The 60,948-nt window shown below is 41.2% G+C and overlaps 1 long non-coding RNA gene across 1 annotated transcript; it reads left to right on the top strand.

Moving 5' to 3' along the window:
• The first annotated feature begins 5,306 nt into the window (after nucleotides 1-5,306).
• Nucleotides 5,307-42,703, top strand: LOC148113562 (uncharacterized). Its single transcript, XR_015734588.1, has 3 exons — nucleotides 5,307-5,408; nucleotides 27,640-27,737; nucleotides 41,770-42,703. It is a non-coding gene; the product is annotated as an uncharacterized LOC148113562 (long non-coding RNA).
• The last annotated feature ends 18,245 nt before the right edge of the window (nucleotides 42,704-60,948 follow it).

Here is a 60,948-nt window from a genome sequence, read left to right as displayed (position 1 = left end):
AGCTAGCCACGCCCACCTAGTCACATGACCTCCAAGCCACACCCACAAAATAAGCCACGCCCACAGAACCAGTAGTAAAAAATTTAGAACCCACCCCTGGGTCACACCCATCCAGCAACTGGGCAGAGAACCGCTAAACTTGCTAAAATTTTTGAAGCCCAGCCCTGGTTAATAGCTACCTTCACGGCCTTTTTGAAAGGGGCAAAACATTCAAAGCAATGAAAGTAGCTTTTTAAAAGACTCCCTTGAAGATCCCCAGCAGATGCATTCAGGTTCCTTCAACATATGGAGGTGGTGCAGGTCTGAAGACTGGGTCGCCTCTGAAACTCCAAAACGTTGTGAGATGGTATTTCAAATCAGAATCAGAATACAGCTGGAAGGGACCTTGGAGGTCTTCTAGTCCAGCCCCCTGCTCAAAAAGGAGATCCTATACAATTTTAGACAGGTGACTGTCCAGTCTTTTCTTAAAAACCTCCAGTGATGAAACACCCACAATGTCTGAAAGCAAGCTGTTCCATTAGTTAATTGTCCTCCCTGTTAGGAAGTTTCTTCTCCATTTCAGGTTGTTTCTCTCCTTGATTAGTTTCTTTTTTTTTTTTTTATTGAAAAAGTTTTCAAATACAAATTTCCCCCCCTTTTTTCCCCCTCTCCCTCCCCCTCCCTAACCCCCCTCCCCACCCATCCCCCCCTGTGACTTCTTCATAACAAAAAAAAAACCTAATTCATAACAGATTACTTACTCCCTCCTCTAGATATTGACCTTTACTTACTAAAAATATTATTAATATTATAGCATCCCCCTTTATCCATACATTTCAGAAAAGAGAAAAGAAAGGGAAAAAAAAAAGACATTATACTATAACATTATAGAATAACTTCTCCACTTTAAAACTATACGATAAGTCCTACTTTAACATTTAATCTTCTATATATGTTACTATAACGTTTCAAAGCGGCCTTCCCCATAAAATCTAGTTTAACATTTATTCCACTCTATCCATTTCCTCCACTCCCCTAAATATATCACTTAAAAATCCCTTTTCTTAGACTAATCAATCTACTAACTAGCTTATTCACCCACTATCATACAAAATTACCATACACAACATTTCTTAATATCTTTGATTCACTGCCCACACTACTTAAAAATATATGTCTATATTTTCCATTATATCTAAATAAAAAAAAGGAAAAGACAATGACTTTAAATTTATAATCCATATAGTATCTTCTTTGAGGTCTTTCCACTGGATTGGTAGAACCAACATCCATAATCGGGTAACATAGCTTGCTGGTGCAACAGTTTATTCAGGATCTTCAATCATATCTGCCCCCATCAGTAGTAAATATCTTCTTATATGTATAAAAGTAAAAACAACCACCCGAGTGACATTATAATTATATTCCATATAATAATAATTGTGGGTTTCATCAGGATTATTAATTCCCATCATCGTAGTGGGTAACAACCCGATCTTCTGCATGCCCCAACATCATTCTCTTGCCTTGTGATTCAAGATAATATAATATGTTTATCAACACAAAGAGAAATTCCAAAATGGATAATTCAAATCCATCAGTTTAAGGCTCATTTCACGTCCCCAAATTACGGCCATGCAGAGATCTGCCACAATCCTCAGGATGATATTAACCAGTACGTCGCCTCTTCTGTGTTTACACATAATCATTCATATTTTAAAGTCACTGGCTTCACTGTTGCCTAATTTAAAAATTTCTATTTTTATGCCACCTATTTCTCTTTTTCTTTTCTTTTTGTGGGTTTGGTTTCCATCCTGGTTTCCTTTCTACAAATTGTGTATCATCTGGTCGGTTTTTATTCTGCTTTGTAGATTGGTCTTGTTGGTTTTGTTTTTGTATCTCATGTTTCTTTTTTATCCCTTGTATATTCCCTAGTAGGTTTCCATGCTTATCCTTGCCTTGATAAGTCATCACATTAAAATTAGATGCCACTTCTCTCAAATTTGTAGATAGTCCAGCTGGGGTATCCAATAAATCCAAAGGCAATTCATCTGGTACAGTCTCTATAATTCGATATTTTACCTTTATTTCCGGCTCCTTCTGCTTATCCTGTATTATACCTGAAGATGTTAAGTTCATTTTCAACCTATTTTGATAAAATTCTTCCGCTCTTTCAACAGTATTTAGCTGATATCTTTCTCCTTGGTATCTAAATATAATACCAACTGGGGCGTCCCACCTGAATGAAATATTTCTCTTTTTTAACTCATTCACCAGAAAACCAAATTTCTTCCTTTCCATCAATATCTTAGGTGGGAGTTCCTTGTAAATCCAAATCTTTCTTCCATACAATTGCAAATTAGAATTGAAGGAATTTTGCACGATATTATTCCTAATTTCCTTTTCTGTAAAATAAATCACCACGTCTCTAGGCAATTGCCTTTGCTTGGCAATCCAGGAGTTGATTCGATAAACTCTGTCAATCCTACAAAACACTTCATCAGGTTGAACCTTTAGAATCCCAGCTAGAAATTCAGAAGATATTTTCCTTAAATCATCTCTATTATTTTCCTGCTAACCTCTTAATCTTATCGCATATTCTGTGAAATTATATTGTACCATTAAAATCTCTTTTTCAATCTTCTGTTGCAGATTTTCTGCATTACCATACTTTTGATCAGCATCCATTTTAGGTTTTTCTTCTAAGCTATTATCCTGAGTGTTTATCAAATCATTTTCAATTTTTTGAATTCTATTGTCCAATTTATCTTGAATTTCTTCCATTTTAGACTCTAGTACATTAGTATTTGTGTCCAACTGTATCATAAATTCTGTAAAACCATTAACCACTTTTGAGAATTTTTTGTCCAAAGAATCAAACTTAGATTTCACCAATTCTTTAATTTCTTTAATTTCCTGCTTAAATTTTTCAAGTTGCTGATTCACAATCTCCTCCCTTCTTTCAATCTCCTCTATAAAAAATTCTGTTATATTAAAATCAGGTTTCTGAGACTGAAGAGTTAAGACTTGTTCCTTTAAATTATTGGTGGGGGAATCCCACCCTTCTTGTTTATCTGACTTTATGAGACTCAGTGCCATGTTTCCGCCCAGGCAGGCTTTGTTAAAAAAAAGCAAGGAAGACTTCTTTCCAGTCAACAACAATATCAGATCTCCAAGGGGAAAAAAAAGAGAAAAAGACACAGGAGTGAAGTTTTGTCTACAAATGTAGCCAGTGGTATTTATTCCGCTACATTGTAGTAATAGAAAACGGAAGGACTTTCCCTTTCAGCCTCTCCTCCAGCCGACGCCATTTTAAAAGGCTTTTTTTCCTCTTTCTTTTCCTCCTCTCTCTTAAGTAATTTTTTTTAAAAAAATCAGTAAAATACTTGCGGTTCAGTATTACAGGTCCAGCTCACATTTCTTTGAGTAATCTGTTAAATTTGCAGGCTTGCTTTTGACGCCTGGCTCTGCATCAGCAGAGGTCTCCCAAAGCCCGGAGCAGCGGCTGGGGATACGGGGCATCTCATCCGCTCCGTCCCAAAAGTAAAGGAAAAACTTTTGGGACTCCGCAGAGAGTTCTACCCACCCCTGCCGGCTCTATCTCCGTTTCCTCATGGAAACGGAGTTTTTTCGAGCCGCCATTCCGTTGTGAAGGCGGCTCTGACAGGCGATGGAAGCTGACGATCCCAAAGGAACGTCTGGCAGCAACAAACAGCAAACCGGAAGTTCCTCCTTGATTAGTTTCTTGTCCTGCCCTCTGATGCTCTGGAAAATAAATTGACCCCCTCTTCTTTGTGGCAGCCTCTCAAATACTGGAATACTACTATCATGTCCCCCCTAGTCCTTTTTTTCTCTAGACTTGCCATACCCAATTCCTGCAACCGTTTTTCATATGCTTTCAGTCTCCAGGCCTTTAATCATCTTAGTTGCTCTTCTTTGCACTTTTTCCAAAGTCTCAACATCTTTTTTGTAATGTGGTGACCAAAACTGGATGCAGTATTCGAGGTGTGGTCTTACTAAGGCTTTATAAACCGGAATTAATACTTCACCTGATTTTGATTCTATGCCTCTGTTTATACAACCAAGGATTGTGTTAGCTTTTTTGACTACTGCTGCACACTGCTGAGTCATGTTTAAGTGATTGTACACTAGGACTCCAAGGTCCCTCTCACAGTTATGGAATGATCAATTCATCTCAGTGTATATAAGCAAGAAATCTGATGATGATGATGATGATGATGTTATCCATTCAGTCAAGACTTGACTCATGGTGATTCTATGGGCCAGGTCTGTCCACATCTTCTGATCTTACACTGCTTCTTTGAGTTTTTCTGTGCTTTGGCTGGTGTCAGCTTTGATGGTGTCCACCTATCATGTTCTTTAACTGCCTGATTTCTTTTTTACTGCTAACTCTTCCAAACAGAATTGCTTTCACCAGAGAATCCCCCCCCACATGAAATGGCCAAACTAAACGAGATGCAGTTTCACGATTTTTGCCATCTAGAGACATATCTGGTGTTATGCGTCCCAGCACTTGCTTGTTAGTCAACTTTGCTGTCCAAGGAATATGCAGGAGCAGTCGTGGGATTCAAATCCCGGCGCTACCAGTTCGATATTGGGAGTGCGCGAGCACGTGGCACTTCTCTGCATGTGCAGAAGGTTCTGCGTATGCACAGAGCATTTTTGATGATGTCTGGGCATGTGGACGGAGCCTCCCGCCACCACCGCTACCAGTTTGCCCGAACCAGGGCAAACCTGTAGCAACCCATCCCTGTGCAGGAACCTTCTCCCACAAAATATTTATGCCTGTTTGTTAGACAACATGGAAGCACAGTTTCTGCACTGGGCCTGAAGCTCCACTGAATTCCAATGACAACTTTTAACTGTGGTCCTTCCATTAGTAGTCCATCCTACTTTAGATTAATCAAAACAGCCCAGAATTCTGGCGCTAGCACCTGTATCGTTTGAATTAACCACACTCAATTATTTATGCCAATATGGCTTAGAGTTGGTGAGTGTTTGCCTCTTTTTCAACACCTTCTGTCTTCCCTTTTGTTCCCAGGGTATCAAAGTTTCAAAAGACACCACAAAATAGTGCAGGAATTGCCACTGCTGTTAAGAACAGTTTAGCTGCTTTACGTTTGGCAGGCCAAAAAAAAAAAAAAAGAGAGTTTATATAACAATTTACCACAAATAACTGTGCAGTCATATAGTTCTATGTTTGCTATCATAATATCTCCTCCAAGTGGAATGTATAATTCCAGAGGATTCCATGGGTTCCAACCACAGCATGTGTTATAATTTATCCAGGGACTGGGAACCATCACCAGCTGAATTTGGAAACCGTATCTCCCTCCGTGTCTCTCGCTTGAGCCAGTAAGAAAAGGAAATGCGGACCAGAAAAAACAGCTTCGTTTTAATGCCGTGCGGTATGTCACTGAATTGGATATTTTGCACTGAGGAATGGAAGTGCGGTTATGTGGTTCACACCTAAAATGGAAGATTACAGCAGTATTCCCAAATTTGCACAAAAGCAAAGAAGAAACTCTGTTCCCACACAGACAAGCCTTTTCCTAGACAAATCTATTTGCAGTGCAGATGCTCCTAATATGAAAAAGAGATCGTACATTTATCTGGACCACCCAGCAAAAACTAACCAGGGTCTCCGAAGCCAGTTAAGCTCTAAGTATGAAATATGAAATGCATAACTGTATATTGCTGTGCAACAGAAAGCAAATATGGATTGCATTCTCCTTTACCACACTAACTCTCCTCTACGTTCATTCCAGATCTGCTCTGGATGGTGTTAGAGACATTTGAGTACATTTGGAGAGTGTGTGGAAGATGCAGGGAAAAAAAAAAAAGAATAAGACAAAGTTGCTAGTCCATTCTTTTTTATTTTGGATGGACTCCACAAGCTCTATTAATACTGTGTTTCCCCGAAAATACGACCTATCCCGAAAACAAGCCCTAGCCCCGTGATGGTGAACCTATGGCACATGTGCCACAGGTGGCACATGGAGCCATATCGATGGGCACGCGAGCTCAGCTCCGGCGTGCATGCACACGCCAGCCAGCCTTCTGGGCCCACTGGAAGTAGAGAAATGGGCCATTTCTGGCCTCCGGAGGGCCTCCAGGGGGGTGGGGAAGGCCATTCTCACCCTCCACATGCTCCTAGAAAGGCTCTGGAGCCTGGGGAGAGCAAAAAAATGGGCCCACCATGCCATCGTGGGCACACATGTGCCCAAAGCGGGGGGAGTGAAGGGGGTTCACGTACACATGCATGGGGGTGGGTGGGATGCATAGAATTATGGGTGTAGGCACGCACATGTGTGATCCCCCTGCACTCCCCCCACTTTTGGCACATGATGGCAAAAAGGTTAGCCATCACTGCCCTAGCCCAATTTTCATGACTGTGCCTAATGTAAGCCCTACCCCTAAATAAGCCATAGTTAAGCCCTGCCCAACATCTGGTTGTACGAGGTGGGGTGAGGTGCAGGTGTAAAAATCAAGCTAGGATGGGGGTGGGAGAGTTGAGGTGCCCCATGTGCCCCACACCTGCTTACCTTACCTTACCAGGATTTCCATGAGACTTGTCACATTGGTGGAGCTGCTTGTGGAAGAACACCGCAAGGCTCATCATGCTGGAGCAACCGCTCGCGCGCACAACAACATAACACACCACCCAGCGTCTTGTCATGAGTGACTCCACCAGTGTGACAAGCCTTGTGGTGTTCTGCCAAGAGAGGCTCCACCGGTGTAACAAGACCTGAAGTCCAGTGTCCCAGCACCAGCAGCAGGGCTAGCAGGCAGGGAGGTGTTCTGCCACGGACCCCAAAGAACGCAGCACACACAAACTCTATACAAAGCTTATTTACTCAAAATAACTTAGTCTTTATCATTCAAAGGCTGTTAATGAACTGTCTTAACAGCCTACCAGAATTCTAAGATAAGGTAATCACAGTCTTACTAGAGTTGGCAGAAAGCCCAGAAGCAGTTTTGCAAACACGAAAGAGATTGAACTAAAGTTGTTCTCTACAGCTTGTTGCAAGTGGCGTTCCTTCTTAAATAGGCTAAGGGAGTGGCCAATTAGCCCCAAGCCTTTCGAGGAGACCTCCTCCTGAGGAGCCACTCCTGCCTTTTGGCAGCTCTGTGTGCCCGTGCATTGAGAAGAGGCTCCTCCTCTTCGTCCTCTTCACTTATAGGAGCTTCTGGAGGTTCTGAAGGCCCTGGCTGAATCCCTGCCTCTGGCACCACATCTTCTCCAGCCTCCTCACTGTCCGACTCAAGTGCCAGCTGCATAGGCTGCTGGTGCAGCACCACACCAGCCTCCTCATTGTTGGAATCAGCTACAATCTACACAGGCCGCTGAAAGGGCCACAACAGGAGGGCAGAGGCCAGGGCGCGCCGAGAGCCTGGTCCATTGCAGCTGCAGGCAAGTAGGTGGTGGGACAGTGGTAGCAGTGTCCCAGTGGTAGCAGTGCTCTCACTCCCATCAGTCCCTGCAATCACCTTCTGCATGTCAAAAAAAATAAGACCTTCCCGAAAATAAGCCCAAGTGCTTATTTCAGGGCCCAAAAGAAAATAAGACTGTGTCTTATTTTCAGGAGAACATGGGTACCTAGCTTGCCTTAAATCCACTATGATGCTCATGACAGATGTAATGGGCAGCAGAAGAAACCATGAGGAACAGGAGGAAGAGCTACAAACAAGACAGTGGTCAGATAAAAGAAATTTGAGTCCGAGGCAGAAATGTAATTCAGAAAAGAAACCCAGACTTGACTTTCCCTAATGCTCATGAAGAGGGAGGAAGGAGGGAAGACGCATATTCAAACTTGCAAGATTCTATACAATTCATTAGCGACCATTCAAACTTACAACTGCGGTGAAAAAAGTGACTTATGACAATTTTTCACACTTAGGGTCATTGAGGCATCCCCATGGTCACGTGATCAAAATTTGGACGCTTGGCAACTGACTCATATTTATGACGATTGCTGTGTCCTGGGGTCATGTGATCCCCTTTTGAGACCTTCTGACAAGCAAAGTCAAGGAGGAAGCCAAATTCACTTAAGAACCATCTTACTCCTCTAACAATTGCAGTGATTCCTTTAACAACTGTGGCAAGAGAGACCATAAAATGAGATGAAACCAGGGGTGAAATCTAGCAGGTTCTGACAGGTTCTGGAGAACCGGTAGCGGAAATTTTGAGCAGTTTGGAGAATCGGTAGCGGAAATTTTGAGTAGTTTGGAGAATCGGTAGTGGAAATTTTGAGCAGTTTGGAGAATCGGTAGTGGAAATTTTGAGCAGTTTGGAGAATCGGTAGCAGAAATTTTGAGCAGTTTGGAGAATCGGTAGCGGAAATTTTGAGTAGTTCGGAGAAGCAGCAAATACACCTCTGGCTGGCCCGAGAGGGGGGGGTGGAATGGAGATTTTGCAGTATCCTTCCCCTGGAGTGGGATGGGAATGGAGATTTTGCAGTATCCTTCCCCTGCCAAGCCCACCAAGCCACGCCCACAGAACCCAGAGGTAGACAAAAATAGTAAAAAAATTTGGATTTCACCACTGGGTGAAATCCACTTAACAAATATCTCAATTACCAACACAAATTTTGGTCGTAAGTCAAGATCTACCTGTGTTTCTGAGCCAACTTTTTAAAAATATATTTTAAGATTAAACGTGTATTTCTCAATTTTTTTAAAGATTAAAATACTATATATACAGAAATGCAATCAAGCCATCCCAGGTAGCAAATTTTCCCTACTTGAACTTCTGTTCCCATAACGATTCAAAAAATCTGTAGGGGGATAAATTAAGAAAGCTGATATGTCATTTGCCTGGGGAAAAAACATTACTTATGAATAGACACCTATACTGTATGAATGCAGTTATTTCAAAAGGCATGGATAAAGCCACTACATTGAAAAGAGACAGCGTGGCAGGCATCTGTTCCTTCCTTATGCCACCTTATATTTCTTCACCCTGCTACCCAGTTCGGTTTCACTATGTCTTTTGAAATAAATAAAAGTCAGTCTGGCAGTGTTACTTCAGCTCCTTTTTAATGACTTTATTATTACTGAATGTATAAAGCTGTCGTGGTATTGTCTTCTTTTCCATCAGTTGTCTCAGTGCTGTTATGTCTGGATTCTATTTTTAAATTCTAAAGCCATTCTTAAAAAAAAAAAAAGAATTAGCTTTTGCATATTGCTCTGCTGTAAAATTAATGCATTCTCCCCCCAAAGAATTATTTTTTAAGGAATAAAGTATGTTTTCATTCATAGCATTGCTAGCAGAAGACTAAATTAATCTGTCTGCCTTTTCCATTAGGTTTCTGAATAAAATCCACCGAAGGTTCAGCCTTCCAAGAAAGTTTTAGACATATGAATTAAAAAGCGTGGAATGAACTGTTGCCCAGCATTAAATATTTTTCCATTGTGACAGATGCATATTCCAGATATCCGTTACTGGCATTTTTTCCCCCCCATCTCCTTTTTCAGATTCTTTGCTTCCTGTTCTGGATCCAGTATTAAATCTATGCAATATCCTCACCTTTTGTCAAATATGACAGCAGTTGCTTTAGGAACATTTTTGGATTCAGATATAAAAAAGAAGATTGCATTCTCTTGGCCGTAAACTAATAGTATGGCTTGGCTACTTTCTAAAACTCAATTTGTACTGAAGATGATAAACTGAAGTTTATGGAAAGCTCTTTCTAAAGCCATGTTGAGATGTTGCAGGCCCATATGTGATTCCCCCCCCCAAAAAAGGGTGGGTGGGTGGGTGGGAGAAAAAAATATATTTCAATTTAGATACTTCTTGTTGCTGGTATCCTTAAGATTTATATTGACTGTTTCCTTATGACTTTCATTAAGTGTTGTACCTTATGATTCTTGACGAATGTATCTTTTCTTTTATGTACACTGAGAGCGTATGCACCAAAGACAAATTCCTTGTGTGCCCAATCACACTTGGCCAATAAAAAATTCTATTCTATTCTATTCTATTCTATTCTATTCTATTCTATTCTATTCTATTCTATTCTATTCTATTCTATTCTATTCTATTCTATTCTATTCAAAGAGGGCAGCTCTCAGAAATCTTGGCCAGCATGGCAAATGGTTGGGGATTTTGGGAATTACCAGAATCTGTGGGAAGTCTAGCAGGGGAAAAAAAAATCCTGTTTAAAGTTTCAGGTAGAAATTCTTGAAATTCTAAGCCTACCCGAACATGGTTTTCCCCACACATGGCTAAAGGCTTGTAGGAATTGCCTAATACGATATGCACAGCAACCATTTAACGATTTGAAGGTAAAGTGCTGGGAAATAACTTGTGTGTGTGTGTGTGTGTGTGTGTGTGTTTGTGTGTGATATGGAAGAAAGGTGTGTGTGTGATATGGAAGAAAGGTCTCCATTGAGCTGTGTGCGTTGGTGGAAGGAATGGTGGAGGAGAGAGAGAGAGAAGAGAGAAGAGAGAAAAAATAGAATAGAATAGAATAGGATAGGATAGGATAGGATAGGATAGGATAGGATAGGATAGGATAGGATAGGATAGGATAGGATAGGATAGAAGAGAAGAGAAGAGAAGAGAAGAGAAGAGAAGAGAAGAGAAGAGAAGAGAAGAGAAGAGAAGAGAATTCTTTATTGGCCAAGTGTGATTGGACACACAAGGAATTTGTCTTTGGTGCATATGCTCTCAGTGTACATAAAAAGAAAAGATACATTCGTCAAGAATCATAAGGTACAACACTTAATGATAGTCATAGGGTACAAATAAGCAATCAAATCATACTAGGAAACAATCAATATAAATCGTAAGGCTACAAGCAACAAAGTTACAGTCATACAGTCCTAAGTGGAAGGAGATGGGTGATGGGAACGATGAGAAGATTAATAGTAATGCAGCTTAATGTGAATAGTTTGACAGTGTTGAGAGAATTATTTGTTTAGCAGAGTGATAGCGTTCAGGAAAAAACTGTTCTTGTGTCTAGTTGTACTGGTGTGCAGTGCTCTATAGAGTCGTTTTGAGGGTAGGAGTTGAAACAGTTTATGTCCAGGATGCAAGGAGTCTGTGAATATTTTCACAGTTCTCTTTTTGACTTGTGCAGTATATAGGTCCTCAATGGAAGGCAGGTTGGTAGTAATTGTTTTTTTCTGCAGATTTAATTATCCTCTGAAGTCTGTGTCTGTCTTGGGGAGAGAGAGATGGGGGGGAGGGAGAGGGAGAAGAAAATGAGCTTGGAATTTGAATGGACCATATGTGTCTGAATTCTTTTATGGTTTCTCAACACATAGCTAATTGTGAAGCTCTATGTTAAACAATGAGATGAGTGTCATGGTTGAAATAAATAAATAAATCACAGCTTCGGTCTCTGGGTGCACCTGTTTACAGCTTTTTGGCAAACTCGGTCAGAAGGTTATTTGTATGTTATGTATGCAAGACTGTGTCTGCCCCTGCAGCTGTTCCACTGCCATTAAAACACTACTGTTATTTAGCCTTTCTGAACTACACAGTTGGGCCGATTCAGAAAGAAAAGGAGAGACAATTCTAAAATGCTTTGCTCCGATTTGGAAAATAGTTTCAATAACAATAAGAGCCTTGGTAGTACAGTGGTCTAAAGCACCCTGTTATTAAGAACAGCTGCCTGCAATTACTGCAGGTTCGAATCTCGCCAAGGCTCAAGGTTGACTCAGCCTTCCATCCTTTCTAAGGTAGGTAAATTGAGGACCCAGTTTGTGGGGGCAATAAGCTGACTTTGTATAAATATACAAAAGAATGAAGGCTATTGCTTAGCGCATTGTAAGCCGCCCTGAGTCTCCGGAGAAGACATATAAAAAATCAAATTAAATTAAATTAACAACTTTCTCATAGGCCTCGACTTACCTCACAGTTCACTTAGGGACCATTCAAAGTTGCAATGGCAATTTTGAAAAAAGCGACCAATGACTTTTTTTTACACTTATGACCAGTGGTGAAATTCAATTTTTTTTACTACCGGTTCTGTGGGCGTGGCTTGGTGGGCGTGGCGTGGTGTGGCTTGGAGGGAGTGGCTTGGAGGGAGTGGCTTGGTGGGCGTGGCAGGGGAAGGACACTGCAAAATCCTCATTCCCTCCCCACTTCTGGGGGAAGGATATTGCAAAATCTCCATTCCCTCCCCACTCCTGGGGGAAGGATATTGCAAAATCTCTATTCCCACCCCATTCTGGGACCAGCCAGATGTGGTATTTGCCGGTTCTCCGAACTACTCAAAATTTCTGCTAATGGTTCCCCAGAACCTGTCAGAACCTGCTAGATTTCATCCCTGGTTATGACCTTTGCAGCATCTGCATGATCACATGATCAAAATTCAGATGCTTGGCAACTGATTCACATTTATGATTATTTTCCAAGGTCACGTGACCACTATTTGCGAGTTTCTGACCAGCGAAGTCCATGAGAAAGCCAGTTTCACTTCACAACTGGGTTACTAATTAATCAACCGCAGTGATTCACTTAACAACTGTGGGGAAAGAAAGGTCGTGAAATGAGGCAATACTCATTTAAAAAATATCTGACTTAACAATATAAATTTTGGACTCAATTGTGGTCGAACGTCGAGGACTACTTGTATTGTGGTACTAGGTAAGACGCTAGTGAAGCTGCACATAAATTGTTGTGGCCCGCCAACGGCCAGCATATCTGGCAGCAGATTCGGACAGTGACGAGGCTGGGGAGGAACATGGGCCAGTCCTGGAGTCTGGGGAAGGCTCTGATGAGGGCTCTGCATTGGAGGCAGAGAGGGGGCCAGGGCCATATGCCAGTTATCAGCTGCCTTCGGAGTCAGACATCAGTGAGGCAGACGAACAGCTGGAGCCTGTTCCAAGTGTGTGCATGCGCAGAGTTGCCAGACGAAGGGAACAGCTAAAGAACAAGGGTCGACTTGGGAGTAAGGCCACAGGTGGACAATGAATGGCCCCTCCCAGAGGGAATAAAAGAGGAGCGAAAGGGGAGTGGAGTTTGCAGGAGACAATTAGTTCATTACTGCATTCTTGCCAAATATTGTGGCGTCTGAAAGATATCGGTCTGACCTATCTCCAAGCCTGATAAAGGTTGGTAATTGTGAACTATCTTGAAAGACTGTGGGAGAGGAAAGACTTTGCTGGAGAGGAATTCACTGTAAATTAAATAAAAAGGGTTTATCGGGATGAGGATTTAGCTTTGTGCTGCTGGGGAAGCCTAGGTCAGAACATAAGTTATCCCCAAAACCAAATGGAAGATTTTCCTTTCTGAAAAAGCCTTGAATGGCACCCTCACTAAAAATCCTTAAGCCACCTGATCAGACATGGGACAAGAGAGTAATAATAATACCAATCGGCATTGACAAATTCTCTATCAGTCAATTGCAAAAGGCAGTTTTACTTGAAACAGCTTATATTCTGCGACGATACCTGTAACACCATCAAACATCCACATCCGCCTTGGAAAGGACCCGATAGGTTGACAAAAATGTCAAATCCGGTCTGAACATCTGGCTGACTGTGCGACAAACAAAATAATAGTAATAATCATCCTTCTAATTTGAAGAAGTAACTATGGAGGTGTGGAGGTTAAGTCCCTGCTCTTTCCCACCCTCTGATGGACACCCAGCAAAATATAAGCGCCAAAAGAGAGCCTTAACTTTGGATTAGGTTTGTGTGAGACATTTTCTGCTATGGCAACAATGCTATTTGTCCAGTGTGAGTCAGAGATTAAACAGTTTGTAGTTTGTGATGTGTCAGCAGATCCAGTGCCAAAGGAAGCAGAAGAACAGACAAAGCAACAGCTCTGCAAAGCTGCTTTTCTAAGGAATGCTTCATTGGAAAATCACCAAGGCAAAGCATTCCTTCAAACCTTTGCATAGCCCTAATCGTTATAAAAAAACTATATATATATATATTTAATTTTTAAAAATGTAGGTACATTTTGTGTAGCAGCACTCTTCAAATGGTTGCCCTGGACTTTAAAAATTAGAATCCTCTAATACCTTCAGAGTTACAGCATGTGGCAACACCCAATTAACCTTGGCCAACTTAGAGATATTTTACTAGAAGAGTATTCAAATCTTCTGCTCGAAATAAAATTCCCTATACCACCAGGCTTGAAAGTTTAGGTCTAGATAGCCTCAAACTATGCTGTCTACGTTCTGATCTATGCTTAGTTCATAAGATTATTTACCAAAAAGTCCTACCTGTAAATGAGTATTTTAATTTCAACCGTAATAACACAAGGCCTATCAATAGATTCAAACTCAATGTAATTCGCTCTAATCTTGATTGTAGGGAATATGACTTCTGCAATAGAGTAGTAAATCTACCTGGAACAATCTACCTTATCCTGTTGTTAGTCTCTCTAACCCCCATACCTTTTTACCTTAAACTGTCTACCGTGGACCTTTCATGTTTTCTAAGAGGTCCCTAAGGGGGCGTGCATAAGTGCACCAGCGTGCCTTCCGTCCCTGTCCTACTGTCCCCATTTATATGTAATCATTCTATGTATTTATGGCTATGTTTTGCCTATTTATATCCTTTTATTTGTGCCAATTTTTTTCATGTGTCCATGTCTATGTCTATATTGTTACTTGTTTCCTTGTACTTGTTGACAGACAAACAAACAAACAAACAAACTTCAGAAGACTAAGCAGGATCATATCTGGTTGGTTAATACATGATGGGGGACTACCAGGAACATCTCAGAATCTTAGACTAGTCCAGAAAGTGCAAACAAGTTCCTAGAGAAATGACAAGCCACATCTCTATTGTTGCCAGAAAACAATGCATGTGTCCATGACATCACTAGATGTTGACTCAAGGAAGACTACTATGACATCCTAACCAGGAGTGGGTTCTACTTACCTTTACTACCGGTTCGCAACAGGTTCATGCACGCGCGCTCACTTTGCTCACGGGCATGCCTTCTGTGCATGTGCAGATCATTGATGACGACATCCGGGATGGTGGGCGGGGCCTCACACCAGTTTTATTACCGGTTCTTGCGAACTGGTCCGAACCAGGGGCAACCCACCACTGATCCTAACAGATAAAGGATAGAATGCAGCCATATACCGGTATCCCAGGAACAAAATGAATGGTGTTTATTCTATAAATGACTAGCTTAATGGTGTTTGAATGCAGAATCTTTTTATTCAGAGAAATCTGGCAGTTTCTGTAGATTATTATGCCAACCAAACTAAACAGATACTGTGTGAACACCACTTCTGTGTCTGGAATCACCCTAAGACCATCGAGAACTATCAACTATTTGATCTGAATGAAAAGAGTCCATGTGAAAGAATTATGGGTAACAGTAACAGAGTTGGAAGGGACCTTGGGGGGTCATCTAGTCCAACCCCCTGCTCAAGCAGGAGACCTGTTTGAAGAAAAAAATTAAACTGGAGTAGGGATGTGACAAGAAGAAAATGGAAGGTGGAGGCTGGTGTGTTTAAATGGGAATTTTGTCCCTGGGTTTCCTAAAGTTTTCAAATGCCCTGAGCCAATCAGATACCTAGGAGAAGCTAGCAAGCAACAGAAGAATCTAATAATGCATCCCTGTTTATGCACCCTGGCACCTAACAATCCAAGTATTTAAGGCAGTATGCATTATACCTTCTATGAAGGTAATAAGAAATACCTTCTTATTTGCAGCCCTCCTGACATCTTGCAATGGCAAATTCAAACTTTAACTGTAGGACTGAAGCAACTGTGGCATTGTATTACTGTCAGTGATCGATTCCATGTAGGAATTTTTTTGTAGGCCATGCCAGGAAATACAATTGAGCAAATCTGGAATTTTTGGTGTGCAAAGCATGTGGTTTCGACTTGAGTATCCGTTAGGTGAAAAAGTATTTTCCTTTGTCTGTTTTGAATTTACTAGTGTTCAGCTGCTCCGGATGACCCTGAGCACCGAACAAAATAAAATAAAATAAAATAAAATTCTCCCTATTCTCCTCACTTTACTGATTTTTACAACTCTTTTATATTTTTTATCTCCTAATCTACAACATCCCACATATTGTAACCATTTCTCGCAAGGGTCTCTGGTCCCAATTTATTATTATTGGATTGTCCTTCCCTGTGCCTGCCAGCTGTGCAGTATTCTTCTCAAGTTGCAATAACCACGTCTGTATGCGTCACTCCTACCCAGCTTGGCTAATTATGTGCAGTGCTGATTGCTGTCATTTAGTAACATCTGGAGGCTGACGTACCTCACATCACTTATGCTTAATGCTCCATATACAGGTAGTTGTCAACTTACAATACCATATTTTTCAGAGTATAAGATGTACCTTTCCCCCCACAAAAAGAGGGTGAAAATCTGGGTGCGTCTTATACTCCGAATGTAGCCCCACCCAGCTTCTCAAATGGAAGTTTCAGAGGCTGAAAAAAGCATCAGAAATGAAGCTTCAGAAAAGAAGCCTCCAAACAGAGTTTCAGAGGCTTTTTTTCTGAAGCTCTGTTTCGGAGGCTTTCAGAGGCAGGAAAATGTTTTTTTTCTGAAACGGAGTTTCAAAAGTTTCAGACGCAGAAAAAAAAAGCAAAAAAAAGCAAGGCACAGAACTCACAACCAAGGAACCTGTTGCTAAAATTCACCTCTGGGAACAGCTGATTGGAGGTATTCCGGGAGGCCGATCCACCTGCCAATCATCTTTTTTCTTATTTTCTTCCTCAAAAACGAAGGTGCGTCTTATACTATGAAAAATACGGTAGTTACATTTAGTGAACATTCAAAGTTACAACGGCACTGAAAAAAGTGACTGATTAGTTTCAGCTGTTGCAGCATCCCCAGGGTCACATGACCAAAATTCAGATGTTTGGCAACTGACTCATATTTATGACGGTTGCCGTGTCCCGGAGTCATGTGATCAACTTCTGCAATCTTCTGACCAGCAAAATCAATGGGGAAGCTAGATTCTCTTAACAATCGTGTTACTAACATAACAACTGCACTGATTCGGTTAACAACTTGGCAAGAAAGGTTGTAAAATGGGGCAAAAATCACTAACCAATGTACCCTTAGCAACAGAAATTTTGGGCTCGATTGTGGTTGTATGTCAGGGATATTTTTTTCCCCTTTAAATTACTTTCCATATGATCTCTATCACAGATTTAAGGCAAGAAGTCCAGTGAGGCAAAGGAACAAGGCAATGAGTCCCACGAAGAAAAGGAACAAGGCAAGAATAAGGCAAGAAGTCCAGCAAACTCCAGATGTTGGTAACGGCACACAGAACTCTATGAATTCAGTGCTTGTTCCTGACAAGCGCTCCTCCCCACAGCGTCTCCTTAAGTCTCAGACCCCAGGTGTGCCTTGTGAAGAGGGGTGGGGCACTCCCCTCCCAAGTTGTCTGATCAGCCGGCGCTGTTCCCACCTCCTCTCCACTCTCCATGCTCGGGGATCAGGAGGGGGTGGTCCTTGTTTGTTGCCTGAGCTTCATCATTCCTCATCTCCACTATTCCCTACTGCCTTCTATTCCCTACTGGCAAGCTGTCCCAAGCCTGAGGGACCTGAGGTTGTCTTGTATTGCTCCTCCCTATGTTCCTCCTAAACCAACGAAGCTGCCCCCTCAACCTCTGTCGGCCCCAGCTCTGGCTTGTCCTCCTCCGTGGACTCAGACTCTGATGGGGCCATGACACTTTCAGTCTTTTTCAACTCTATTATTCTGTATGAAATCTTGATTAGTCAGAAAGTGTACAAGGCTATATATTCATTTGTAATTAGCTTATGGAAGTAGGCATGTAGTTACTGGGGAATGTTGTCCAAGAATTACAGATTATATTTTTTGGTTGATCTGCAGAATTCTCCTGTCCTAAGATTAGCTCTTTTCAGACAACATACAGGATAGTGTGGTGACCCGGGGCATGGCACGAAAGCGACAGAACCAGAGAACAGATCTAACTCCCTCGTCCACATAACTCCCCAGTCTAACAACTGTGCCCCCAAACTTTCCCACATTCACTACAAGTCCTGGAGCAAAGCTCTCACACGCACCTTCAGAAGCCTCTGGTTGCAAGTAGTCCAGTAAGCCAGGTTAAGCAAACAGCAACTAAGGCCAGCAGTCCAATAAGACAGGTTAGGCCAAACATTAACCAGGGCCAGCAGTCCAATAAGCCAGGTTAGCTAAACAGTAACCAGAGCAAGAAGTTTAGCAAAGGAGGCAAACTGGCAAGCCCCACAAGACAGAGTACAGCAATCTCCAGGCTTTGGCAAGTGCACACAAGGCTCCACAGATTCAACGCTTGTTCCCGACAAATGCCCCTCCCACCGGCACCTCCTTACACCTCAGTCCCCAGGTGTGCCTTGTGAAAGGGGGCCTCGTAGCCATTGATCTCGCTGTCTCTCTTCCCTCCTTGTTCTAGGTTCAGGAGGGGGGGTAGTCCTTGCTCTTCTCTTGAGCTCTCCCTGACTTCAGGCCTTACTAATTTCAGAAAAGCCTTGCCTGGACTGACTCTGCCCTTCCCCAGTTTCCTCCAAGGCCAACTGAGCCGACTCCATCTCTGTCAGTTCTTGTTCCAGCTCATCTTCTCCTGCAGATTCAGACTCCAAAGGGGGGCATGACAGGATGGTATGAGTGACCATGGGATAAAAAGCGATGAAGAGGATACTCCTTTCCCATTTGTAGGCCCTCATTTTGCGAAGGAGTATTATGAACACAGTGGTGAAATGCAAATTTTTTCACTACCAGTTCCGTGGCCATGGCTTGGTGGGCGTGGCAGGGGAAGGATACTGCAAAATCCCCATTCCCTCCCCACTCCTGTGGGAAGGATATTGCAAAATCTCCATTCTCACCCCACTCTGGGCCAGTCAGAGGTGATATTTGCCGGTTCGCCAAACTATTCAAAATTTCCGCTACTGGTTCTCTGAACTACTCAAAATTTCCACTACTGGTTCTCCGAACTATTCAAAATTTCCGCTACTGGTTCTCCAGAACCTGTCAGAACCTGCTGGATTTCATCCCTGTGTGAATGGAAGTAACTGTCCCATACCTATATGCCACTCTCAGATGAAAGATGCAGCAAAACATCACATAAAATTTTGAGAGAGGCAGAGAAAATTTTTAAGAATATTCAACTCACTATTATATATGAGGAGGCTGAGGACTTCCTTCCTTCCTCCAACAGCTTGTCTCTTCCTGCCAGCCCAGTGGTATTCTTGGATATGGAAAAGCTGTAGCAACTTGGCACAAAGGATCAAGAGAAGAAAATGACATTTTCCAAGCAATAAAACACTGTGATTTGAAGAGCTGGGGAAAAGAAATCCTCAAAACACATGTGCTAAGTTTGAGAAAGCTATCTGGGTGACTGAATAGCAGCTGCAACAACTGTTGTAAAGAGTCATTAAGTTTAATAATCTACTTTTAAAAAAAATCTATGTGTCTCACCTGTATCGAGCCCAATCCCATTAATATATTTCACCTCTCTCGTTGTCTCCTATTGCAAAAATATCTGTATGGATAGAAAGATAATGGTTCACTTTAGGGAGACATGAGGATGAGCAGCTAATTGTGTTTACATTTGAATGTCACAGCTGGTGAAAATTGTGGTGAGGGTCAAATAAGAAAACTCTGAATGAATTTTGCACATTGCAAGATAGCATTTTTACATAGCCAATATTGCTCTTTCAGCTTCCAAGATTGAATTGAAGATAGAGCCAAGGAATCATGCAAACCTGTTAGATAGAATAATCATGATTACTTTCCATTATGAAATCAATACAATGGAATAATGGATGGACCATGGTTACAAGTATTCAGCATGCATAAAAACAGTATAGAATTTTCATGTAGAACTTATGAATATTACATAACTGGCGTAAGAGATTCAAGTACCACTTCAGAGATTACCGTATTTTTCGGACTATAAGACGCACCTAAATTTACAGTAGGAAAACAAGAAAAAAAAATAGTTTTTGGCCTCCGCGTGTCATGTTTTTGCCCTCCCAGTCTCCAAGAAGCACTCTGCAGTGCTCCCACACATCCTGTTTTCACAAAAAATGGGCCTGTTTTTGCCAAAAATGCACCAGTTTTTGGCCTGGAGAGTGCTTCAGGGATCCAGGGAGGCCAAAAACACCTGTTGTCAGCTTTGGAAGCCATATTAGGCCGGAAGCTTCCATGCTGCCACCTTCTCCTGTGTGGGAAAGTAGGAAGGGGGATTTAGTAGAGGGGTTGTCTTTAGACATAATAGCATTCTTCCTGTCGGTCAAGGTCAGGGTGATCCTGTATCTGGGGAAGGAGTGGTCGGAGTGAGGTCTCGAGATGGGACAGAGGTTGATTGGAGCATGCGATTGACTGAGGAGTGAGGGGATGGTTTGGGGGGTTTTGATTTACTGAGGGAAAACCCGGATCTCTCAGATTCAGGTTTTCCCAGATGTACCAGTTTACCTATTCTAGTAAAATAGAACTTTGAAAATGCTTGCTTCAGAGTCTTTACTTTTCTGGAATGCTGACACTCGTATTCAGTCTATAACCATGATGGCGAACCTATGGCACAGGTGCCACAGGTGGCACACGGAGCCATATCTGTGGGCACATGAGCATTGCCCTACCTCAGTCCAGCATGCATGTGCGTGCTAGCCAGCTGATTTTTGGGCCTTCTGGGCACACTGGAAGTCGGGAGATGAGCTGTTTCAAGGCCTCCGGAGGGCCTCCAGGGGGTGGGTGGGGAAGGCCGTTTTCACCCTCCTCAGCTCCTAGAAAGGCTCTGGAGCCTGGGGAGGGCAAAAAATGGGCCTACCGGGCCCACTGGGCCATTGTGTGCCAAAAGCAGGGGGAGAGCGGGAGGGTCACGCATGCATGCATGGGGTGACAGGGTGCATTGAATTATGGGTGCGGGCACGCGCACGTGCAATCCCCCCCACTACCCCCGCTTTTGGCACGTGATGGCAAAAAGTTTAGCCATCATTGGTCTATAATATGCATCTAAATTTTCACCCACTTTTAGGGGGGGAAAGGTGCATCTTATACTCTGAAAAATACGGTAGCTTTAATTCCACGAAGTACCTTATTTTCTTTCAAAATATAAATTGCTTCCTTCCTGCCAAGCTAGAATTTGTAGTGACACAATGAAAATCAAGAAGCAGCAGTAATTAATGTTGGATTAAATTTGCAAGAACCAATGTTTAGGTCAAATCCACGATGTGAATGAATATTCATAGTCACAACATTCAAATACTGAATAAAAAACATAGATGTCAGATTCCGATCTTGAAAATTGTTCAATATTTGAATACAGAATAAAAAAAGCTCTTTGATTTTTTTAAAAAAAAGTAGATCCTTTTTCCTTTTTTTCAATATGGTTGCTAGGAGTCTGAGCAACAACAGAAGATCCTGCTTTTCTTTCAGCTTGACACTATATGAAACTTTCTACAATTCCCTAGTGAATTTATTTTTGATCACTCGCTTGGACATCTTCAGCTTATGAATAATTTTTTTAAAAATATCAGTGTCTCACTCATCATCATGGAATTAGTTCATCTTGTAAAAATCTAAATTTAAATGTCTTTCAGTCACACTATTTCACGAATAGTTTTGTTCCATAAAAATCACTCTAAGAATGCTTTTCCAATTCGACCATTTCCGTCTTCCACCAAATTGCTCTTATAAAATTTGTATTTAGACAGATATTTGGAAGCCAAATTAATTTTTTTGATGCAAGCCCTGGATTTCCATGGAGGTTAATCCAAACCACATGTGAATCAACTCCCTTGAGAAATCCACAGTGCTGGGAAAAATGGAAAGAAAGAAAAGAGGACGATCAGCAGCCAGGTGGATGGACTTGATTATAATGAGTCACGTGTTGGGAGACTGTGAGAGACAAATCATCCTTGAGTAGATTTATGTGATCAATATCAACTCGATAGTATGTAGTCCAGGGGTCAGCAACGTGAGGCTCTGGAGCTGCCTGTGGCTCTTTCATCCCTCTGCTGTGGTTCCCTGTCGCCAGTCAGCTCCACAATTGATAGGGCTTTCAGTTAGGATAGGTAGAGGGGAAAGGACGCCGTGCTAGGAGGAGACTCTATGGTGGGGGAACTGGACTCCCAGTCATCAGAGTAAAAAGGATGCCGCATTAGGAGGAGACTCTATGGTGGGGGGAAACCCGACTTCCAGTTGGCTCCAGAATTGAACAGGGGGCTTCTGGTTAGGGCCTTTTTGGCTCTTTGAGTGTTTAAGATTGCCGACCCCTGATGTAGTCATCAACTGCATTCAAAGTGTAGAAAGTTAGCACCCACCCCTCTTAGAAGAATGAAATATTTTGGGAAATATTTAAAAAGGCAGAATATTATATTCCCCTAAAGGAGTAACACACTCTTGGAAAGCAGCTCCCATCTTTCTTAATAGCCCCAGCAGGACTGGGCCAACCTATCTACAAGACAAAAGGCCTTCAGTTCCAGGGTGATGGGATTAAGACACGGCCCTCCAGGATATTATAGGATTATCTAACAGCAGGGCTCACTGCATTACAAAATCAACTGGGGACATTGCATTACCAAGCAAGCTTCAAGCAAGCTTGACTCAGAAAACCTACAAAGTTAGCTATGACCCCTGCATAGCCCCATGGGAGTCTGACAGCAACCAATAGAATACATGCCCTTGCCACAGGAACAGGAAGCTCAAGGGCAAGGCCCAAGAGAGGGTATAAATAACACTCACTTTCCACTCCATGTGGTCAGCTGCCCAGGACCTAAAACCCATGTGGTTCTGTTCATCAATAAACTATTTTTCCAATCAGCCTCCATGTTTCCAGTGTCTTTCTCCCCACTTGGAAATGAACCAGATGGATATTTCTTCCAACAATTCTTATGGAGGAGCCTGGGGAAAAAAATTGTCCTACTTTAAAGTGGGATAAACTTTAATATAAAGATTCATTAAAGCAGCCCCATTTTTCTTTTCCTTTTCTTTAAAATTCCTGGCTGCCACTGAAGCCTAAAAAAAAAAATTGTCAGGCTATATTAACGAATAGCGGAAGTATGGTGCAGCACGTTTGTTCCAAGCTATTTTGAAAATTGGCACATCCTAACAAGTAATTGGAAAGCAGAGCAGATCTCTTGGTCCAAAAACCTTGTTTATGTTCTTTCCCTCTTGTTCTAAGTGACAAGCCAATGGAAGTTGTTGAAATATCTAATTTGTCCTTTGACAACATGGGGCTTGTGCATCTTTTTAAGTTCCAGTGTGCTGGCTGTAGAGAGCTAGCGTGGTATAGTGTCAAACTCAATTTCATTTGACGGCTGCATCAGGGTTGTGTTTGACCTCAGGGGCCAGGATGAGTGTGGCCAGGGTGGGCGTGGCCAGCTTGGTGTCACTCATGTCAGAGATGCCTGTGGTGGCCTAAGCGCTCTGCCAGCGAAAACGGGCTCCCGAGCTTTGTTTTCGGCTGCAACAGTCTCCTGCAACCCTCTGCCAGTGAAAATGGCGTTCAGGAGAGCCGCAAGCTCCATTTTTGCTGGCAGAGGCACCGCGAGCCGGTCCTTTGCTGTTTATAGGGTGGCCCCATGGGTCAGATCTAAGCACCCCGTAAGCTGCATCAGGCCCCCAGGCCTTGAGTTTGAGGCTTAAGTTATCAAGCTCAAAAATGGGACATTAGGCACAAGTCAGCTGGCTGATCTTGAGCCGTCAGTCACTTTCTCTCAGCCCTAAGAAGGAGGCAATGGCAAGCTACTTCTGAAAAACTTTGCCAAGAAAACTTCACTGATTTGTCCAGGGAGTTCCCGAGAATTGGACATGATTGAACAATCAATCAATCAATCAATCAATCAATGCTGGCCTATGAGGGTAACTGCAACATTATTTCCTGGTAATAAGAACCACTGAAACAGTAGGTTTTATTTTCAGTAAAGAGCTCTAATGTTAACAAACATGATTATTACAGACTCAAGGCTTGGGGTTAGCAACTGATAGCAAACCTGTGAACAAATAATTATGTAAAAACATCCTTGCTCTGGAACATGTTGTAACAACCAATAACCCAAACTGGATTTAATCCGATTAAATGGAAATCTGATAATGTTCTAGTCATGACAGAAAAATTCAATAAATGTTCTGTCTTACACATTGGCAACAAAAATCAGAACACCAAATACAAGCTGGGTGGATATGACCTCGTAGATGACTCTCACTCTGTCAAGTACCTAGGAGTACTCATTTCAAAAAATCTAAGCCCCAGAGCTCACTGTAACAGCATTGCCAAAAAGGCATTAAGAGTTGTTAACCTAATTTTGTGAAGCTTCTTCGCCAGTAACAGTGTACTGCAAACCAGGGCATACAAAACCTTTGCTAGACCAATTCTCTAATACAGCTCATCTGCCTGGAATCCACACTGTATATCAGACACTAATATGATTGAGCAGATCCAGAGGTATTTCACAAGAAGAGTCCTCTACTCCTCTGCTTGCAATAGAATATCTTATGCCACTAGTCTTGAAATTTTGGACCTGGACAACCTAGAACTACGCCGCCTACAGTCTGACCTAAGCTTAGTACACAAAATTGTCTGCTACAACATCCTACCTTTCAACAACTACTTCAGCTTCAACTGCGATAATACACGGGCAAACAATAGATACAAACTCAAAGTAAACCGCTCCAAATTCAATTGCAGAAAATATGACTTCAAAAACAGTGGTCAATGCCTGGAATGCACTACCTGACTATGTGGTTACTTCCCCAAACCCCCATAGCTTCAACCTTAAACTGTCTACCGTGGACCTCACCCCATTCCTAAGAGGTCCGTAAGGGGGCGTGCATAAGTGCACCAGCATGCCTACTATCCCTGTTCTACTGTCCCCGTTTATTTGTACTCATTTATTATTTATTTTTTTATTAGTTTGATTTATATGCCGCCCTTCTCCGGAGACTCAGGGCGGCTTACAATGCTTTTAAGCAATAGCCTTCATACTTGTGTATATACCTGCTTAGTAGGGCTTTTGGCCCCCCCTAAGCAGTGTTCTATTGTATACAAAGTCAGCTTATTGCCCCCACAAACCGGGTCCTCATTTTACCTACCTCGGAAGGATGGAAGGCTGAGTCAACCTTATATACATAAGCATTATCTATATGCTTATACCTGTTTATACTTTATATGTTATGTTCATACTTATACTTGTTTTCTCATACATGTTTGACAAACTACCGTATTTTTTAGAATATAAGATGCACTGGAGCATCTTAATTTTTGGGGAGGAAAATAAGAAAAAAGCTGATGTGGATCGGCCTCTCGGAATAGCCCCAATCAGCTGTTCCCAGAGGTGAATTTTAACTCATAACCAATTTTAGCTCATAACCAAGCAACAGGTTCCTTGGTTATGAGCTCTGTGCCTTGCTTTCTTTTGTTGTTTTTTTTTTCTGCCTCTGAAACTTCTGAAACTCTGTTTCAGAAAAAAACTTTCTTTTCTGCCTCTGAAAGCCTCCGAAACAGAGCTTCAGAAAAAAAAACCTCTGAAACTCTGTTTGGGGGCTTCTTTTCTGAAGCTCTGTTTGGGGGCTTCTTTTCTGAAGCTTCGTTTCTGATGCTTTTTTCAGCCTCTGAAACCTCCGTTTGAGAAGCTGGGTGGGGCTACATTCGAAGTATAAGACGCACCCAGATTTTCACTCTCTTTTTTGGGGGGAAAAGGTGCATCTTATACTCCGAAAAATATGGTAAATAAATAAATAAAAATGAAATAAAATAAAAAAATATTGAAAGACAGTTCTAATTCCACATAAGGGTTTTTGTACTTTACTCTTCATCATTTAAGGAAAAGTGAGATAGAATTGCCCTGAAACAATAAATATATAAAAAACGGAGGAAAAGTTTTGCTGGCTCTAATCTACCACCTAATCTCCCACAGCGGTCCATCAGTTGCTTTTATATAGCATTAAAAAAAAAGGATTGTGAAGTCAATTGCCACAATATTCACCCACAGTTCTTCTCCTTCCACAATGTCTCACTTGTTCCATAGTTGCATGGGAAGTTCGGTTTTATTACTGGATATACAACATACCTTCTTTGATATGAAAACTTTCTAACTGCTGAAAAGGTTCAAAAGGCTTGTTTCCTGCATCAGCAGCAAGCCTTTATGTTTCTCTCTAGGACACCTCAATCCAGCTGCTAGATCTTGTTAACAAGCATCTGGCTACCCCATCAAATGTGGGAGTGTCAACACTTGAAAGTCAGTAATTGGTATGCAGGTTGGCTGTCTGGCTGGCTCTCCTATGGAGCAGGAGGAGAGTGCGTGAAAATAGCATGGAGGCGTAATGGTTTCTGGAGAAATGTGAGTTGCCAGAAAACCTAGAAGCAATGCTGAAGTGGTGACAAATTGTTCCCCTCCAACAGGCTTCACTGCTTTCAGAGTCTCCATTGGGAGGATGATAGATATCCTTCATGTAACTGCAATGCAGTGATGTTTAAAACCACATGGAAACTTTCATGCATGGTGGCATAGAAACTACCTTGGAGTGCTCATTTCCAAAGATCTAAGTGCCAGAGCCCACTGTAACAACATTGCCAAAAAGGCATTAAGAGTTGTTAACCTAATCTTGCGTAGCTTCTTCTCTGGTAATATTGTACTACTAATTAGAGCATACAAAACATTTGCTAGACCAACTTTTGATCATCTATCTATCTATCTATCTATCTATCTATCTATCTATCTATCTATCTATCTATCTATCTATCTATCCATCCATCCATCCATCCATCCATCCATCCATCCATCCATCCATCCATCCATCCATCCATCCATCCATCTATCTATCTATCTATCTATCTATCTATCTATCTATCTATCTATCTATCTATCTATCTATCATCTGTCTATCGTCTATCGTCTATCGTCTATCGTCTATCGTCTATCGTCTATCGTCTATCGTCTATCGCCTATCTATCTCTATATCTATCTATCTATCTATCTATCTATCTATCTATCTATCTATCTATCTATCTATCTATCTATCTATCTATCTATCTATCTATCTATCTATCTCTGAAACCAAAATGAAAGTGAGATGATAGACAGCATTCTAAGTGGTTAGTGATGACAGCAGCATCTTCACCAGATGCAAAATTGGTATGACTGGCTAACTCCCACCATAAGAATGTATTTGTGAAATTGTCCCTGATAATGATCTCAGCATTCCAAATATAAAGCTTATCCTTGCCATACACTTATATTATCTCCAAATATCTGTGAAGCAAAGCAGAAAAAACAACAACACTACATTTGATAAGGATCGTAATTTTAGAATGCATCCTTTAGAATCCTATTTCAGAATGCACACTTACCTTTCCCCACTGTAGCACAATCTCCAAATAACATTGAAGTGATATGCGATGGGTTCTATTTTATCTGAAAATATTTTTTCCCAATACAAGAGTTTGAATAAAAATTAGTTTTATAGTCTCTTGCTTACCCTTGATGCTTCCTATCAAGGAGAACCACAAACCTGAACTACTACCCCTCTCATTTGAAGTTTCCTTTCCTCAGAATTAAGTTCAGCTGAGTTATGTCTGCATTTGGCCACAGCTAACATCTGTTTCTAGCTTTTTAAACATGTGCTTGAGCTAATTTAAACATTGAGAAGATGGCTTTCGTTTCTATGTCAATATTGAGCTACGTGCCCACAGTTTTATTTACAGCTGCCATCTTTAAGTTACCTCCTCATCTCTTATCTTGAACTTCAGATGCTAATTTCAGATGTCCTGAAGCTGAAGTCAAATGTACATCCTCCTGTGGCCAGTTTTGCTAAGTTTCCACATTTCATAAGTAAGAGCCGCACAAGGTAAGTTTCTGAAAGCCCACTAAACCAACAAATCAGGGGTGGGTTTCAATTTTTTTTACTACCGGTTCTGTGGGCGTGGCTTGGTGGGCGTGGCATGGCTTGGTGGGTGTGGCTTGGCGGGCGTGGCAGTGGAAGATACTGTAAAATCTCCATTCCCTCCTGATCAGCTGGGACTTGGGAGGCAGAGAATAGACGGGGGTGGGCCAGTCAGAATTTTTACTACTGGTTCTTCAAACTACTCAAAATTTCCGCTACCAGTTTTCCAGAACTGGTCAGAACCTGCTGAAACCCACCACTGCAACAAATAATAGAATAGAATAGAATAGAATAGAATAGAATAGAATAGAATAGAATAGAATAGAATAGAATAGAATAGAATAGAATAGAATAGAATAGAATAGAATAGAACTCTTTATTGGCCAAGTGTGATTAGACACACAAGGAATTAGTCTTGATGCATAAACTCTCGGTGTACATAAAAGAAAAGATGCATTCATCAAGAATCATAAGGTACAACACTTAATGATAGTCACAGGGAAACAGTCAATATAAACCTTAAGGATACAAGCAACAAAGTTACAGTCATACAGTCATAAGTGGGAGGAGATGGGTGATAGGAACAATGAGAAGGTTAATAGTAATGCAGCCTTAGTGAATAGTTTGACAGTGTTGAGGGAATTATTTGTTTAGCAGAGTGATGGCGTTCGGGGAAAAAACTGTTCTTGTGTGCTCTATAGCACTGCACATCCGCACAGGCACCAGTCATGCCTCTCCACCTGGCTGCAGCAGTTTCACCTTATTAACAGATTAACAGATGACTTGGAAGGGATCTTGAAGGTCATCTAGTTCAACCCCCCTACACCATTTCTGACAAATGGCAGTCCAATCTCTTCTTGAAAGCCTCCAGTGATGAAGCTCCCACAACCTCTGAAGGCAAGCTGTTCCAATGGTTGATGGTTCTCACTGTCAGAAAGTTGCTCCTTATTTCTAGGTTGAATCTCTCCTTGATCAGTTTCCATGTATTATTCCTTGCTGGCCTTCAGGTGCCTTGGAAAATAGCTTGAGCCCCTCCTCTCTGTGGCCGCCCCTCAAATATTGGAAGACTGCTATCATGTCTCCCCTGGCCCTTTTCTTCACTAGACTAGCCACGCCCAGTTCCTGTAACCGTTCTTCTTATGTTTTAGTCTATCACACAAGTGTGCTTGCTGCTGGATTCCATGTTCCAACTTAGCCAGATAGCCTCATTTAATTCACTGACATTAAGAATGCAAAATTATGTTGACCAATTGATCCCTGCTTATGCCAGTTCTTCTCTTGCTTTCCAAGGTAAGCAAAACCAACAGGGGAACAGCTGGGCCCAGTTTTGGGGTGGGAGCAGCAAAGTGCCCTTTAGAAGGGGGAGGTAAGGTGGCAGAGTACCAAAAAATTGAAAGAGAAAGAAAGAAAAGATATAGATAGATAGATAGATAGATAGATAGATAGAGATAGATAGATAGATAGATAGATAGATAGATAGATAGATAGATAGATAGAGATAGAGATAGAGAGAGAGAGAGAGAGACAGACAGACAGACAGAGAGAAAGAGACAGAGAAAGAAAGAGACAGAGAGAAAAAAGAGAGGAAGGAAGGAAGGAAAGAAAGAAAGAAAGAAAGAAAGAAAGAAAGAAAGAAAGAAAGAAAGAAAGAACAGAATGAGTCACCCTAATCAGATGAAAAGTTCACACCGGGGTGGATTCTACTTACCTTTACTACCGGTTCCCAATAGGGCCACATGTGCATGCTCGCTTTACTCGCGCATGGGGGCACACTTCTGTGCATGCACAGAAGCTTCCTGATGATGTCCAGGTCAGTGGGTGGAGCCTCCCACCTGTTTTATTACCGGTTCTTGAGAACCGGTCCGAACCGGTGGCAACCGCTGGTTCACACCATAAAATTTATTTACTTCAATAGAAACAAACAAATTTTAAGACTTCTGTTTACAATGTTGGATCATTTGAAAGGAATAATGGACCATGGTCATTACAAGCCTTCTTGGATTGTTCATCTCATTAGGTTAGGGTGACACTGTTTTAGGTTCAGACCATTTCCTAGCAAGTAACTTCTCTATGTACCAAAGGGCATTGTTTATCTTCTTTCTAGAAGCTGCCAGTAAAAATCCCTTGGAAACATCCAGGGACCAGGCAGTTCGATTCATGTGCAATATACTGTATGTAGACCATTAAAATAATTTCACGCAGCACGTAGTAATTTCATGCAATGCCATCAATGATACACATCACTCTCTCCTTCTAAGCACACTTGCACATGCAGATTTTAGTTTGCTAAGGATTTGAGGCAATTGGTTGTGGGGGAACCAGAATTCTTCTGGGATTGAATTTAGCTATGCATTTTCTACATGCCTTTTCAAATCTCACACTTGGTAGAGAAGAAATATTTTCATGTGTATGAAAATATTTGGCTAGGCACTATTCCTGCAAATGATTTGTAAAAAAAATCAAAACTTTGCCCCAAACTTTTGTTCTGACCTGTCCCAAAAGAGCTTTTTCAGGAGGCAACGGGACTTCCTTGTTTTCTCTTTGAAGACGTTTCGCTTCTCATCCAAGAAGCTTCTTCAGCTCTGACTGCATGGTAGGGAATGGAAGGATTTATACTCCTTGCAGACAGCTGGTCATTTGCATCCTTTTAGCGGGTCCTTGAAGCACTTTGAGGTTTATCTCTGTCCTCAGGGTCACCTGAGTAATGCTCCTAGTTCCTGTAGTCGGCAATTATTTTTCCTCTGGAAATCCATTCCTATTCCCACACCATTCAAAGAGTGTTCATCCCAAATTGTATAGCTAAAAGTCTGTAGAGATTCTCAGTCATCCAGGTCATGGTTGTCCCCAATGTGCTTTTTCAGGAGGCAACTGGACTTTCTTGTGTTTTCTTTGAAGACATTTTGCTTCTCATCCAAGAAGCTTCTTCAGCTCTGACAGGATAGTGGGGAATGGAATTCTGACCTGCAATTACGTGGGAGACCGGAAAAACAGAGAGAGAGAAAAGAGACTATAGGGGGAATTAACAATGTTCACCAACTGGTGGAGATATTGGAGGAAAGGTTACAGTCAGGTAGCTATGCAAATACTTTCGTATTGTGGTGTTGTGGTGTTGAAGAAGACTCTTGGGAGTTCCTTGGACTGCAAGAAGATCAAATCAGTCAATCCTAAAGGAAGTCAACCCTGACTGTTCTTTGGAAGGACAGATTCTGAAGCTCGAATACTTTGGCCACCAAATGAGAAATAGAAGGCTCATTGGAAGAAATCCTGATTTTGGGAAAGATTAAAGGCAAAAGGAGAAAGGGATTGGAGAGACCTGAGGGTAGGACAAGAAGCAATGGGTAGAAACTAATCAAGGAGAGAAGCAACTTAGAACTAAGGAGAAATTTCCTGACAATTAGAACAATTAATCAGTGGAACAACTTGCTCCCAGAAGTTGTGAATGCTCCAACACTGGAAGTTTTTAAGAAGATGTTGGATAACAATTTGTCTGAAGTGGTGTAGGATTTCCTGCCTAAGCTGGAGGTTGGACTAGAAGACCTCCAAGTTCCCTTCCAACTCTGTTACTCCTATTCTATTCTATTCTATTCTATTCTATTCTATTCTATTCTATTCTATTCTATTCTATTCTATTCTATTCCATTCCATTCCATTCCATTCCATTCCATTCCATTCCATTCCACTCCACTCCACTCCACTCCACTCCACTCCATTCTATTCTAATCTATGGATGAGATACTTAGATAATGTCACTGATGCAGTGAGCATGAATTTGGGTGGACTCTGGCAGACAGGGGGGCCTGGCACGCTGTGGTTCATGGGTCATGAAGACTCGGGTGCAATTTCATGACTAAATAGCAACAACAACATATATGCAAAATGAATATCACCTCTTATCTCTGAAGAAGAGGACAGATTAAGGGGACAGGCAAAATAATGTAAATATTTAATTAACTAGATTTGAAAACTAGCATTTATAAATCAAATGCTAACATACTAGGTACTAAAATAAGTGTTTCTTTGGGCTTATGTCTGCATATTGTGATCAGTGATGAGACGTAACAGAAAATGGTACAAAAAGAATAAAAATGATTTTATATATTTACGTGATTGAAGGTCAGTTTGATTCGGAGAACAGGGAGAAGAATACCAAGTCATAAGGTATTTTAGCCTTGGGAGAGTAAAAAAAGCTTCAAGAAAAAACCTCAACAATTCTGCCTTCATTTTGTTAGGTACAAATTGAAGTAGAGAAGGGTTCTGGTAGACTTTTAGCATTCTCTTACAACATCCTAACTACATTAAAGCACATAACAAGACTCCCAGTGATTCATCTTTCCTGACTTGTCTACCTCAAAGGAGTGACAGCTTATGAGATCTTAAAATTAGGAGAATAATTGCCTACATAAAGCAGCGGCAGCTGAAATAAATTTTGTGCCTCCTGGAAACGCAAGAATTCCAGTCCAATGGTAAGAAGTAAATGAGCTCATCGTCAAAATCTATTAGTAAGTGGAACAATGAAGGCAGAGTTCATGAGGACACTGAATGAAAACACCGTCATGTAAGTTAGATGTTGTCATAGATCCCACCTCTTTACATACAGGTAGTCCTTGACGTACAACCACAATTGAACCCAAAGTTTCCATTAACCAAGGCAGTTGTTAAATGAGTTTTGCCCCATTTTGCCACTTTTCTTACCACGCTTATTAAGTGAATCACTGCGATTGTTAGATGAGTAAGATGGTTGTTAAGTGAATCTGGCTTCTCCATTGACTTTGCTTCTTCAGAAGCTTGCAAAAGGGGACCACAAGGACCCCGGGACCAGTGGTGGGATTCAGCCAGTTCGCACCTATTCGGAAGAACCGGTTGTTAACTTTCTAGGCAGTTCGGAGAATCATTTGTTGGAAGAAATCTTATTTTGTTTTTTTCCACTTTACAGGACTAATCCTGTAAGGAAGGCAGGAAGGAAACATTCTGGTGTTGTTTCTAGCCTAAACTTTATTGCCCTACTTACAGAAACTGCCTCTCTGGTTAACCCTTATTACATTGTAACAGCTAAGGCGAAGCATCGAAGGGTGCTTGGCCACCCACACGGACACATGACCACTAAGCCACGCCTACCCAGCTGGTCCTTAAGGCAGAAAACCGGTTGTTAAATTATTTGAATCCCACCACTGCCCGAGACACTGCAACCGTCATAAATACATGCCAGTTGCCAAGCATCCAAATCTTGATCACTTGACCATGGGAATGTTGCAATAGTTATAAGTGTGAAAACCGGTCATAAACCATGACAAGTGCCACTGTTAACTTCAAACGGTCACTAAACAAATGGTTGTAAGACAAGGTCTAGCTGCTGTATGTCTCAAGTCAAAAAAGAATGAAATAAGACTGTATTCTGTCATCTCCTCTTTCCAATATCTATGCGAACTCAATCACCACCTGAACCAAAGGAGAATCCCACCCTTCTCTATTTAACAACACTGTGGGTTTTATGGCGCCACTCTCTCCCTATCTCTATCTCCCTAACTAGGTTGGCCTTAGAACAACAGTTCCCAATATGGGGCCCACGCCCAGTGGTGAAATGTAAAATTTGTTACTACCGGTTCTCTGGGCATGGCTTGGTGGTGGTGGGTAATATGACTGAGTGGGCGTGGCCAACTTTTTTTTTTTTTTTACTTTTAAAACCATTTTTTCTACAACCTCTTTGGCTGAAGAGGTTGTAAAAAAATGCTTTTAAAAGCCTCTGATGATCCCAGCTGACTTGCCTGATCGGCAGAGGCTTTCTTTATTTTTTAAAAGCCTCTGGTGATTCCAGCTGACTTGCCTGATCAGCAGAGGCTTTTTTTAAGCCTCTGACGATCCCAGCTGACTTGCCTGATCAGCAGAAGCTTTTTTTTTTTAAAAGCCTCTGATGATCCCAGCTGAGCCATGCGATCATCAGAGGCTTTCTTTTTTTCTTTTAAAAGCATTTTTTCGGCCAAAGAGGTTGTACTGTAAAATCTCCATTCCCACCCAACTCCAGGGGAAGGATACTATAAAATCTCCATTCCCTCCCCACTCCAGGGGAAGGTTACTGCAAAATCTCCATTTCCTCCCGATCAGCTGAGACTTGGGAGGCAGAGAATAGATGGGGATGGGGCCAGTCTGCGGTGGTATTTACCCGTTCTCCAAACTACTCAAAATTTCCACTAACGGATCTCCAGAACTGGTCAGAACCTACTGAAACCCACCTCTGGTTACCTTTGACAAAATAACTCTGGCACGAAAGGTCATAAAATGGGGCAAAACTCACTGAATAAATGTCTGAGTTAGCAAACAGAAATTTTGAGCTCAATTGTGGTCATAAATCGAGAACTACTTGTACTCTAAACCATAATGAATATTAAAAATTGGAATTGGGGTTTCCTTTTATATTATGACCTTAAGTCAAGTAAAAGTTATGTTTTAAATCACTGCAATCAATGAGATCAGTTAATTATTGCTGTCAGCTTCAGCGCCACAATTTTGAAGGAAATGAAATCAAGACTATTCTATCTATACTGGATCTCCTCTTTTAATTCCTATTTTGGTGAAAGTCTTTATCCGTGACTATCTGTTTAGGTTAATTTAATTATACCTAGAACAGATAAATTATATCTCGCGAGAACTGTAGTGCAGGTTTCCTTATCTATCTCAATTATAGATCTAGTTTCCAGCCCATAATTAGATTAAAAGAAATTCCAATAGTCTTAAATTTCATTTCCTTAGTTCCTGGTAAAACAAATAGGAATTGTTTTGTGCCTGGAGAACTTCTTGTGAATCAAATGAAACGTTAATTGTGCTTTCATGACTGATCAGGAAGTCTGTGAGCCTCAAGTCACAGATTGATGTTATAATGTTGGTTTCATGCCATATAGATTATTGTGATATATTCAAGGTAAGTTATAAATCACAAAAATAGGAAAATATTTCAGAGTGGATGTCTGTTCAGGCATTTTTTTCATCGTTCTGTACTGTTTAGATCTTGAAATGTTGGCCTCAATTCTTTTTTGTATTAGCACAATGAATCCCAACAGCACCCACAACATGGCCTACCTTAAAAGGTAGAATAACAGAGTTGGAAGGGACCTTGGAGGTCATCTAGTCCAAACAGCTGCTCGAGCAGGGGACCCCATACCATTTCAGACAAATGGCTGTCCATTTTCTTCTTGAAAGCCTCTAGCGATGGAGAACCCACAACTTCTGGAGGCAAGCCGTTCCACTGGTTGATTGGTCTCACTGTCAGGAAATTTCTCCTCAGTTCTAAGTTGCTTCTCTCCTTGGTTAGTTTCCACCCATTGCTTCTTGTCCTGCCTTCAGGTGCTTTGGAGAATAGCTTGACTCCCTCTTCTTTGTGGCAGCCCCTCAAATATTGGAACACTGATATCATGTCTCCCCTAGTCAATTTTTAAACAATTTAGACAAATTAGATAATTTTCATCCCACAAATAACAAGCTCTATTAAATAAGGTAGAACATGTTTGCAAACACATTCCAATTAATTTGCACACACAAGACTTCTAAGATGCATCTGTGTCTTCTGCCAAAAAATGAATAAGAATTGAAGTATTAAAATGGGCAAGAGATGATGGAGAGAAAGGGTTATTATTACTACTTTTTCTTCTGTTTTCTAATATATTGATGGCCGGATTAAAAACTAGAATAGCGATAGAAATAAGAATACACACCTTTATATAAAACAATAGTTAGATGGAAAGATTGGAGGTTGAAAGATGGTATTATTAGGTATGTTTAAACGATAAGATGACTGATACTTGAATGTGACTACGAACAACCAAATAATGAAGAAGTATGTCTTAATATAAATAAGTGGATTAACACTAGGATTAGTAATGGTGGCCTGACTAGAAGTTAGAATAGAGGTAGAAATAAGAAATAGGGGGAATATTAGCAGATATAATTTTTATATAATAGAATATAAGTAATAATTAGATGGAAAGATTAGAGGTTGAAAGGTGGTATTACTTTGTATGCTTAATAATATCATTGGCATTAAAATGGAACATTGAAATATTGAATAACTAATCTAAACCCATCATTTATATCAATAAAGGTAAAGGTTCCCCTCGCACATATGTGCTAGTCGTTCCCGACTCTACAGGGCAGTGCTCATCTCTGTTTCAAAGCCAAAGAGCCAGCACTGTCCGAAGATGTCTCTGTGGTCATGTGGCCGGCATGACTCAATGCCAAAGGCCCATGGAACGCTGTTATCTTCCCACCAAAGGTGGTGCCTATTTTTCTGCTTGCATTTTTTACGTGCTTTCAAACTGCTAGGTTGGCAGAAGCTGGGACAAATAACGGGAGTTCACCCCATTACGTGGCACTAGGGATGCAAACTGCTGAACTGCCGACCTTTTGATCGATAAGCTCAGCGTCTTAGCCATTGAGCCACCACATCCCTTGCATGTATATCAGTACTAGGATTATATAATTTTGATTAATGTAATTATTATTATTATTATTATTATTATTATTATTATTATTATTATTATTATTATTATTTAATCTTTAGAGAGATTCACAGCCTTTGAGGCTGGTTAATAGCTCAGCAGCTCGAGTCCTAACCAAGGACCTAGGAACTGTTAAGGTATCGTCGGAGGATGTAAGCTGTTCCGAGTAAGGTGGTTTTTTGTAGAGTCAAAATGTTCAAGTCCGGCAAATTTAGAATTTCTAAATAGCGGGGTAGCCCTTTGGGTATTGCTCCAAGGGCTCCAATTACAATCGGGACAACACACGATTTCTTTTTCCACAGTCGCTCAACTTCAATTTGCAAATCCCGGTACTTTGTGATTTTTTCTTGCTGCTTATCTTCAATCCGTGCATCACCAGGTATTGCAATGTCAATGAACCATACTTTTTTCTTTTCAACTATTGTTATGTCAGACGTGTTGTGGACCAAGTGCCTGTCAGTCTGAATCCTAAAGTCCCACAAGATCTTGAGTTTCTCATTCTCTAAAACTTTCTCAACCTGATGTTCCCAGTGGCTTTTGCTGTACTCAAATCCAAACTTCTGGCACAATTTCCAGTGAATGATCTTAGCAACACGGTCATGGCGTTGTAGGTAGTCAGTTTGTGAAATTTTGCTGCACCCACTGATTAGGTGGTCGACTGTCTCATCTTTCTCATTGCAGAGGCGGCATTTGCTGTTGGTAGTAACATGTTGAATTTTTGCCTTCATACAGTTTGTGGCTAGGGCTTGTTCTTGAGCTACTAAAATAAAGCTTTCTGTTTCTTTTTTCAGTACTCCTGATCTTAACCAGTTCCAAGTTAGTTTCTGGTCAGTTTTGCCTTCAATACTTTTCAAGTATTGGCCATGCAGAGCTTTGTGTTTCCAATTTTCAGCTTGCTGCTCAATTACTTCTTTCTTATATTCTGCTTTTGTTTTAGTTGTCTTTAAAAGGCCTCCTTTATTTACTTCCTTAATCATTGGTTCTTCACTTTTCTGGATGTAATCATTCAAGCTGCATTTTTCTTCTTCCACAGTCTGCTTTACTTGTAGGAATCCTCAACCACCCTCTGCTCTTGGTAAATATAATCGGTCAACATCACTTTTAGGGTGCAAGGCATGATTCATTGTCATAAGCTTCCTTGTTTTTCTGTCCAAATTGTCTAACTCCATCTGGGTCCAGTCAATTATTCCTGCAGAGTATCTAATCACAGGTATAACCCAGGTATTTATGGCTTTTATGATGTTTCCTCCATTCAATTTGGACATTAATATCTTACGAATTCGCCAAATGTACTTGGCTGAAGTTAATTCCTTGACTTTATTATGCATTAAGTCAGAGGCTTCTAAAATCCCCACGTACTTGTAGCCTTCTTCTGATTTTACTGCTTTTATCATTTCTTCATTCTCTAGTTTTATTCCATCCTCTTCTATGATCTTGCCTGCTTTGGTTGCTATTGTTGCACATTTGTCAATTCCATACTGCATACTGATGTCTTGGCTGAATTCTTTTGTGTTTTCAATTAATAAATTCAGTTCAGCTTTTGTTTTATCAAACAGCTTCAAATCATCCATGTACATCAAGTGTGAGATTTTCAGTCCTTTTTTTGCAAGTTCGTATCTCCAGTTCATCTTCTTCAAAATGATTGTCAGTGGTAGCATTGAGAGTATAAAAAGTAGGGGTGAAAGGGAATCGCCCTGGAAAATGCCTCGTTTAATTTCAACTTCACCCAGTTCTTCTTCATTAGCCATAAGTTTCGTTTTCCAGAGGTTCATTGAAGATTCCATGAATTTTTGTATGTTGCTGCTGATGCCTAAGATTTCCAGGCATTTCTTGATCCAGGTATGGGGAACTGAATCAAACGCTTTCTTATAGTCTGTCCAAGCCATGAACAGGTTGGTTCGTCTTTTCTTTGAGTTCTTTAGGATTAGCTTGTCGATCAGCAATTGATCCTTTGTTCCTCTTGAGTTTTTGCAGCATCCTTTCTGTTCTACAGGAAGCAAGTTATTTCTTTCCAGGTATCCATAGATTTGGTTTGCAATGATACCAGTAAGAAGATTGTATGTTGTTGTTGTTGTTGTTGTTGTTGTTATCATCATCATCATCATCATCATCATCATCATCATCATCATCATCATTATCATTGCTGTTTGTATCAAAATGAATTATACCCAGAGGCCATACTGTTCATGAATTGAGATTGATGTATATTTAAAAATAAAAATCCAATAAAACATTTTTTTTTTAAAAAAAGGAGACTTCTAAGACGCGTATGGTGGTAGAGTTATCCAATCATGCATTAATACAGCACAGGTCATGATTACAAATATGTCAATTGTCATCTCCTGCTACCTATGCAAAAACAGAAATACCTCCTTTTCCTCTGTTACTGAACAATAGACACAGGTCTTTTCAGCTAGGAAACTGTCCTTGGCTATTGCTGAGTTTATGAATGTATATCATAGGTCTTAGTCGAGTGATCCTACTTACAACTTTCACAGTGCGCGCGCTGTCTGGATACTCAGAATGCCCACTGTTTTGTTCTGGTGAAGCCACACATGTCCTACTAGATAAAGAACTGCTGACAAAGTAAATGATCACTTTTTTCCTCTTAATCCTCCTATTCATTCTATGAGTTGGCTTGTATTTTTCAGGATAACTAAAGACAGAGAAGGTGAGCATAGCAAGGTGTCGGCATGTTAGCTGTCATTAACATCTCCAAACTGGGCAAAAGGTCTACAACACGAGACACATTATTTCTTATATGAAGTGCCTTACATTGAACATAGACATTATTAGTTTTAAATAAGCGAGAAGGTATACATCGGATTCTCCAGAGCAGATCACTCCTGTTTTTCTGCTGTCGTAATAATAATAAACTCCCATTTGTGGCTACCAATTCTTATTCTGTCCATTAGTTCTTAATTAATGCTCCTGACATGGAATATAAAAAGTAAACCACTGTTGCTTTGCTAATTTATTGTTTAATTAAGCAGAAAAAAAACCTTTCCAGAATGTAGACTCTGTGCTTAGAGTCCAGGAGCTACCAATAATAATATGAACAAATGTATTTGCCAGTGGTGGTTTTCAAAATTTTTTTTACTACCGGTTCTGTGGGTGTGGCTTGGTGGGCAGGGCATGGCTTGGTGGATGTGGCTTGGTGGGAGTGGCAGAGGAAGGATACTACAAAATCTCCATTCCCACCCCACTCCGGGGGAACCCAGGGGTGAAATGCTCCTGGTTTGGACCAGATTGCCCAATCCGGTAGCAATGGCGGGGGTGGTTCAGAGAACCGGTAGCAAAAATCCCTGCCCCCCCCCCATGTCTAGGTGAGCCGCACAATCATCAGAGGCTCTTTTTTTAATTTTTAAAAGCATTTTTTCTACAATCTCTTCGGCTGAAAAAAATGCTTTTAAAAGTAAAAAAAAAAAGCCTCTGATCACACGGCTTAGCTGGGATCATCAGAGGCTTTTAAAAGCATTTTTTTTACAACCTCTTCAGCTGAAGAGATTGTAGAAAAAATGTTTTTAAAAGAAAAAAAAAGCCTCTGACGATCAGGCAACTCAGCTGGGATCGTCAGAGGCTTTTAAAAGCATTTTTTTTCTGCAACCTCTTTGGCCAAGGAGGTTGTAGAAAAAATGGTTTTAAAAGTAAAAAAAAAAAAAACGTTGGCCACACCTACCCAGTCACATTACCCCCCCACCAAGCCATGCCCACCAAGCCCCAACACGCCCACCAAGCCATGCCCATAGAACTGGTAGTAAAAAAAATTGGATTTCACTACTGATACGCCCCCCCACGCATGCGCACCCCCCTGCATGCACCCCGCCCCTCGTGCATGTGTAGCAGAGACCCAAAAACCAGCTGGCTGGCAGGAGGCATGCGCGCATGCACAGCAGAGCTGAACTGGGGCGGCAGCTTGTGTGCTATCAGAAAGGGCGCTGCATGTCACTCTGGCAAGCGTGCCATAGGTTCGCCATCACGGAGGTAGAATATACCACCTCTATTCCCATACAGGCTTTGTGATTCCTGACCTGAAATTCTGAAATACATCATGTTTACTTCCCATTAATTTTGTTCTTTATTCATCCCTTCGTGTATTTCTCTTTTCTCTTGGGTGTGCTGAAAGTTGCAGATAACTAACATGTATCATAGGGAAGTTTTCTTTCTGATATTGTACTTATTGTTCTTATTGTTTCTTGTTCCTGAGGCATAGCTGCTTATAGTTGTAAGACTAGTTGCCTTTCTATTCTTCATTAGTTAAGCTTGCAATATTTCTGGTCTTACCGGAAACCTTTAAGATGTAATCACTTCTTCATTCATCTGGGTATAAGCTCACCAATTAATTTAATCAAATATTAACTTTTGACGTCGGTATAGGTAAGATATTAGTTTAAATGTTTATAAAGAGGGTTTTTTAAATTAAAAAAAAAAGCTCAATGTTTTTTATTTTACTATTAAAAAAAAACTTGCACAGGAATGTTGAATCGATTCATGTGACATTTATTACTGTCTTAAATTTAAAACAAACATTCCCCCCACCCCCAGTGAGGTGAGTTTAGATTCTGATAAAAGTTGAACTGGGTGCAAAATTCATTCAGTGGTACAAAAGTTACAGACAAAGGACAGCAATTGTGTTTGGTTATAGCATTATGCAATGATTGAATTGGGTGTCCTTGAAAGACTGTGAAGTTAAGCACCTGCATCTAAACTTCTAAAGAAGATGCCATTTTCCTCCCATTCACATCTAGTTCTGTGCACCATTGGGAAATGCAGTGATACCTCAGTACTCATCGTTAATTGGTTCCAGGAGGTGTGATGAGTACCAAAAATGATGAGTACCAAACAATTTTTTCTCATAAGGAATAATATAATGAGTCACAAGGCAGCTGACACAGATAGGTTCTAGGTTGTGCGTTGAGTATCAAACAAACAATGAGTACCGGGACAAAATGTTTACATCAAAATGCATTGAATACCAAATTTGATGAGTTTCAGAGTAGTTGAGTACCAAGCAGTGGTGGGTTGTCCCCGATTCAGACCAGTTCTATAGAACCGGTAGTAAAACCGGAGAGAGGCTCCACCCACTGACCCCGACTTCATCAGAACGCTTCTGTGCATGTGCAGAATAGCACGCGAGCGAGCGAGCAAGTGTGTGCACACGGCCCCATTGCAAACTGGTAGTAAAGGTAAGTAGAACCCACCCTTGGTACCAAGGTACCACTGTATTCGGTAAATTGAGCAATAACTTACAGATTTTAAGTGCAGAAAATCTAACAAAATGAAATTCAATGGTGAAAAAAGTAAGGTTCTACATTTAGGCAAAAAACTCCAAAATGCATATGTGGTACCTCGCTTAATAGTAGTGTTACCTCGCTTAATAGTAGTGTTCTGACCTAGGCTTCGTGATACAGTAAAAGCATACAATGAGTCCCCAAAACCCTCTTTTTATTTCAACTGCTGTGAATTCTGCTCATTCAGAGCCTGTTCATTCTCAATCTGTTCATTCACAGATGAGTCCCAAATAATTGTAAAGAGTCCGACAGAAGTCTGCCACATTCTTCAGGATAAGACTGATAAATACCCACCTTTATCTCCCTTGACACGCTGCCAAGACCGAATTGGCAATTAACTTTGGAAGGCCACATGGAACACAGAGTCAACACGGAGCTGCAGTCTTGAAACCGGCCAGCACGAACAACAGTTGCTTCCTGCAAAGGCCCACATGCCTTTGCTCCGCCTTTAGGTCTTATGGGAGAGGCCAATCATCTCCAAGCCCTACTCCTGAGTCGTCCCTTTTGTTTTAACTGTTCTTGCCTCTGGCAGCCCTGCTCATGCACACACTGGGAACAGGCTCCCCCTGTTTCTCTGCCTCGCTGATGTCCGACTCTGGAGGCTCCAGAGTCCGCATGTAACTCCCAGATGGCCCTGGCCCCATCTCTGCCTCCAATGCAGAGCCCTCGTCTGAGCCTTCCCCAGACTCCAGGATTGGCCCATGTTCCTCCCCAGCCTCCTCACTGTCCAACTCCAGCTCTGCAGGCTGCCGGCGGACCACAACAAGTAGCAGCTGGGATAGGGATCTTGGAGTCCTAGTGGACAATAATTTAAATATGAGCCAACAGTGTGCTGCAGCTGCCAAAGAAGCCAACACAATTCTAGGCTGCATAAACAGAGGGATAGAATCAAGATCATGTGAAGTGTTAATACCACTTTATAAAGCCTTGGTAAGGCCACACTTGGAATACTGTATCCAGGTTTGGTCGCCACGATGTAAAAAAGATGTTGAGACTCTAGAAAGAGTGCAGAGAAGAGCAACAAAGATGATTAGGGGACTGGAGGCTAAAACATATGAAGAACGGTTGCAGGAACTGGGTATGTCTAGTTTGATGAAAAGAAGGACTAGGGGTGACATGATAGCAGTGTTCCAATATCTCAGGGGTTGCCACAAAGAAGAGGGAGTGAAGCTATTCTCCAAAGCACCTGAGGGCATGACAAGAAGCAATGGGTGGAAACTAATCAAGGAGAGAATCAACTTAGAACTGAGGAGAAATTTCCTGACAGAACAATTAATTAGTGGAACGACTTGCCTCTAGAATTTGTAAATGCTCCAACACTGGAAGTTTTTAAGAAGAGATTGGATAACCATTTGTTTGAAATGGTATAGGGTTTCCTTCCTAAGCAGGGGGTTGGACTAGAAGACCTCCAAGGTCCCTTCCAACTCTGTTATTATTCTAAAAATTTTGAAGCTGCAACACAATGAGTTTACATCCCCTACTCTGCCGGGAAGGGGAAAAAAAAACACTTTATAGTTCTAGTTATGCTTCCTCTGATGAGATATGTGCCTTGGACAGCCACAGAGCTCAATAGGAAAACAGCTGCAGTGTTAATGAAAAAATCGCGGGACTATTTCCTAAGAATATTTTCTAAGAGGGGGAGGGGGGGCAAATGTTCCCAGCTGTTAGCTCAATCAGGCCCCTTTCGGGAGAACATCTGAAAATGGATCTGGAGAGGTTGCATCTGGCTTTACTTCCCAGTGTTCGGCCTCGCTGATCTGGTTCCATTCCGGCCCTCTGTACTTTTAGTTCAAACAACCGAAAGGTCTGTTAAGAAATCACTGTCACATTGTTCAGCCGGTGGGTCATAGCAAGTAATAGATGGGCTCCTAATTAAGAACATATTAAGGGAAACAGCTCAATGGAGATAAGCCATTTAACTACATATATTTCTGCACAAAGGCACAGCACCGACCCCCCCCACCCTTTTGTTGAAAAAAAAATAAAAAATAAAATAAAATTAGATGTTTGTTGCTCTTGCTTTTGAACTTCTGGAAGAACATGTGGTCGTGCATTAACCCCCCACTTCCAACAAATTAAAAGCATCCTCAGATAAAAATAACCCTCCTCTCCCAGACCTTTCAAATTGAAACTGATGGAAGGTTTGTTTATTTGTTTGGACGTTTTCTTACCAGCCTCGTGAACAAATGCATGGCTGAAGCACCAGCTGGATTTTTTTTTCCACATCTGGGCAGCAAAAGGTGCTGCACGTGGCTTTTTAAACGTATGCTGCTTTGTTTTTGTTTTGGTTATTTTCCCAAGCCAATCGAAACGGGATGGAAGCACCAAATCAAAGAGCTTCCTGGGATGAAGACTTCATTTTTCCTCCCCCCATCTGGAAACACGGTAAATCAGTGGGAGGAAAATGCCAGTGTGGCTGAAATGAATATGGATCGGATCAAGTTTCAAAATTTTTTTACTACCGGTTCTGTGAGTGTGGCTTGGTGGGCGTGGTGTGGCTTGATGGGCGTGGCAGGGGAAGGCTACTGTAAAATCTCCATTCCCTCCCCACTCGGGGCGAAGATTACTGCAAAATCCCCATTTCCTCCCAATCAGCTGGGACTCGAGAGGCAGAGAATAGATGGGAACGGGGCCAGTCAGAGGTGGTATTTACTGGTTCTCAGATAGGGTTGCCAGGTCTGCTTCCAAAAAATAGCGGACAAGCAGGGGGCGGGGAGGGGGGTTAAGTAGTAAAAAAATTAAAAAAAAATTACAATTAAATTATATATTTTCTTACAAACATTTTAACACGTATTAAAATAATCACTTCAAAACTTTACTTAAAATTCAAAACATCAAATATATTATAATTTTAATTTTTTTTTAAAAAATTGATTTATATGCCACCCTTCTCCGGAGACTCAAGGAGGCTTACAATGCGCTAAGCAATAATATGTAAAATATTAAATTATATTTTAATTTCATCATAAAGCTTTTGAATAAAAAAAATGTCCACTATTTTGTGAAAAAAAATAGTGAACATAATGTGAAAAAAGCGGACTGTCCGCTCAAATAGTGGATACCTGGCAACACTATAAATCTCAGAATTATTCAAAATTTCCGCTACCGGTTCTCCAGAACTGGTCAGAACCTGCTGAAACCCACCTCTGGATCGGATGGTAGAAAGAAAAAGGAAACAACTACAATAATAGCCCATGAACCCATTAAAAATTAGTAATCCATCTACTCTTTGCTGTATTGTCTTCTGAAAACACATGTTTGCATTTGTTTCTATAGGTATTCCTTGACTTTCAGCCATTCATTTAGTAACTGTTTGAAGTTTTTTAAAAAGCGACTTCTGATAGTTTTTCACACTAAACAACCATTGCAGCCTCCCCATGTTCAGTGATCAAATATTTAGAGGAGAATCATCATCTTTATTTTAATGACCCCATAATCAACCTATTCTCCAAAGCTCCAGAAGGCAAGAGGAGAAACAACGGATGGAAACTAATCAAGGACAGAAGCAACTTGGAACTAAGGAGAAATTTCGCAACGGAGAGAACAATTAACCAGTGGAATGGTTAAGAAGTTGTGGGTGCTTCATCACTGGAGGTTTTGAAGAAGAAACTGGACAGCCACTTGTCTAGAATAGTATAGGATCTCCTGTTTGAGCAGGGATTGGTCTAGAAGACCTCCAAAGTCCTTTCCAATTCTGTTATTCTGTTAAAACCAAGAAACTTAGCTTTGCTACAGGTTCAACTTCACTGCAGCTGTGCCTGAAATAAAATGAGCTTATTTCTCCTATATCAGGGGTGGGCAACTGTGGCCCTTTTACAACCTGTGGACTTCAACTCGCAGAATTCCTGAGACAGCCAAACTGGCTCAGGAATTCTGGGAGTTGAAGTCAACAGGTCATAAAGGGGCCATATTTGCCCACTCCGTCCTATATTTATTTATTTGCTTTAATTTGTATACCGCCTTTCTCCAGCAGGACTCAGGGTGGTGAACAGCCAGAATAAAACAGAACATACAAAATTTAAAAACAGTTTAAAAATAATTAAATATTTTTGGCCACAATTTAAAACAACCCAATTAAAATCAATTCAATTTAACTGAAACAGTGGGATCAAGCCAGCCCGGCTAGGTGAAATAAATAAGTTTTCAGGGCCCGACGAAAAGTACAGAGGTCTGGTATTGTGCGTATCTCTGGGGGGAAGGTTGTTCCAGAGGGCGGGCGCTGCCACAGAGAAGGCTCTCCCCCTGGGGGTCGCCAGCCGACATTGTCTGGTAGATGGCACCCTGAGGAGGCCCTCTCTGTGCGAGTGTACTGGCCGGTGGGAGGCTATTGGTGGCAGAAGGTGGTCTCATAGATACCCCGGCCCTAAGCCATGGAGCGCTTTAAAGGTGGTCACCAACACCTTGAAGCGCACCCTGAAGACCACCGGGAGCCAGTGCAGCTCACGCAGGAGAGGTGTCACATGGGAGTGCCCCGTCGCTCCCATAATCCCCCGCGCGGCCGCATTCTGGACCAGCTGGAGCCTCCTCCATATCATGGGAGGAACACAATCTGAGGCTGTTTGACTGTGTGGAAGTGCCAGATATGAGTTAGGAAAACATCACTGACATCCGGGGTGAAATCCAGCAGGTTCTGACAGGTTCTGGAGAACCGATAGTGGAAATTTTGAGCAGTTTGGAGAACCGGTAGTGGAAAATTTGAGTAGTTTGGAGAACTGGCAAATACCACCTCTGGCTGGCCCCAGAGTGGGGTGGAAATGGAGATTTTGCAATATCCTTCCCCCAGGAGTGGGAGGGAATGGAGATTTTACAGTATCCTTCCCCTGGAGTGGGGTGTGAAAGGAGATTTTGCAGTATCCTTCCCCTGCCAAGCCCGCCAAGCCACGCCCACAGAACCGGTAGTAAAAAAATTGGATTTCACCACTGCTGACATCCCCTTTTGGCTGTAGAACAGAAAAACATATATATTTTTTTTATCTAATCCAGGATGAAAAATGCTCTATACTTGACCAAAATGGACAAAATTACTTTATTTCTAAAAAAAAAAAAAAAGGAGAAAGGCTGTTAGGCACTACTGTTATGACAAAGATTTAAAAAACAGGAATAACACTTATTTGAAGAGCATTTTTGAAGCACACAAATGCACAATTTTCTTCTGTCTAAAGCACTGTAGTTTTTTATTCATTCTCGAAAAATCCAATATTATGATAGAAGGCAATATATTTTTTTGTATTCCCGTATATGCAGTATGTGATTACCGCAGATGGGGACTGCAGCCAAGAAATTAAAAGATGCTTGCTCCTGGGGAGGAAAGCTATGGCAAATCTAGACAGCATTCTAAAAAGCAGAGACATCACCCTGCCAACAAAAGTACGTATAGTCAAGGCTATGGTTTTCCTAGTTGCAATGTGTGGCTGTGAAAGTTGGACCATAAGAAAGACTGAGTGCCAAAGAATTGAGGCCTTTGAACTATGGTGCTGGAGAAGACTCCTGCGAGTCCCTTGGACTGCAAGGCGATCAAACCAGCCAGTCCTAGAAGAGATCAACTCCGACTCCTCTTTAGAAGGCCAGATCCTGAAGATGAAACTCAAATACTTTGGCCACCTAATGAGAAGGAAGGACTCACTGGAGAAGAGCCTAATGCTGGGAAAGATTGAGGGCAAAAGAAGAAGGGAACGACAGAGAACAAGGTGGCTGGATGGAGTCACTGAAGCAATCGGCATGAGCTTAAATGGACTCCAGAGGATGGTAGAGGACAGGAAGGCCTGGAGGAACATTGTCCATGGGGTCGCGATGGGTCAGACATGATTTCGCGACTAACAACAACAAATATGCAGTATGTATAACTTTATAGAATGGTCTTTTATGGGACGAGATTATTATTGGGATGATATAGAAAATAGGAAATGCCATTATGAGACTAATAAAACAGTGAAGCAGTTGGTTAATGTTACTATTCTAGTAGCTTCGAAAGCTCAAAACTTTCAGAGTCGAGGCTCAAGATTCATTAAAAAGATCATTTTTTGTAAACTATTATTTTGTGGTTAAATAACTTTTAAAGGCTATTGCCTTTCCCACATACTTATTTTGGTGAAGTGCAATGTAATATGGCCTAGTAAAAACTAATAAATAAAAATTAACAACATAATAATATTTGTTCCGTGCGTGCTGCTTAAATTAGATTAACTAGGAACTAACATTAATCTGGTAATTGTTAAAACTGGGATGCAACCACTAGCACATTGTAATTCTTTACAACACATATATAAACAAGACCAGTAATATTGTTCTCATGTTACAGAGAGAAAGTGGCTTGTGGAAGGATTGAAATATCAGGTAAACATATGCATCATTGAGATAGGTCTCTGTCTGTTGGAAAAGGCACCATGTGAATATTCTGATGCAGTTGTACTACATTTCCCATCACTCCTGGCCATCCTGACTCTGGCTGATGGAAACAGGAACAACAAACCATCTGATTTCAGTTTCATAAACTAAATCATTTCGTGTAACTATGCAACCTTCTTAGATTCTCACTATTTCATTACAGATTTTTTTTCTTTTAACAGCCCTGTAATCCCTTGCATTGGGATGGAGTTGGGATGATGGAATAGAGCTGAGCATTTACTGGCTGGATGCCCTTCCTGATGCCTATGCAAAGCTCACAGTAGATATTTTCCCTTTCCGCCTAGAGAGAGAAATATCTGCTGCTACCTAGGATTGAATTCACAGCCTCCTGATTCTGATGTGAGAGCTCACCATTTAAATATTTCTGGGAGTTGCAGGCACACATTTTTGTTGTACAAAAGTGTACCATAGACCTGCTGGTATCAGGTCACAGACTCCTATTTATTTAATCCAATTTAATCGATTTGGAGAAATACAAGACAGATGACAGAGGGTTTTTAATCTCCTGACTCTTTTATTCAAATGGTCATATTCTAAATTCAGAAGCAAATACTACACTATTGGCCAATGGCCCTTTTTTCTAAGTTTTCATTTCTCTAGCCACTAGTGAAACCTTTTTTTAAAAAAACCCAAAAACCTGAGATACACAGTTTTGAAAGTGGCAATTTCTACATATATTTCAACTCTGGGGAAAAGTTGTTTTTCTATTCTTGACCCACCATTTCTCAGAATAGATCCTATATCTGCCAAGTCTGGAAGGAAGGAAGGAAAGGACAGAAGGAAGGAAGGAAGGAAGGAAGGAAGGAAGGAAGGAAGGAAGGAAGGAAGAAAAGTAAGAAAGAGAGACAGAGAAAGAGAAAGAAAGAAAGAAGATTCTGAAATCATTCTCTTTAGGAACACCTAAAATTGTATAATTTACACACAGCCAAATTAGTACATTAGGATCACACTCTGGGTGGTCAAAGCTTACACTATGGAAAATATTTTTAATCACATGCTGTATCTATACCTGTAATTGTGAACCTATGGCACACGTGCCACAGGTGGCATGAAGAGCCCTCTCTGTGGGCACGCTAGCCATCGCCCCAGCCCAGCTGCATCATGCATGCATGCACGCCTCCCGTTGGCCAGCTGGTCTTCGGGTCTCTGCTGCACATGCATAGGGGTGGGGCGCATGCACGGGGAGGGGGGGTGCAGGTTGGTGCAGGAGGCTTTCTAGGCCCAAAATGGGATGCGGAGGGCCTCGCAGGGTGCCCCGGTGCCCTGTTTTGGCTTCCAGGTTGGTGCAGGAGGCTTTCCAGGCACAAAACGGGGTGCGTGGGCACCCCAGGCATATGCACACGGGGGCAAGGTGCATACATGGGGGTGCTCACATTGCATTTTGGGGGTTTGGGCCCTCGGCACCAAAAAGGTTAACCATCACTGATCTATACCATTACAATGATAGCCAGTGTATACCAGATAACCTTTCAACCAGCATAGTGGTTAAAAGGTACTAGAGTAGAAACCTCGCCTCACTGTGATTTGCTATAAACATTGCTTCCCCTCCCCCTCTATTTTTCCTAGCTAATGAACCTTGGTGGTGCAGCAGACTAAAGCACTGTTAAGTAACACCAGCTGCCTGCAATTACTGCAAGTTCAAATCTCACCAGGCTCAAGGTTGACTCAGCCTTCCATCCTTTCGAGGTAGGTAAAATGAGGACCCGGTTTGTGGGGGCAATAAGCTGACTTTGTATAAAAAAGAACACCACTTAGGGGGGCCCAAAAGCCCTACTAAGCAGGTATATGCAAAAGTATGAAGGCTATTGCTTAACGCATTGTAGACCTCCCTGAGTCTCCGGAAAAGGGCAGCATATAAATCGAACCAATAAATAAATAAATAAATAAATAAATAAATAAATAAATAAATAAATAAATAAATAAACAAACAAACAAACAAACAAACAAACAAACAAACAAACAAACAAATAAATAAATAAATAAATAAATAAATAAATAAATAAAGCCACTCTTCCTCTCCCATCTTCTCAAGAAGGGAAAACCTCATTTTGAACCCAAACAATTCTCCTTAATGTAGGCAAATAGCAACTTGGGGTGTTGGGTTTTCACTGGAGAAAATGGAACAGCTGAGAATGAGTCAGGGACGAGAAGAAAAAAAAACAAACTTCTAGTTGTTCTGTTGTGGTTCCGATCCACAAGACATTCATAAAGCAGATGATATATATTTTTGAATCAAAGCTACTGACATGCATTGATATATTCATGTCTCGCATTTGATCCGAAGCCTTCAGCAAGAGGCTGTAATTATTCGGAAGGAAGCTGGTCATAAAGTTAATTGTTTCCAGCTTGTTTTCACACCAGCATCTAGCTAGGGTTCTCAGAAAGATGAAAAAATGAGGAGAAGTTGCTATTAATGGCACAATATCAGAATAATTTGTTGTGTTTTATTGTATCTGGCATAAGCCAGGATCAGTTCGTTTTTCACAGTTTAGGAAGCTCGGCTCATTTGAATTGCCATGGAAACTATTTATGAAATTAGCTAACTCCCTGAGGAAAAGCCATAGGAATGATGCTTTCTCCAACTGGATGGGTCAGGAGTTGAATGGCAGCCGTGAGATTTAAAACTATTTAATACACAACAGTTTCCCCCATTCGTTCCATAATTGGCTAGTGGATCACCATTGTCTTCTGAAAGAAAGTTGTTCCCATCGGAAGAGAAATGAAATAGATAGAAATGAATAGTCTCTCACCTGGCACCAGAACTTGCTGGCTGCCAGAAAGAAAAAAAAGCCCAGAATCAAGTGGATGTGATTCTACTGAGCTAGGGCTGCAGAAAAACCTTGGTTACGTAGGAAAACCTGGCTAGAGGAAAAACACACACACACACACACACACACACACACACACACACACACACACACATTATAATGTTGGGGTCATGTTTTCCGCCAAAAAGAGCACAATTTGGTGAGCCAAACTTTGAAGAAACTGTCCTAACGTGGTATGAAGAAACAGAGAATGATCTGTGTGAAGTGGAATCAGATTGCAATGAAAATTTTGTAATGGACGATGAGGAACTGACCGCCACCGCCGATTCTGACATCAGCGATGATGAAACGCCTGATGAAATTGATGACCAGGTACAATCTACATCGTGCAATAATTTATATGGCAAGAACAAATTCAAATGGTCTTCTGCACTTTTTGGAAGCAATAGATCCAGAACTACTAGTCACAATATTGTAGTGCAATTACCTGGACTACGGCCAGCAGCTACAGCGGTCATTATGACCTCATGTCTGTAATAGCGTAGCTGAAATAATATGTTTGTGGTTAAGGGTTAAATTGCCAGGGTTCCATTAGACCTGGATATTTACGAAACCGCCTTCTGCCACCGAGAACCTCCCACCAGCCAGTACTCTCCCACAGAGAGGGGCTCCTCTGGGTGCCGTCGGCCAAACAATGTCAACTGGTGGCCCCCAGGAAGAGAGCTTTCTCTGTGGGAGCACCTGCCCTCTGGAAGCTCCCCCCGGAGATACGGATGATTCCGGATCTACGTACTTTCTGTCGGGCCCTCAAAACCTTTTTATTTCATGAAACCGGGCTGGCCTAACTCTCCAATGGTGTAATTTGAATTTGAATTTTAAATGGGGAATTTTAACTGTTGGGCCAAATTGTTTAATATATTTTTAAATTGTTTTTAAATTTTGTATTCTATGTTTTTTACCTATGGCTGTTCACCGCCCTGAGTCCTTCGGGAGAAGGGCGGTATATAAATTTAAATATTAAATTAAATTAAATTAGAATTACAGTGATTTGAGAAGAGAGCAAGGACATACATTCAATTTTGCAGCTACTAAAATTGTTGGATGAGCAGGTACAAAAATACCCAGGAAAATGATTGAAGCCTGGGAAATGGGCCCCTTGTCAATCAACAGGCATGCTGCTTTATAATCAGCTTATCAAGTATTTAGGAGGCGAGGGCTTGACAGTGTGGGAAGCCACCCCACCTCCTAGAAGAATGAAATATTTTGAGGAATATTTTAAAAAAGGCAGCGTAATATATTTCCCAAAGGGAGAAATGGAGAAAAATGTTTTTTTAGAGGCAGAAAGCAACCCCCACTTTAAGAAAGATTGGGCCGGCCTATTCAGAAACCAAACTGAGGAGGCCGCCTTTTAGAAATGCAGATTTGATAATCCATTCAAGGCAAGATATTTTGAAACAAAGGCAGATTGATAGGATTAGCCCTACTCAAGACCCAACACAGGACAAAGCCATTAAGCCACAATAGGAATTGCCCAATACCCTTTCAGAGCAGTCCAAGCTTCAACCAAACTTAGCTCAGACAAACACCTAGGATTTGTACTTTGCCTATAGAGCCAGCTACGAGCCCTACATAACCCGTACATGGCCTCATGGGAGTTGACAACAGCAAATAGAATACATGTTCTTGCACAGGAACAGGAAGTTCAAATGCAAAGCCCAAAGAAGGTATAACCCTCCCCACTCTCAACTCCATGTGGTCAGCTGCCCAGAGCCACATGTGGTTCAGTTTCATCAATAAACCATCTTTCCAATCAGCCTCCATGTTTCCAGTGTCTTTCTCCCAGCTTGGAACTGAACCAGAGGGATATTTCTTCAAACAGCAGCATGGTCAATGACTTAATAGCTGGCCCCAATCAATAACTAAAAAACCATACACAACCAGGCACCATATAGCATGTTTCCCCAAAAATAAGACCAGGTCTTATATTAATTTTTGCTCCAAAAGATGCATTAGGACTTATTTTCTGCTTAGGTCTTATTTTGGAGAAAATATGGTATTAAATGCATCCATCTGGCTGACAATCGTAACTGGGGCTCATTTTGGGGGTAGGGCTTATATTATGAGCATCCTGAAAAATCGTGCTAGGACTTATTTTCCAGTTGGGGCCTATTTTCGGGGAAACAGGGTAAATACCACACATAAAATAGCCCAAAGCATACATTCTGCTAGAGAGAAGTTCCCTGAGGATGGGTTCCAGCATGAGTCCGAAAGCTTGGAAGACTAAATTTCTGGTCCTGTTGACTGACCTCAACTGGATCCTGCAACATTATCTTGGGACATGTACATTTGCCTTTGTTCATGAGAGAGCAGTTTTGTCCATTCTTCACTCTTATCTCAAGCTTTCCAAATATTTCTCTTGACTTCAGCCCCGTTTCAGGTCTGAGTGTTCCTCTCCTACACCCTGTAAGTATTACATTTGTTTTAATCTTTGGCTCGACTGGTTTCCTCCCCTTTATTTTTTGTCCACCTGACCCATCTGTGTTTCATTTCCCACTCATCCACTAGGCTTTGGCCCGTTTGGAACCATTGGCAGAGGCTGGCTGGGTTCCCTTTTCCTGTACCACATCCTCCCCTGAAAAAATACGACCATCAGATTGGAGAACAGTGTTGGCTTTGTCCCCCAGCAACCAAGATCTGGAAGTACCTTCAATCATTTCCACTCTATACCCCCTCAAACACATTGATGTGATCAACGCTGGTCTGTGTGGGCAGTTTTTCCCTCCCTCTCTCTAGCAAATAGCTTGCTAACATTCCAGGCATGTACTTCCCTGAAAACACGGCTGAGACAGGGCCCTGAATATTCAGTTGGAAAATCACCAACAGCGAGAGCTTAGCTTGGCATGGCTGGTGTTGACTCTTAATAAGTGACTTCCGAAAAGCTGAGCCATGGGCCTGATGGCTTCAATGACTTGTTTGAGAAATATTTTCTAGGTGCCTCATACCACTTTATTTCCTGTGGCATGCGTCACATGGCAAGTTATTCTGAGCCAGCCTGTTTTAAAAGCATTAACATTTTACACACACACCCCTTTTCAAGATTGGGAGGTTTTAACGAAAAAAATGTGCTTATACAAGATGAGCTCATAGCCACTAGAGCTGATACAGGTTTAACTGCTTGGATAAAAAAAATCTCTGAGCTCTGAAACCTGCTGGTGGTTGGGGTGGGTGGAAGGGAGGGGTGGGTAAATGGGGTGGGTGGAAGGGAGGGAGAAGGCGGGAAACCTGACCACTAAAAGAAACAAACCCCCCTCCCCAAATAGGTAAAGATAAAGGTTCCCCTCGCGCATATGTGCTAGTCGTTCCCGACTCTAGGGGGCGGTGCTCATCTCCGTTTCAAAGCCGAAGAGCCAGCGCTGTCCGAAGACCTCTCCGTGGTCATGTGGCCGGCATGACTAAATGCCAAAGGCACACGGAATGCTGTTCCCTTCCCACCAAAGGTGGTCCCTATTTTTCTACTTGCATTTTTTACGTGCTTTTGAACTGCTAGGTTGGCAGAAGCTGGGACAAGTAATGGGAACTCACCCCGTTATGCGGCACTAGGGATTCGAACCGCTGAACTGCCGACCTTTCGATTGACAAGCTCAGCATCTTAGCCACTGAGCCACCGCATCCCTACAAGATGAGTCCCCAAATAGACAAGTTGTTGAAATTTTTTTTTTCAAAATGGCAGTATCCCTTCTGCATCTCTCCCAGAATAATACAATCATACTGTGAGGGTGATTCTTAGATATTCACTTCTTTATTTTGTAACACAGTTCCATCCCCCGCACCCCCCGTTCTTGATAGAGAGCAATAACCACTTTAAGGAATTTTCACCTAAAGCTTCTGATCTGATCCAATGGGATTATAAACTGGGCACACAGGCACGTTCCAATGTTTAATGGATTTCTTTGTGGGGGCTTTTCCAGGGTTATTTAAAAAAAAAGTGAGCTTGTTTTGTTCTGAAGGGGTCTAGTTTGTGCTTGAAGAAAATTATTTTATTCAGCAATCTTTTGTCTTGCTATGCAGTTAAAAATTCAATTACATAAACTTGAAAATTAAAAGCACCCTACAGCAGGAGGAGGGACCCTCCAAGATTCCTTCCAACTCTGTTACTGTTTACTGGTGGAATATAAACTTGTTACTGTGGGAAGCCACCCCCTCCCAGGAGAATGAAATATTTTAAAGAAATATTAATAATCTGATAATTATTGACAATCTACCACTAACTGCGCTATATTATTTTGTCTGTCTATTATTTTATTTATTTTATAGTTTTTAATGCTTTTGTTTGAGGTGCTGGTCTGTGAACATAATAAAGATTGATTGAACAACATTTATATTGTTATTGTTTTATTACAAAGACTTCTGGTTGACACCTTCTGTTTTTCATCTCTCAAGGAGTTGATGTCATCTGTGCAATATGGAAACAGCTGTATGTTATAATTTTAGCAATGGAAAATAAACATTATTTGATTCTTTCATCTTCCCGCAAGTTTTAGCTTTGGTTTTGCACAATTAAATTCAATTTGCACCTGTCTCCTTATTTTCTTGAATTAAGCATACTTCTTGCCTTTGGAAGTTGTGGGAGCTTCATCACTTGAGACTTTCAAGAAGCGATTGGACTGCCATGTGTCAGAAATGCTGTAGGGTTTCCTGCTTGAGCGAAGGGTTGGACTAGATGTGCTACAAGGTCCCTTCCAACTCTGTTAATCTGAATCAGATCAAACACCAAATGATATAGCCTACATCTTAGACAAAATCTAATTTCACTAGATATAGACAGATTTAACCATGGTTTCAACTGGGAAAATGTGACAATCCTAGACCAGGCCAAGTCCAAATTCCAGGGAATTTCTAGAAGCCTGGCACTCTGACAAGTCAGCCATCAACAGACACATAGACATTAACAACATCTATGGACTATGCAAAAGAAACAACCAACCAACCCCAAAGAGGGCCTCCAGAGCCTGGGGAAACTGTTTTTGCCCTTCCGGAGGCTCGAGAAAAGCCTCCAGAGCCCGGGGATGGTAAAAACTCCCCCTCCACCATGTTGAATAGACCACGCCCACCATGGCCATGCTCACCCAGCAACCAGGCAGAGAACCCCTTGCTAAAATTTTTGAAGCTGAACCCTGGTTTTATTTATAATAGAAAGTCTGACATTAAAAAAACTGACCAGGACTATAATTATAGCCATATGTTCCCAAGCTGTAGGGTTTTAATTTTCAAGTTTATGTAATTGAATTTTTAACTGCATAGCTGGACAAAATATATTTTTATTGAAAAATGAACTCTAATTATAAAAAAAGTGGAGTGAATAATTTAAATAAGCAAATAATGTTTTATTTTTAACTTTTCTGTTTAAAAAAAAAAACCATTTTAGGAATGAACCTAAAATGGTATTTCACAAAGAAAACACTTCCTTTAATTAAAATTAGCTTGTTATTTGTTCAAGATTTTGGGGCCAATTATGCTCATAAAGAGTTTAAATAAAACTACCATATGTTTAACATGCTTCTGCTCACAATATCTCTTTGGTCTATGTATCACTAAAATTCTTGTTCTTTTAATCTTCAACTGGACAAAACAGTGCATCATAGGGCAGCATTTTTTTTTAAAAAAAAATCAAACAAATGGGCTAGTAAGTTTTTAAAATATGAATCCCTCACAGCTAGACCTTTTTTTTTTGCCAGAATGTCAACTGAACATTAAATATATGTGTTATTTTTTTGACTGTCATCAGATATCCGTTCTAATTCTTTTAAAACACTCGAAAGCTTAAGAAAGAAGGAAAACCCACCCACCCCAATATATATATATATATATATATATATATATATATATATATATATATATATATATATATATATATATATATATATATATGTAGGTAGGTAGGTAGGTAGGTAGGTAGGTAGGTAGGTAGGTAGGTAGGTAGGTCGGTCGGTCGGTTGGCCTTTGGTTATTCGGGTTTTCTCCTGCGTAAAATTGGAGGTGTCTTGGCAACGTTTCGACGAAGTCTCATTCGTCATCTTCAGGCTGATGTTTTCGGCTTCGTGCTTCTAGGAAACACCAGCCTGAAGATGATGAATGAGACTTCATCAAAATGTTGCCAAGACACCTCCAATTTTACACAGGAGAAAACCCGAATAACCAAATATATATATATATATATATGTGTGTGTGTGTGTGTGTGTGTGTGTGTGTGTGTATATAGTTAATATTTCGGGTTTCTTCCCGTGTAATTGTGGATATATCCCTAAAAGGGTAGAAGCGACGTTTCGACAGAATCTCATCTGCCATCATCAGGCTTATGATGATATCTGCTTATGGTTCTTCAGACAACACTGGCTCTTCAGCTTTGAAACAGAGATGAGCACCACCCCCTAGAGTTGGGAACAACTAGCACATATGTGCGAGGGGAACCTTTATCTTTACCTTTTATTTGTACATATACACATATGCACATCCTTTGGAGGAAGTGTCACCTTATTACTGCTATATAAAGTAAAGCCAAAATAATCTATTTGCCTTTTCCACTCACTGCAGTATGTACTAGATGAGCTGTTCTATTCAACATTGCAGAATCATGATTTCAGTCCTAGAGAGGAAAAACTCCTACTTTGCCAAGGAACCCTCATTCTTCCCAGGAAGGCATTTCCTCCTACTCATTCATGAGTAATCATCAGTAGGAAAGGACATATCCCTTAAAATGACTGGATAAGTGGCCCCTCATTGTGAATCACAGAAGCTTAGGCTGTCAGGAGAAGATCAACAGAGGCGAAGAAATAATGCTAATATTAGCTCCATTCATGAAATGCATTTGAGCATGGCATGTACCCACCAACCAGGGATAACCAACTCCTCCCATATGAAAAGTCATACTATGACATCAGTGGTTGAGGAATACAGTATGTTTCTCAACTGCAGGCATTCACGTTGCGTTCGTGAGATGCCAAATATCACCATGCAATTTAACAGAGGGAAAGGGTTGGACACCACAGCTTGGAGAATGAGTCTTACACCATATGGTTGACAATCTGGGTCGCTGATTGTTTATCTCTTCAGCACAGATTCATCAACCCACAGCTTTCTGACTCAGGCAATAAAATACAAAAAGAAACAGGAACTTTCAGGAATCAAAAGCCATCAGTTCATTGTGTACCAAGTAGTATGAAATAGTCCTGGTGCTATTTAAAGTCAACAGAGAGATCACTGAATGCCTTTGCTGAAGCTCTGTGTAGCTGGCACATCTTAGTCAGGAAAACCAGTCAAGCATAAACAAGAGCAATCATAGAATAGAATAGAATAGAATAGAATAGAATAGAATAGAATAGAATAGAATAGAATAGAATAGAATAGAATAGAATAGAATAGAATTTTTTATTGGACAAGTGTGATTGGACACACAAGGAATTTGTCTTGGTGCATACGCTCTGAGTGTACATAAAAGAAAAGATACATTCATCAAGAATCATAAGGTACAACACTCATAGGGTACAAATAAGCAATCAGGAAACAATATCAATATAAATTGTAAGGATACTAGTAACAAGGTTACAGTCATACAGTCATAAGTGGAAGGACATGGGTGATAGGAATGATGAGAAGATTAATAGTAATGCAGACTTAATAAATAGTTTGACAATGTTGAGGGAATTATTTGTTTAGCAGAGTGATGGCATTTGGGAAAAACTGTTCTTGTGTCTAGTTGTTTTGGTGTGCAGTGCTCTATAGCGTCGTTTTGAGGGTAGAAGTTGAAACAGTTTATGTCCAGGATGCGAGGGGTCTGTAAATATTTTCACAGCCCTCTTTTTGACTTGTGCATTATATAGGTCCTCAATGGAAGGCAGGTTGGTAGCAATTGTTTTTTCTGCAGTTCTAATTATCCTCTGAAGTCTGTGTCTGTCTTGTTGGGTTGCAGAGCCAAACCAGACAGTTATAGAGGTGCAGATGACAGACTCAATAATTCCTCTGTAGAACTGTATCAGCAGCTCCTTGGGCAGTTTGAGCTTTCTGAGTTGGCACAGAAAGAACATTCTTTGTTGTGCTTTTTTGATGACATTTTTGATGTTAAGGGTCCATTTTAGATCTTGAGATATGGTAAAACCTAGAAATTTGAAGGTCTCTACTGTTGATACTTCATCATCAATGTGCTTATGGGACTGAGATGATCCTGATCTGAATCATAGGCCATTTTCAAACTGCCTGCCTGATGCCCAGCAAATTCTAAGAAATCTTTGATACCGAGTTACTGAAGGCTCTGCGAGCTTTTGGAATTTGACTGACTACAGGAAACAGCAGAGAGGTTTTCCAGCCTGACCAGATCGGCTGTCTGACCACAAGAACTTCCTATTTGGGCTCAGTCTTTTCAGCTGACTCGGGGCTGTGGCCTCCAGATCATCAGGCTCGATTTAAGGAGAGCCCGAGGCTTCTCTGCTTATGAAGGAATTTCTTGCTCAGGACAAGCCAGCCTTTCTTACAACACCGCAGCTCCTATTTGCCTTATTAAACCGTGGCTAATTTTTCCAAAGGCATATGGACAACTTTTGTTACGCCCTAGGACACAACCAAATTTTGTTTCAACTTGGAAACCGTTTTTGGACTTTGTGCTGGTGCTGGGGAAAAAAAATGAAACTTTGATTTTGGGTTTTGCTGATTAGATATGTGGGAAGCCCCATGAGAACGAAATATTATTGGAAATATTAAAAAGGCAGAATATTATATTTCCCCTAAAAGATAAATAGAAATCTTAAGGGAGACAGAAACTCAGCCTCAGCTCCCTGCCCTCAGCAAATATTTGGTGCCCATTAAGAAAGACTGGGCCAGCCTATCTACAAGACAAACGACCTTCAGCCTCAGGGTGATAGGATTATCCCTCACTCAAGATCCAAACCAAGATAGAGCCTTTAGGACACAATAGGAATTGCCCAACACCCTTTCAGAATATAAGCCTCTTCATTACATCATCACCCTCCAAGCTTCAACCAAACCTGGGAGCTCAGACAACCTCAGCTATGACCCCTGCACAGCCCCATGGGAGTCTGACTTCAACCAATAGAATACATGCTCTTGCCACAGGAACAGGAAGCTCAAGTTCAAAGCCCAGTGAGGGTATAAATAACCATCACTCTCCACTCCATGTGGTCAGCTACCCATAATCACACATGCTTGATGGTTCTGTTTCACCATTAAACCATCTTTTCAATCAGCTTCCATGTTTCCAGTGTCTTTCTTCCCGCTTGGAACTCTATAGAAATGGCTAGTATATATTATCATACAAAAGTAAAAAGCTGAGGTTTTATGTTACTACCTTATTCTACTGCACCCAAAGGAGTCAGAAAAGTCAAAGTCTTTTTTTTCCTTTTCCCCTCTATCCTCCACTTCTTGCTCTTTCCCTTCTCCTTCCTTTCCCCCCCCCATTATCTTTATTTTTCTTTGTATGCTTTGCGTTTTATCTTTTGATAAACCAATAAAATTTGTAAATCCCCAAAACCTTTGGTACACCCTAAAACCTTTGTTACAAAATATGGCAGATCCACTTATATTAAATACGAAAAAACACAGAGCCGATGGAATAATAGAGCAGGGTTGGAGGTAGAGAATCAGATACCGATTTCTGCTTAGATTAAAAGGTAAAGATAAAGGTTCCCCCACACATGCGTGCTAGTCATTTCCGGCTCTACGGGTGGTACTCATCTCTGTTTCTAAGCCGACGAGTTAGCACTGTCCGAAGACATCTCTGTCGTCATGTAACCAGCATGACTAAACACTGAAGGCACACGGAGTGCTGTTATCTTCCCACCAAAGTGGTCCCTATTTTTCTACTTCCATTTTTTACGTGCTTTCGAACTGCTAGGTTGGCAGAAGCTGGGACAAGTAACGGGAGCTCACTCGGTTACATGGCGTTAGGGATTCGTACCGCTGAATGGAACTGCCGACCTGATCGACAAGCTCAGTGTCTTAGCCACTGAGCCATTGTGTCCCTCTTCTGCTTAGGTTAGCCCAACTCAAACATCACCCAGCCAAGAATCATAGTTTTGCAAGAGAAGGAAACAGGCCTGCTGAATGGTCCTTCCCATGGGAGATGCAATGCTTAGTAAGTGGGTGGGTGCAAGTTTCTCTTTGCAAGGAAGCATATTGTCAGCCCTTTGAGGGAAGTTAGCTTAGGAAACAGAGCAAT

This window comes from Pantherophis guttatus, chromosome 5, assembly GCF_059756535.1.
Source record: "Pantherophis guttatus breed Tessera chromosome 5, ASM5975653v1, whole genome shotgun sequence".
NCBI lineage: Eukaryota > Metazoa > Chordata > Lepidosauria > Squamata > Colubridae > Pantherophis > Pantherophis guttatus.
This window is presented reverse-complemented; position numbering and strand designations above follow the sequence as displayed.